The sequence below is a fragment of the Pongo abelii genome, chromosome 1 (assembly GCF_028885655.2).
Source record: "Pongo abelii isolate AG06213 chromosome 1, NHGRI_mPonAbe1-v2.0_pri, whole genome shotgun sequence".
Taxonomy (NCBI): Eukaryota; Metazoa; Chordata; class Mammalia; order Primates; family Hominidae; genus Pongo; species Pongo abelii.
The window spans coordinates 119,854,657-119,926,520 of NC_071985.2; the positions used below are offsets into that span (position 1 = coordinate 119,854,657).

Below are 71,864 nucleotides of genomic sequence, written 5' to 3' on the forward strand. Positions count from 1 at the left end.
GCAGTCGTGGGAGGCAGAGCACATCTCACAGCAGTGCGAGCTTTGTCTCCCTCTGGCATGGTGGTGGCTGGGAGGTGGTGAGAGGGTCTGGGTCTCAGATCACCAGCTGTGACACAAGCCCTGTGAGCTTGGGCAAGTAAAAGGCTGCATTTGTAGAAAAGAAACTCTTTTGATTCCATTGTGAAAATGGTTTCCCTTTCCTTGGTTAGAACCCAGCCAGATTTAATTTCCAGGAGCCAGAGCCAAAGAGAAAATCATTCAGGGCAGAGATAACTCTTCTCTAAGACGTCTAGCCTTGGGCAGAGACAGGAGAGAAATACAGACTTCCAAGCCAAGGCCCAGGCCTATTTAAAATATTAATATTTTAAAAGGTCTGGATTTAGGATAGAAGCAAAGAAGGGCTAAATAATTCAGAAAGCAAACTGAGGAGCAGCTGTTGCTGATGCTGACTGAGGTTCTTGCCTGGCTGTCTCAGAGCAGCATCCTCAGCCTCCTGGGAGAAAGAGCACAAGTTGTCATGATGGGGGAAGACAAAGGCTGGAGGGAACACAAAGCCAGCCTTAAGTGCAGCCTGACTGGCTTTGTTTCTCAAGACACTCGTATTAATAGCAGCTTAAAACAACAAACATTTATTATTTCACACAGTGGCTGATGGTCAGATATCTGGGTTCTAAGTTGCTGGGTTTTCTGGCTCAGAGTCTCTCATGAGGTTTCAATCAAGATGTATTTCGGGGCCACAGTCATTGAAGGTTTGATTGAGCCTAAAGAATCAAAGACAGACGTGCTGTTACATAATAAGCCAAAGTTATATTATCTCTATATTGGCCCTATATTTTTTATTGCTTCACAGCAGACTGGGATCATTGCCTCAAAAGTTTACCAGTGCCATGCTCAAATTTTTTATACACCCAGTTGCTTTAAATATAGTCCAAATAAACAGATCGTTAAGTCATTGACAGCCTTCCGATTTGCATACCCCACAAAGCAGAATCCCACATTTACTAGCTACAGATACAATAAACTCTGGTGCTATAAAAGGCCCCAGTTGCCGGGCACGGTGGCTCATGCCTGTAATCACAGCACTTTGGGAGGCCGAGGCGGGTGGATCACGAGGTTAGGAGATCGAGACCATCCTGCCTAACATGGTGAAACCCCATCTCTACTAAAAATACAAAAAATTAGCCGGATGTGGTGGCAGGCATCTGTAGTCCCAGCTACTCAGGAGGCTGAGTCAGGAGAATGGCGTGAACCTGGGAGACGGAGCTTGCAGTGAGCAAAGATCATGCCACTGCACTCCAGCCTGGGCCATAGAGGGAAACTCTGTCTCAAAAAAAAAAAAAAAAAAAAGCACCAGCCATAGCTGCCCTTTGGATCTCTCTGACTCTGAGACTCCACACCCTTCTACTGAGGGCATCTAGACACCTAAGGATCCGCTCCAATCTCCGTGTCCCCCAGAAGTTCCCCCGCCCTCCTTCTCTTCTAGCTGGTGGCCTCAGCCATTACCTGCGGAAGGTGTCATGCTGTGAAAAGCTTCCTCAGTAGGCAACCCTGTCAAAGCACGGCCCAAATAAAGCTTATTGTGTGTTATTACCACTTCATGGCCATATCTTTTTCTTTTTTTTTAACTTTTATTTTAGGTTTCGGGGTACATGTGAAGGTTTGTTACATAGATAAACGAGTGTCACAGGGGTTTGTTGTACATACTATTATTATATATCACCCAGGTATTAACCCCCAGTACTCAATAGTTATCTTTTCTGCTGTTCTTCTCCTTCCCAACCTCCCTCCTCAATAGACACCAGTGACTGTTGTTTCCTTGTGTTCGTAAGTTCTCGTCATTTAGCTCCCACTTACAGGTGAGAACATGCAGTATTTGGTTTTCTGTTCCTGCATAATTTCGCCAAGAATGATAGCCTCCAGCTCCATTCATATTCCTGCAAAAAAATCTTGTTCTTTTTTATGGCTGCATGGTATTCCGTGGTGCATATGTACCACATTTTCTTTATCCAGTCTGTCATTGGTGAGCATTTAGGTTGATTCCATGTCTTTGCTATTGTGAGTAGTGCTGCAATGAACATTCACATGCATGTGTCTTTATGGTAGAAGGCTTTATCTTCCTCTTGGTATATACGCAGTAATGAGATTGCTGGGTCGAATGATAGTTTTGCTTTTAGCTCTTTGAGGAATTGCCACACTGCTTTCCACAATGGTTGAACTAATTTACACTCCTACCAACATCATAACATCATATAAGGCTTCCCTATTCTCCACACAACCTCGCCAGCATGTGTTATTTTTTGACTTTTTTCTTTTTTTTTTTTTTTTTTGAGACAGAGTCTCCCTCTGTCGCCCAGGCTGAGTGCAATGGCATGATCTCAGCTCACCACAACCTCCGCCTCCTGGGTTTAAGCAATTATCCTACCTCAGCCTCCTGAGTAGCTGAGATTACAGGCGTGTGCCACCACACCCGGCTAATTTTTGTATTTTTAGTAGAGTCGGTGTTTCACAATGTTGGTCAGGCTGGTCTCAAACTCTTCCTCATGATCCACCCACTCAGCCTCCCAAAGTGCTGGGATTACAGGTGTGAGCCACCGTGCCTGGCCATTTTTTGACTTTTTAGTAATAGCCATTCTGACTGGTGTGAGGTGGTATTTCATTGTGGTTTTGATTGCATTTCTCTAGTGATCAGTGATATCAAGCTTTTCTTTTCTTTCTTTTTTTCCTTTTTCTTTCTTTCTTTCTTTTTTTTTTTTTTGAAACAGATTCTTGTTCTGTAGCCCAGGCTGGAGTGCAGTGGCGCTATCTTGGCTCACTGCAACCTCTACTTCCCGGGTTCAAGCTATTCTCCTGCCTCAGCCTCCCAAGTAGCTGGGACTACAGGTGCCTGCCACCATGCCGGGCTAATTTTTTTGTGTTTTTAGTAGAGACGGGGTTTCACCATGTTGGTAAGGCTGGTCTCGAACTCCTGACCTCGTGATCTGCCCACCTTGGCCTCCCAAAGTGCTGGGATTACAGGCGTGAGCCCCCGTGCCCCTGGAATTCACTACAAATGGCTACTTGCTGGAGGCCTCAATTCCTCACACAAAGGGCCTCTCCACAGGGCTGCCTGAGTATTCTCAGAGCAGTTGGCTTCTCCCAGAGTAAGAAATCCAAGAGTATCACCAAGATGGAAGCCACAGTGCTGTTTTATGACCGTCTCTCTCTCTCTGTCTCTGTCTCTCTCTCTCTCACACACACACACACACACACACACACACAGCATCACTTCCATTTTATTCTATTTGTAAGAAGTGAGTCACTAAATCCAATCCACCCTTGAGGGGAACTAGGCTCTAGGCTCTACATTTTTGTTTCTGTTTTTGTTTTTGTTTTTTTTTGGAGACAGGGTCTTGCTCTGTTGCCCAGGCTAGAGTGCAGTGGCATGATCTCGGCTCACTGCAACCTCTGCCTCCTGGGTTCAAGCTATTCTCCTGGCTCAGCCTCCTGCATAGCTGAGACTATGGGTGCCCGCCACCATGCCCAGCTAATTTTTATATTTTTAGTGGAGAGGGGGTTTCACCATGTTGCCCAGGCTGGTCTCAAACTCCTGACCTCAGGTGACCCACCTACCTCGGCCTCCCATAAGTGCTGGGATTACAGGTGTGAGCCACCGCACCCAGCCTAGGCTCTACCTTTTTAAGCCTCCACCTCTTTTTTTCTTTGTTTTTTTGAGATGGAGTTTCACTCTTATTGCCCAGGCTGGAGTGCAATGGTGAAATCTCGACTTACTGCAACCTCCACCTCCCGGGTTTAAGTGATTCTCCTGCCTCAGCCTCCTGAGTAGCTGGGATTACAGACATGTGCCAACACGCCCGTATAATTTTGTATTTTTAGTAGAGACGGAGTTTCTCCATGTTGGTCAGGCTGGTCTTTAACTCCCGACCTCAGGTGATCTGCCCGCCTTGGCCTCCCAAAGTGCTGGGATTACAGGCATGAGCCACCGTGCCCGGCCAAGGCTCCACCTCTTGAAGGGAGGAATATCAAAGAATTTGTGGGCATATTTTAAAAACCACCACAGCACTTTCACAGGCCTCCTCTCTCACCTCACCCCTCACCCCAGGGCCCTGTGAGGGAAGCAGGGCAGCTAAGGAAACTCAACAGGCTGACACCCCTAGCCGTGCTCACATCACTGCCTTATGAGGCCTGGAGCCCAGGACCTCATGAGTCACCACAGCCCAGAAAGGAAGCCCTCCTCTCTGCTTGGCGTCATTCACTTTCGCACCACTTTCTCTTCTCTCTTCCACCTTCTGGTTCTGAAGACAGTCCTGTGAGGTACCTTAGTGATTACTGAACTTAAAGAAGCCAAAGGAGGCCTGGCTTCTTCTGGTCATGCTTTGGGACAGATGAGCTGTGTGATCTCAGGTAAATCCCACCTCCTCTTGGGGCCTACTTTTCTTCTTCTGTAGAATGTTAAATGAGTAATTTTTTTTTTTTTTGAGAGGTGCCTTGCTCTGTCACCCAGACTGGAGTGCAGTGGCATGATTTTGGCTCACTGCAACCTCCATGTCCTGGGCTCAGGTGATCCTCTCACCTTAGCCTCCTGAGCAGCTGGGACTAGAGGCTTGTGACACCACGTCCGGCTAATTTTTTTTTTTTTGTACTTTTTGGTAGAGACAGGGTTTCACCATGTTGCCCAGGCTGGTCTCGAACTCCTGAGCTTGAGCGATCTGCCTGCCTTGGCCCCCCAAAGTGTTGGGATTATAGGCATGAACCACCACACCTGGCCACAAGATTAATATTTTAAAAGGATATACTGTTACACAGATATAAAATGCAAAACATTTAATTCATTAATTAATAAGGAAACCCTCATTAATATAATTTGAATATTATAGTCAATTTTAAAGAAAACTATCAAGTTTAGAGTCAGATAAAGAATGTTGAGATGCATTTACAAGTGGATGCGAAACTCGAAGAACTGAAAAAACTGGTTGATATTTATGTGTTATAAACTATTATGTTTTCCCTAATCTTTGCAAGGTTCATGGCAGTGACCCCTATAACAAAAGACAGATCAGCAAGATAAAAACATACATCTTTATTTAACCAAAGTTTTATGTGACACAGGAGCCTTCAGAAACAAAGACCCAAAAGAACTGAAAAATCTGTGTATTTTTATGGGCAGTCATGCAGAAGTATGATCAAAAGACAAAAGTGTATTGCAGGAAAGTTTACACTTTCCCTCTGAAAGTTTGATAATGGCATCTGCTGAAATAAATGGACAATAGGCAGATTAACAGGAGAAAAGGCTTATGAATTCATTAATATGCAAGTGCAAGAGAGTCACACAAATGAGAGTCACACAAAGTAAACTCAAAGGGCCAGATAGCTGAAGCTTAAGTGCCCTCTTCATAGGAGTAAGGGAGGTGGGGGCTCTAGGCAATGTTAGAGAAAGAGTAAATGATTCTTAGGGGGAATGAATGGGACCAAAGAACAGGAAATATCGTGTCACAAAGTTCGTCTGGGCTCTGGGTTTGGTGTCAACTCCAGTCTTCTTTCCTGTGAGTTAATCTTCTCTGTTTAATGAGATTGTAGGGAGAGGGCCCAAGACAACTGCATTCCTTCTGAAGAAACTTCCCTTGGTCAGATAAGGGCCTCTCCCTGTGTTCTGGGAGAGGTCAGAGAAAGCCTCTCCCTGTGTTCTGGGAAAGGCAGAGGAGCCAGAGACAGGAGCGGAAGAGAACTGGGGGGAACTTAGCAAGGCCTGTTTGTTCAGATTCTTCTTGGCATCTCTGTGTCTTTATTCCTTTTCTCCAGATATAGAGAGAACCCCTCTGAAATGAGGGCCTTATGACCTACTTCAGGAGAAGTTCAATTCAGTTTTATGGACTGCTTCAGGGGAGAACAGTGGGAGAAGGCCAGAGAAACCTCCCCGCTTCTCTTGTTTTTTTCTCGAATGCGGAGGTGCCACATTTTGGAGTAGTATGTCATGAACCCTATCATACCAAAGGAATAGAATCAACTGCATTTCACCGTACAATGGATGCAATTTGCATTTCTTTAGAAGGAAACTATCTTACTTTCAGATTTTTACAAGTCAACTGTTATCTCTACAGAGTGGTAAAATATCCTAATCAAAGAAAAACTAGGGGCTGGGCGTGGTGGCCCACGCCTGTAATCCCAGCACTTTGGGAGGCCGAGGTGGGCAGATCACTCAAGGTCGGGAGTTCAATACCAGCCTAGCTAACATGGTGAAACCCCGTCTCTACTAAAAATACAAAAATTTGCTGGGCATGGTGGCAGGAGCCTGTAATCCCAGCCACTTGGGAGGCTGAGGCAGGAGAATCGCTTGAACTTGGGAGGCAGAGGTTGTGGTGAGCCAAGATCACGCCACTGCACTCCAGCCTGGGCGACAAGAGTGAGACTCCATCTCAAAAAAAAAAAAAAAGACAAACTAGGAAGAGATAAAGAAAGAGATAATCTGGAAGGATGAACTATTTAGGCCAGGACTTCTACTTAATTTCAAAGTCCCACAATTTTTTCTTACAAGGACAAAAGTGGGCATTCATCTCTAATCCTTTCTCATGCCAATACTCTGGTTCTAAGCCCCACATCACAGATAGGAAAGTGGAGGCTCAGCTTGTGGTGGTGGTGTCCTGTGAGCTGTCTCCTTCCAGCAGCCTCCCCATCAGGGTTTGCCTCTTGCTTCTCCCCTTCCCTCAGCTCATCCCAGCACCATAAAAATGAAGCATCCTCTGTCCTTTCTGGACACCAGAGACACCTTTTGAGGAGAAGTGGGGGTTTTCTGGCTTTTTCTCTGTCCCCGGCCCAGAAGCAGGACACTTATCCATATTGACTTGAGTATCTAATAAGTAGCACGTAAGTCAGAACCAACCTAATTAACAAGGGCACTTGTGTTAGTAAGCACCTTTCAATCCATGCAGGGAGATAATGCACTCAGAATACAAAGGGAAGAAAAGACATTATCTTGAAATGCCTGGGCTCCCACCTAGGCTGAGCCTCATGAAGTCATTATGGGTAATTATGGGCTATTACATGCTATCACCTTGGCAAGACAACTAGCCTTAATTGCCTAGAGTCACAGGTCCCTCAAGTCAGGGAAGGTAAGGGCAACTTTCTATTTTCAGTTCTTTTCCATCCTACTTCTTGTGAGCACCCCACCAGCCCCATGCCATCATTCAGGTTTCACCCTAACTGTTTTGTTATCCTGTTTCCTTTTGCTACTGGGAACTCCAGAAGTCTCAAAGAGCTTTCCCAATTCTCCACTCAACTCACTTTGAGCCGGTTTCTCCTTTCCAGGGAGAGTTGAGGAGGCCTATGGGGCTTGAAATGGGGAGAAGAATGGGTCCCTGAGTTGGGTAGGGCTGGAAAGGAAAAGCTACAGCTTGGCTGTAGCTGAATTACAGAGGATGGTGCAGCAGGGAAAGGGGGGTGGGGCTGAGAGAGGGAGAGAGAGAGAGAGATGGGAAAAGGAAAAACGAGAGAAACTGAGAGCTCAGGGCAAACATTTAAAGCTTTTGCAGATCTCCTTCTAAAGGGGGTAGACCGTGTGATGGCCTCTTCAAAACTCCAGTTCAGTAAGACAAAGGACAAAAGTGTGGGCATCCATCTCTGATCCCGGCCAAATTCTTTGTGGTAGATTAAACATGGCCACAAATTATTTGCTGCTTCTCAAAGGTGGGGGTCTATTTCCTCAACCTTTGGATCTGGCTTGTTTTTGTAACTTGCTTTGACTAGTGGCATGTAGCAGAAGGGATGCTTTGACCAGTAGAATGTAGCAGAAGGGATGTGGCATGTGTTCCAGATGGAGTGCGGGATGCACTACCCTAAAATATGGTGCCTTGACATATTAAATAATTCAGCTGGGCATGGTGGCTCACACCTATAATCCCAGCACTTTGGGAGGCCGAGGCGGGCGGATCACCTGAGGTCGGGAGTTCAAGACCATCCTGACCAACATGGAGAAACACCGTCTCTATTAAAAATATAAAATTAGCTGTGCGTGGTGGCACATGCCGGTAATCCCAGCTACGCAGGAGGCTGAAGCAGGAGAACGCTTGAACTCGGTAGGCAGAGGTTGCGGTGAGCCAAGATCGCGCCATTGCACTCCAGCCTGGGCAACAAGAGTGAAACTCCGTCTCAAAAAAAAGAATTCAAGCTGAAGAACTGAATGGAGAAACAGCATGTGCAGGGGTGATTGTGCTGGGTGTGTTGCCTGATGTGCAGAAAGTCAATGCACCAAGACTCCAGGTTGCAGCAGAGAAAGAGGTTTAATTGTGAGGCCACCAAATGAGATGAGAAGAAACCTCAAAACCACTTCTTCAAAGAGTTTGGGTCTAGGGACCTTAAGGGGTTTGGACGAGTAGTGGGCCAAGGTGTCGATTGTTCAAAGAGTGAAGGGTGACGTCATAGGATGGAGGTGAATAAACTGCATTTTTTTTTTTTGAGACAGAGTCTTGTTTGTCACCCAGGCTGGAGTGCAGTGACACGATCTTAGCTCACTGCAACCTCTGCCTCCTGGGTTCAAGCCATTCTCCTGCCTCAGCCTCCCCAGTAGCTGGGATTACAAGTGCACACCACCACGCCCAGCTAATTTTTGTATTTTTAGTGGAGACGGGGTTTCACCATGTTGGCCAGGCTGGTATCAAACTCCTGACCTCATGATCTGCCCGCCTTGGCCTCCCAAAGTGTTGGGATTACAGGCATGAGCTACTGCGCCCAGCTGAAGAAACTGCATTCTCAGACCGACTTGGTTCCTTGGTGTGGTCTTTGGACTCATTGGCGTTAGTTCTGAAAAACATCTCAAATGAAAAGTTGTAAGGCTCCTAACGTCAAAGATCCTATCTACAAGAACAATAAGGAAATACATGGTTTATGTCCTGGCCTACATGGTCCATAAGAGGCTATAGGGAAATGAGTCATAGGACAACCTGACTAATTCTTAATCTATACTTTTATCTAAAGCCTGGCATGTAATTATTGTTAACACTATGGGGAAGGTTTAACAGGGAAGGTCTCTCTAACCTTCCCCTGACTTTCTCCCATGAAGCAGGCCCTAAAAGAATTCTCTGACCTTCTTACAAAATAAGGTCATAAGACCCTATTTCCAGGGCCTCCTTCCTATACCCAGGAGAAAAGAATGAAGACGCAGAGATGCCAAGAAGCTGTGAATAAACAGGCCTTGTTAAGTTCTCTCCAGTTTGTTACCATTACTGTAGCAGGACAAGTCACAGACAAAACTCCTCAGACGCTGGATTAAAGAAGGAAGAGGTTTTTATTTGGCCAGGAGCGTCGGCAGACTTGCGTCTTAAGAGCTGAGCTCCCCGAAAAAGAAATTCCTAGTCCTTTTAAGAGCTTACAACTCTAAGGGGTCCATGTGAAAGGGTCATAATAGATCAAATAAGCGTGAGGAACGTGACTAGGGGCTACATACATCAGTTAACAGAACAAAAAGTTTTACAGTGCTTTCTCATACAATGTCTGGAATTTACAGATAACACTAGTAGTTTTGGTCAGGGGTTAATATTATTATTATTATTGTTATTTTAACCACCAGGGCCAGGTGGTGGCACCAAGGTCATCTAGCTATTTATCTTATTTCTGTTTCTTTCCAACTTTTTGCTTTCTCCCTTTTCTCCTGTCTTATAAACTAGGGAAAAGGGGAGGTTGGGGAGAAGCTGGGAAGGACAACAGGAGAAGTGGTGGTCTCATTCCATTAGATCATATCCGCTTTTGTCCAATCATACTGTATGATAGTCCACTCTACACGAACCTAAGCATAAAAATACAGATTTTTTCTGTTTCTTTGGGTCTTCATTTCCTTATTGTCTCTCATATGATGTAAAACTTATTAAATAAATTTGTATGCTTTTCTCTTCTATTTATTATTTTGTTATAGGGATCTCTGCCAGGAACCTAGGGCGATACTAGAAAAAGATGCTAATTTTCTCCCCTACAGTGACTTTAGAGATTAGGACCTAAAGGCTTGGTGGCTTCCTTCCCACTGTCTCCTGGATCTCTCATTCTGGGGGGAGTTAGGTGCCATGTCATGAGGACATTCAAGGAGCCCTCTGGGGAGTTCCCATCGTGAGGAGCTGAGGCTTCCTGACAACAACCAACACCAACTCTCCAGGAGAGGAGATGAGCAGAAGACAAGGGAAGCAGGTAAAAAGAAAGGGGGTGATGAGAGGAGAACATTGAGTAAGGCTTTGTGCAAAATTGTAGCTGTCAGATTTGGAATCCCCCAGGTTCTCCTTCAGAAGCCTCTTTAACTCAAGGTACCCAAGGCCTCAAGCTCTTTTTTTAAAAAAATGATAATTATTTTTTTATTTCAGGGCCGGACGTGGTGGCTCACGCCTGTAATCCCAGCACTTTGGGAGGCTGAGGTGGGCGGATCACAAGGTCAGGAGTTCAAGACCAGCATGGCCAACATAGTGAAACCCTGTGTCTACTAAAAATACAAAAAAAATTAGCTGGGCATGGTGGCGCATGCCTATAGTCCCAGCTACTTGGGAGGGTGAGGCAGGAGAATTGCTTGAACCTGGGAGGTGGAAGTTGTAGTGAGCCGAGATGGTGCCACTGCACTCCATCTTGGACAACAGAGTGAGACTTTGTCTCAAAAAAAAAACAACAAAACACACACACACACACACACACACACACACACACACACACACACAAACAAAGATTAGGGAAGAAGACCCCAGCTGAGAGAGTGGCCATATTGAAGAAAGTGGATTCATCTATTAGCTCTGAGATCAAAATGGAGCTGCCTAGTGATGACAATAAAGGAAACTTGTAGTGAAAGCACTTGAGTGGTCTAAGCTGATGGAAGGATGGGAAGAGTGGTAAGAGGCAGGGGATGCCAGCAATCTGTAAGGATAAGAATGAGAAGCCACGGCCGGGTGCGGTGGCTCACACCTATAATCCTAGCACTTTGGGAGGCCGAGGTGGGTGGATCACGAGGTCAGGAGATCGAGACCATCCTAGCCAACATGGTGAAACCCCATCTCTACTAAAAATACAAAAAATTAACTGGGCGAGGTGGCACATGCCTGTAATCCCAGCTACTCAGGAGGCTGAGGCAGGAGAATTGCTTGAACCTGGGAGGCGGAGGTTGCAGTGAGCCAAGATCATGCCACCGCACTCCATCCTGGGCAACAGGGTGAGACTCCATCTCAAAAAAAAAAAAAAAAAAGAATGAGAAGCCACTTAGGTATTCAACTGGGCTTGGACTCAGGGAATGAAGATAACAGAGCTATGTCTATCTTGGAAATCACTCTCCCCATATCCACCTCCAGTCTAGGCCACAGACGATACAGGTAGGCCTTAATGGAACTAAGTGACACTGCCCTTCCTTTGAAATCTAATCTAAGTCTCATGGTACTGTATTTAGGATGGGCAGTGAGGGAAATTTCAAGGTGTGGGAAATGTAAGAGAGTGTGCAGCCGGGCATGGTGGCTCACGCCTGTAATCCTAGCACTTTGGGAGGCTAAGGTGGGAGGATCACTTGAGGTCAGGAGTTCGAGGCCAACCTGGCCATCATGGTGAAACCCCATCTCTACTAAAACTACAAAAATTAGTCGGGCCTGGTGGCATGCACCTGAAGTCCCACCTACTCGAGAGACTGAGGCAGGAGAATCGCTTGAACCCAGGAAGCAGAGGATCCAGTGAGCCCAGGCTGTACTCCAGCCTGGGCAACAGAAGGAGACTGTTTAAAAAAAAAAAGAGGCCGGGCGCGGTGGCTCACGCCTGTAATCCCAGCACTTTGGGAGGCCGAGGCGGGCAGATCACGAGGTCAGGAGATCGAGACCATCCTTGCTAACGCGGTGAAACCCCGTCTCTACTAAAAACACAAAAAAATTAGCCGGGCGCGGTGGCGGGCCCCTGTAGTCCCAGCTACTCCGGAGGCTGAGGCAGGAGAATGGCGTAAACCCGGGAGGTGGAGCTTGCAGTGAGCCGCGATAGCGCCACTGCACTCCGGCCTGGGCGAAAGAGCGAGACTCCGTCTCAAAAAAAAAAAAAAAAAAAAAAAAAAAAAGAGAGAGTGTGGGTATATGGGTGATGAGAAGTCTAAGCTATTCATTTGTCTGTCTAGAGAGCTCCCCATCAGGGCATAGGAGAGAAAAAAGTATTGTCTTCCTCACCCATTGCTAGGTTCACAGATGACACCCCATAACAAAATGCAGATTAATAAGAGGAAAGCATAACAAATTTAACAAAGTTTTATAAGACATAAGAGCCTTCAGAAATGAAGACCCAAAGACCCAGGGAAAAGTGTGTTTTTTTAAATGCTAAATCTGCTGAAAGAAGTAGATGATTGTGGAGAACATGACTGGACAAAGGATATGATCTAATGGTAATAAACTGGGGTAGGGGAAGTGGGGGAAATATGACAAGGTCTGTTTGTTCAGATTGTTCTTGGCCACTCTGAGTAGCATTCCTTTCTGCTGAGTAGCATTCCTTTTCTCTGAGTATGGGGCTGGGCCAGCCTGGAATGAGGGTCTTATGTCCTGCTTTCAGGTGAGGTAGGTTAAATAATTCCTTTATGAAAACACTGTGCATGAGAAAGCGGGGGGAAGGTCAACGTGATCTTGCTTCTTTAGTTTTTTTAATTGCCAAGGTGCCATATTTTGGGGTATCATGTTCTGAGTCCCATAAGGGGCAGGATTACCTTCGGGTGAGGAAACGTAAAATTTTAGGAGGCACACACTCTCAAGATCATATAAGCGCAAGATGGGTCCTTTGGAACGAAAGCCTCACTTGCCTCACCCTTGTCCAAACCTTGATCTCTACACCAACTCTTCTTTGGCTCTAATCGTGTCTTAAAAAGTAACAACAAAAAAATGGCCGGGCGCAGTGGCTCACACCTGTAATCCCAGCACTTTGGGAGGCCGAGGCGGGCAGATAACCTGAGGTCAGGAGTTCAAGACCAGCCTGGCCAACATGGTGAAACCCTGTCTCTACTAAAAAATACAAAAATTAGCTGGGCGTGGTGGCAGGCGACTTAATCCCAGCTACTTGGGGGGCAGAGGCAGGAGAATCGTTTGAACCTGGGAGGTGGAGATTGCAGTGAGCCGAGCTCAAGTCATTGCACTCAAACCTGGGAGATGAGAGTGAGACTTCTCTCAAAAAAAAAAAAAAAAAAAAAAAAATTAACAAAAAAGTTTAACAAGGCCGAGTGCGGTGGCTCACACCTGTAATCCCAGCACTTTGGGAGGCCAAGGCAGGCGGATCACCTGAGGTCAGGAGTTTGAGACTGGCCTGACCAAAATGGAAAAACCCCGTCCCTAATAAAGATTCTAAATTAGATGGGTGTGGTGGCGCATGCCTGTAATCCCAGCTACTTGGGAGGCTGAGGCAGGAGAATTGCTTGAGCCCGAGAGGTGGAGGTTGCAGCGAGCTGAGATTGCGCCATTGCACTCCAGCCTGGGCAACAAGAGCAAAACTCTGTCTCCAAAAAAAAAATAAAAAAATAAAAAAATAAAAAAAAGGCTGGGCGCAGTGGCTGGCCGGGCATGGTGGCTTACACCTATAATCCCAGCACTTTGGGAGGCCGAGGCGGGTGGATCACCTGAGGTCAGGAGTTTGAGACCAGCCTGGCCAACATGAAGAAACCCTGTCTCTACTAAAAATACAAAAATTAGCCAGGCTTGGTGGCTCATGCCTATAATCCCAGCTCCTGGGGGGCTGAGGCAGGAGGATCGCTTGAACCTGGGAGGCGGAGGTTGGAGTGAGCCAAGATTGTGCCACTGCACTCCAACCTGGGCAACAGAGAGGGACTGCATCTCAAAAAATAAAAATTAAAATTAACAAAAACCAAGCTCTAGTCTTTCTTGCTGGACAGCTGTTTTCATCATGTTGAGCCTCTGGTACTGCTTCCCTTGGCCTGTGCCCTCAAACCTACTGTCAGAATCTGGGCAGGAAACGAACCACTTCTCCAATTTTTTTTTTTTTTTTTTTTTTGAGGCAGAGTATCACTCTGTCTCGCCCAGGCTAGAGTGCAGTGGTACTATGTTGGCTCATTGCAGCCTCCACTCCCAAATTCAAGCGATTATCCTGCCTCAGCCTCCCAGGTGGCTAGGATTACAGGCACTCGCCACCACGCCTGGCTAATTTTTTTTTTTTTTGTATTTTTAGTAGAGACGGGTTTTCACTGTTGGACAGGCTAGTCTTGAACTCCTGACCTCAAGTGATCTGCCTGTCTCAGCCTCCCAAAGTTCTGGGATTACAGGCATTAGCCACCACTCACGGACTCCAACTTTCTTCATAGTCTTCAAGTTGTTTTGTCTACTCTAAGTTTTGGGGTTTTAAAACAATTTTTCCCTTTCATATGAACTTTAGAAGCAGCCTGTCAATTTTTTCTGTAAAATATTTTTTAAAAAAGATTTTGATTGGAATTACACTGACTCTTGGGATAGTAGAAAAATTCAAACCATGTTTTTCCACTGTTCTCACACCACAACAATCAACCCAGAATTCTTCTGGGACCAAATGTGGGTTGGTTTCTCCTCATACACCAAGCAATCAATTCTGCAGCAGATATCAGCTGCGTGTCCTCCAATTCAATTCAATTCTGACATTATCTACCTGGAAATAGCTTCAGAAACCACAGGTTGAGGGCTCAGTCCGACAAGAACACCTCCTCCTTCCCACTAGTCACAAGACCAGGCCTCTGTACGTTTGATCAGCTGGTTTCAAGATGGAGTTCCCATGATCCTCTTTGCTAGAGTGGCTCACAGAACTCAGGGAGACACTTACTTACATTTACTGGTTTATTACAAAGGATATATATATGTGTGTGTGTGTGTGTGTGTGTGTGTGTGTGTGTATTTATATACTTTTTTTTTTTTGAGATGGAGTCTTGCTCTATTGCCCAGGCTAGAGTGCAATGGTACGATCTCGGCTCAGTGCAAACTCTTCCTCCCAGGTTCAAGTGATTCTTCTGCCTCAGCCTCTCAAGCAGCTGGGATTACAGGCACCCGCTATCACGCCCAGCTAATTTTTGTATTTTTTCTTTTTTTTTTTTTGAGATGGAGTCTCGCTCTGTCACCCAGGCTGGAGCGCAGTGGCACCATCTCGGCTCACTGCAACCTCTGCCCCCCAGGTTCAAGCGATTCTCCTGCCTTAGCCTCCCGAGTAGCTGGGATTACAGGCATGCTGTAATTTTTGTACTTTTTAGTAGAGATGGGGTTTCACCATCTTGGCCAGGCTGGTCTTGAACTCCTCACCTCATGATCCACCGGCCTTGGCCTCCCAAAGTGCTGGCATTACAGGCATGAGCCACCGTGTCCGGCCTAATTTTTGTATTTTTTAGTAGAGACGGGGTTCACCATGTTGGTCAGGCTGGTCTCAAACTCCTGACCTCAGGTGATCCACCCACCTCACCCTCCCAGAGTGCTGGGATTATAGGCATGAGCCACTGTGCCCAGTCATACAAAGGATTATTATTATTTTTTGAGACAGAGTCTCACTCTTTTTGCCCAGGCTGGAGTGCACTGGCGTGATCTCAGCTCACTGCAACCTCCGCCTCCCGGGTTCAAGCGATTCTCCTGCCTCAGTCTCCCGAGTAGCTGAGATGACAGGTGCCCACCACCATCCTCGGCTCATTTTTTTGTATTTTTACTAGAGACGGGGTTTCATCATGTTTGGCCAGGCTGGTCTCGAACTCCTGACCTCAGTTGATCCATCTGCCTTGGCTTCCCAAAGTGCTGGGATTACAGGCGTGAGCAACCGTGCCTGGCCCAGGATTTATTATTTTATTTTATTTTATTTTATTTTTTTGAGATGGAGTCTCACTCTGTTGCCCAGACTGGAGTGCAGTGGCACAATCTTGGCTCACTGCAACCTCTGCCTCCCGAGTTCAAACAATTCTCCTGTCTCAGCCTCCTGTGTAGCTGGGACTACAGGCATGGTCCACCACACCTGGCTAATTTTTGTATTTTTAGTAGAGATGGGGTTTCACCATATTGGTCAGGCTGGTCTCCAACTCCTGACCTCAGGTGACCCACAAGCCTTGGCCTCCCAAAGTGCTAGGATTACAGGCGTGAGCCACTGCGTTCAGCCAGGATACTTTAAAGGATATAAATAGATAGCCAGATGAAGAGATACACAGGGCGAGGTCCGGAAGAGTCTGATCACAGGAGCTTCTGTCCCTTTGGAGTTGCGGTACACTGCCCTCCTGGCATGTGGTTGAGTTCTTGCTCACTTTCCTGTAAGACTCCCCTTGTTCAACTATCTGGAAGCTCTCTATAATGTTGTCTTCTTGGGCCTTTTATGAAGACTTCATAGGATAGGCATGATTGACAACCATGTAGAAATGTGATTAGATAAAAAGGGTAGGATCTAAAATAAACTGAATGGGGATACCCAGCAAGGCCTGTTTGTTCAGATTCTTCTTGGCCTCTGTGTACAGCATTCCTTCCTTCAGGGTATGGAGCAGGACCCTTTCTAAAATAGGGGTTTTATGACCTACAATCAGACAAGGTAGGCCAGGGAATTTCTTTATGGAAAGGCAGGGGAAGATGACAGTCCTGCTTTGGGGGAGAAAAGGGAGCCCGTGAAAGGACAGCAGTAGAAGATCAGAGAGTGAAAGGACAGCAGTAGAAGATCAGAGAGAGATTCTGTTTCCTGAGGCCTGCTTCTGAGGCCTAAAGCACCCCAACATTATAACAAGAGCTACAGGAGTTATGAGCCAGGAACCATGGATGAAAATCAATATATAGATAACATAATATCACAACTCCATAATTTGGAGAGAATTGAGTTCTTAACAATATTGAATCTTCCAATTCATGAACATGATATTATCTCTCCATCTATTTAGGTCTCTTATTTCTCTCAGAAATGTTCTATAGCTTTCAGTGTACAGGCCTTACAAATCTTTTGTCGTAATTATTCCTAAATTTTAACTATGTTTTGCTCCTATTGAAAATAGTACTGATTTAGGCCGGGCGTGGTGGCTAACACCTGTAATCCCAGCACTTTGGGAGGCCGAGGTGGGTGGATCACGAGGTCAGGAGATGGAGACCATCCTGGCTAACACGGTGAAACCCCATCTCTACTAAAAATAATAATAATAATTAAAAAGAAGAAAATAGTATTGATTTCATTATCTACTTAAAAATGTCTTCTAATTCTATATAAAAAATACAATTGATTTTTGTTTATTGTTTCTTACAAACTTGCTAAGTTTTATTAGCCTTTTTGTAGATTCCAAATGATTTTTTGTAAAGATGACCATGTTGTTTGTGAATACAATTTTACTTCCTTTCCAATCTTTTTTTTTTTTTTTTTTTTTTTTGAGACAGAATTTCTACCCACCTAGGTCTCCCAAAGTGCTGGGATTATAGGCGTGAGCTACCGTGTCCAGCCTCCAATCTTGATGTCTTTAAATTTTTTTTTTTTTGAGACAGAGTTTCGCTCTTGTTGCCCAGGCTGGAGTGCAGTGGTGCAATCTCGGCTCACCGCAACCTCTGCCTCCCGGGTTCAAGCAATTCTCCTGCCTCAGCCTCCCGAGTAGCTGGAATTACAGGCATGCACCACCACACCTGGCTAATTTTGTATTTTTAGTAGAGATGGGGGGTTTCTCCATGTTGAGGCTGGTCTCGAACTCCTGACCTCGAGTGATCCACCTACCTCGGCCTCCCTAAGTGCTGGGATTACAGGCGTGAGCCACTGCGCCCGGCTAAATAATAATAATAATAATTATTATTTTTCCCTTATCGAACTCATGACAACCTCCATTAAAATTCTGGGTCAAAGTGCTGAGAGTGTATGTGATTGCTTGTTTTGATTCTTAAGAGACAGGAAGCTGATCATAATCCTAAAAGGCATAACCTCAAGTGTTGAAATCCAGAAAGCTCAAAATTCCAAAACTATCATTCTGGAAAACTAATTTTAAAAATTATTTAAAAGGTATTTATTTACTTTTTTTTTACTTTTTTTTTTTTTTGAGAGGGAGTCTTGCTCTGTCACCCAGGCTGGAGTGCAGTGGTGCGATCTCAGCTCACTGCAAGCTCCACCTCCCAGGTTCACGCCATTCTCCTGCCTCAGCCTCCCGAGTAGCTGGGACTACAGGCGCCCGCTACCATGCCCGGCTAATTTTTTGTATTTTTAGTAGAGGCGGGGTTTCACCGTGTTAGCCAGGATGGTCTCAATCTCCTGACCTCGTGATCCACCCGCCTCAGCCTCCCAAAGTGCTGGGATTACAGGCATGAGCCACCGCACCTGGCCTTATTTACATTTTTAAAAGGGGATTTATTTGAGACACGTAAAGTCATGACAGAACGCTTCATAGGTCACTTTACACAACAAAATACTCAGTATAACATACCTATTTTTGCAAGCATAAACACGTACACTAATTACAGTCACATGGCTATAACAGTTACAACCAGACGAACCATATTTTTTTTGAGACAGAGTTTTTCCCATTTTAAAATCAGATTATTAGATTTACTTATTTATTTTTATTGACTTTTTTTTTGAGACGGAGTTTCGCTGTTGTTGCCCAGGCTGGAGTGCAATGGTGTGATCTCAGCTCACCGCAACCTCCGCCTCTCAGGTTCAAGCAATTCTCCTGCCTCAGCCTCCCGAGTAGCTGGGATTACAAGCATGCACCACCACGCCCAGCTAATTTTGTATTTTTAGTAGGGATGGCGTTTCTCCATGTTGCTCAGGTTGGTCTCGAACTCCTGACTTCAGGTGATCACACCATTGCACTCCAGCCTCGGCAAGAAGAGCGAAACTCTGTCTCAAAAAGAAAAAAGAAATAGGTCGAAAGGGGAAATGTATAAACACATATCACTATGGTTGATAATTATGTGACCTAACTTTATAACTGTGGTCATCTAAAATACCATAATGGGCTAGGAGCGGTGGCTCACACCTGTAATCCCAGCACTTTGGGAGGCTGAGGTGGGCAGATCATGAGGTCAGGAGTTCGAGACCAGCCTGGCCAACATGGTGAAACCCCGTCTCTACTAAAAATACAAAAATTAGCTGAGCATGGTGGCACATGTCTGTGATCCCAGCTACTTGGGAGGCTGAGGCAGGAGAACTGTATGAACCCAGGAGGAAGAGGTTGCAGTGAGCTGAGATCACGCCACTGCACTCCAGCCTGGGCAACAGAGTGAAACTCCGTCTCAAAAAAAAAAAAAAAAAATTAAAATTAAATAAAAAGAGTGGGAAATGCTGTTCCAAAAATAAAACTAAACAAACAAATTACATGATAAATCACTTTACACCCATTAGGTTGACTATAGTAACAATATTTTCAAAAAGAGAAAATAAGAAGTGTTGAAAAGAATGTGGAAAAAATGGAACCCTCATATATTGCTGGTGGAAAGTACAGCTGCTGTGGAAAACAGTTTAGCAGTTTCTCAAAAAGATAAACACAAGAGTTATCATATGAACCAGCAATTCCACTTCTTGAGTATATACTCAAGAGAAATGAAAATATATGTTTACACAAAAACTTGTAAATGAATGTTCATAGCAGTTTTATTCATAATGGCCAAAAAGTGAAAACAACCCAAATGTCCATCAGCTAACTAAAGGATAAACAAAATGTAATACATCCATACAATGTATTATTATTCAGCCATAAAAAGAATGAAGTACTGATGCATGCTACAATATGAATGAACTTTGAAAATATTATGCTAATAATTCAATTTACAGTACATAAAATATCCAGAATAAGCAAATCCATAGACAGAAATTAGATTAGTAGTTGCTAAGGGATGGGAGAAGGGGGAAATTGGAACTAACTGCTAATAGTATGGTTTTTTTCGGTGGGGGGGCGCAGTTGATGGAAATGTTTTGAGAGTAATGGTGATGGTTACACAACATAGGGAATTTTCTAAAAACCACTGAAGTGGACGCTTTAGAATGGTGCATTTTATGTTAGGTGAATTACATCTCAATAAAACAAAAACAAAAAGAACACTTTTTGTTTTATTATTGGTGAAATAGGGTTAAGAGCATCTTTCTCACCAGGCACGGTGGCTCACGCCTGTAATCCCAGCGCTTTGAGAGGCCGAGCCGGACGGATCACCTGAGGTCGGGAGTTCTAGGCCAGCCTAACCAACATGGTGAAACCCCGTCTCTATTAAAAATACAAAAAAATTAGCTGGGTATGGTGGCGCACGCCGGTAATCCCAGCTACTCGGGAGGCTGAGGCAGGAGAATCGCTTGAACCTGGGGGGCAGAGGTGGCAGTGAGCCGAGATCGCGCCATTGCACTCCAGCCTGGGCAACAAGAGTGAAACTCCGTCTCAAAAAAAAAAAAGAAAAAAAAAACAACAACAAAAAGAGCATCTTTCTTTTTCCTTTTTTTTTTTTTTGAGACGGAGTTTCACTCGTTGCCCAGGCTGGAGTGCAGTGGCAGATCTTGGCTCACTGCAACCTCTGCCTCCAGGGTTCAAGCCATTCTCCTGCCTCAGCCTCCCGAGTAGCTGGGACTACAGGCATGTGCCACCACGCCCAGCTAATTTTTGTATTTTTAGTAGAGACGGGGTTTCACCATGTTGGCCAGGATGGTCTTGATCTCTTGACCTCGTGATAAGCCCTCCTCGGCCTCCCTAAGTGCTGGGATTACAGGCGTGAGCCATCACTCCCCGCCACATCTTTCAATTTCTAAACTCAGATTAAATGTTGGGAGAACAATTAAATGAAGGTAGGGAGGTGAGACAGCTGAAATCCAGTGGAAACGTATTTTCCTGATAAAATATTTGGGCAATGTATTCACCATAAGTAATAACTTTCTAATTTTGCATTTATAAAATAAATTCTCCCTCTCCTTTTACCTTTAATGTGGTTCTCATCCTTGTCTCTAATTCTTTGTTAATACTCTAACTTACAGCCGGGTGCGGTGGCTCATGCCTGTAATTCCAGCACTTTGGGAGGCCAAGGCGGGAAGAGGCGGGCAGATCACGAGGTCAGGAGTTCGAGACCAACCTGACCAACATGGTGAAACCCCGTCTCTACTAAAAATACAAAAATTAGCCAGGTGTGGTGGTGCGCACCTGTAATCCCAGCTACTCAGGAGGCTAAGGCAGGAGAATCTTTTGAACTTGGGAGGTGGAGGTTGCAGTTGCAATTGCAGTGAACCATGATTGTGCCACTGCATTCCAATCTGGGCGACAGAGCGAGACTCCGTCTCAAAAAAAAAAAAACAAAAACAAAAAAACTCAACTTACTTGAAAGTTTCATAAGTTTTCCTCTCTAGGGTACTTTTTATCTTAAAGATTGTGCTTCATACAGTGAAGCCCTAGGAGTTGTTTATTCAACTGGTCAAATCATTCAGTAGCTAAGCGGCCTTAATAAAGTCTTTCAGTCTCTCTGGGTTTCAGCTTCCACATCTACAAAATGTATAGGGGAAGGAGGGGCATTTGGCTATGTGATTTTCTTTTTTTTTTTTTTTTTTTGAGACGGAGTCTGGAGTCTCGCTCTGTCGCCCAGGCTGGAGTGCAGTGGTGCAATCTCCGCTCACTGCAAGCTCCGTCTCCCGGGTTCACGCCATTCTCCTGCCTCAGCCTCCCGAGTAGCTGGGAATACAGGCACCTGCCACCACGCCCAGCTAATTTTTTTGTAATTTTAGTAGAGACGGGGTTTCACTGTGTGAGCCGGGATGGTCTCGATCTCCTGACCTCGTGATCTGCCTACCTCGGCCTCCCAGAGTGCTGGGATTACAGGCGTGAGCCACCGCGCCCGGCCTGGCTACGTGATTTTCAAGCTCCTTTCAGCACTAAAATTCCTATCTTGCACTGGCTTAAAATCAGGAAGACAGGCCATGCGATGGCTCATGCCTGTAATCCAGCACTTTGGGAGGCCAAGGCGGACAGATCACCTGAGGTGGGGAGTTCGAGACCAGCCTGACAAATATGGAGAAACCCCATCTCCACTAAAAATACAAAATTAGCCGGGTGTGGTAGCACATGCCTGTAGTCCCAGCTACTTGCAAGGCTGAGGCAGGAGAATCGCTTGAACCTGAGAGAATTGCTTGAACCTGGGAGGCAGAGGTTGCGGTGAGCTGTGATCACGCCATTGCACTTCAGCCTGGGCAACAAGGGCAAAACTCCATCTCAAAAAAAAAAAAGAAAAAAAATCAGGAAGACATCTGGAAAAACAGTAAGAATTATATCTGCTTTATTTTAATCAACTTGGCTAGCTCATCAAAACTGGTTTCCTTTTCTTACCCTCCAACTGTTTTTTCTTTTTTCATTTTTTAGGGACAGGTCTCCCCATGTTACCCAGGCTGGACTCAAGCAATTCTCCCCACCTCAGTCTCCCAAATAACTGGGACTACAGGCATGTCCCAGAGAATCGGCTCTCCTACTTCTATTTTTGCAGCTAATAAGCTTGGAGTCACTTAGTCACTCTAATACTCTTTACTAACAACTTAAAATGACACATGAACATTTTTAGAGTACTTTCCAAGTTTTATTAATCACTTTCTCTTTTGATCCGCACAATAGATCAGGTTTGTAGGTATTATCTCCAATGTGAAGATAATAAGATATCTCCACCTGTGAAGAAACTGAGGCCTGGAAGAGTTCAGCCATTTGCCTACAGTAACACAGCAAGTAAGTTACGAGACCAGGTTTTCCAACTTCAAAGCCTGTACTCTTTATATTCCCTGTCAGCGGAAGATAAAGTTTTGCGGGGCCTGAAGTATGCACATCTAAGGTGGCTGTATTAGTTTTCTATCACTGCTATAACAAATTACCACAAACTTTGTAGCTTTAGACAACACAAATTTCTCTTACAGCTCTGTAGTTAAAAGGCCCAGACAGGACTCACTGGGCTAAAACTCAAGTGTCAAGAGGGCTGTGTTCCTTTCTGGAGGCTCTGGGAAAAAATCAGTTTCCTTGTCTTTTCCAGCTTTAGAGACCATCTGCACTCCTTGAGTTGTGGCTTCTTCCTCCATCTTCAAAACCAGCAACAACAGATAAGTCCTTAGACTGCTTCACTCTGACCTCCTCTCTGTCACCTTCTTCCATTTTAAAGACTCTTGATTATACTGGGTTCACCTAGACAATCCAGGATAATCTCCCTATTTTAAGGCCAGCTGATTAGCAACCTTAATTCTATCTGTCACCTTAATTACCCTTTGTCATATTACATAACATATTCACAGGTTTCGAGGATTAAAACATGGACATCTTTGGGAGGGGGTGCTTATAGTGTCTACCACAGTGGCCCTCTTTAAGAAAAGAATAAAAAGTTAAAATTATAAAATTAGATATGATCCAGCCGGGCGCGGTGGCTCATGCCTGTAATCCCAGAACTTTGGGAGGCCGAGGTAGGCAGATCACTTGAGGCCAGGAGTTCAAGACCAGCCTGGCCAACATGGTGAAACCCCATCTCTACTAAAAAATAAATAATAATAACAAAAATTAGCCGGGCATGGTGGTGCGCACCTGTAATCCCAGCTACTCAGGAGGCTGAGGCACAGGAGAATTGCTTGAACCTGGGAGGTGGAGGTTGTAGTAAGCCGAGATCATGCCACTGGACTCAAGCCTGGGCGACAGGGCAAGACTCCATCTTAAAAAAAAAAAAAAAATGGGCCGGGCGCGGTAGCTCACGCCTGTAATCCCAGCACTTTGGGAGGCCGAGGCAGGCGGATCACGAGGTCAGGAGATCGAGACCATCCTGGCTAACACAGTGAAACCTCGTATCTACTAAAAATACAAAAAATTAGCTGGGCGCGGTGGCGGGCGCCTGTAGTTCCAGCTACTCGGCAGGCTTAGGCAGGAGAATGGCGTGAACCCAGAAGGCAGAGTTTGCAGTGAGCCGAGATCGCGCCACTGCACTCCAGTCTGGGCGACAGCGAGACTCCGTCTCAAAAAAAAAAAAAAATATATATATATATATATATATATATGATCCTATGAATATACTGTTAAAGCCCCTCCCAAAAGCTTCATGAGATTCATGGAAAATGTTTCTTTGGATTTATTTGTTTTTTTTTTTTTAAGTCCGATGAATTTATGTCACATAAAATCAACCATCTTAAAGTGTACATTTCTTTTCTTTCTTTTTTTTTTTTTTTCTGAGACGGAGTTTCGCGCTTGTTGCCCAGGCTGGAGTGCAATGGCGCCATCTTGGCTCACCGCAACCTTCGCCTCCCAGGTTCAAGCGATTCTCCTGCCTCAGCCTCCCGAGTTGCTGGGATTACAGGCATGTGCCACTACACCTGGCTAATTTTTGTATTTTTAATAGAGATGGGGTTTCTTCATGTTGGTCAGGCTGGTCTCGAACTCCTGACCTCAGGTGATCTGCCCGCCTCCGCCTTCCAAAGTGCTGGGATTACAGGCGTGAGCCACTGTGCCCAGCTAAAGTGTACATTTCAATGGTATTTAGTATATTCACCATTCTGTGACTCTTGGTAACCAAAATGTGTGTGGGAATTTCTCCCCAACAGTAACCAATCCATTCTTCAGTGGACACCAGTTGGGTGTCCTCTGATTCAACTCAACTGTCACACTGGCGACCTGTGTCACACAGTCAGTGTGTCACACTGTCACACCTGGCAATAGTGTCAGATCCCACAGGTGAGGGCTCAGTCCCACAAGCTTGCCCCTATTTCCAATGCCAATCATAAGCCCCAGGTTGTTTTACTTGTGCTTCTAATTGACTGGCTATAAATCAAGATTCCCACTATCCTCTCTTTGGGTTCAACTAATTTGCTAAAGTGGCTCACAGAACTCAGGAAAACACTTTACTTACATTTACTGGTTTATTATAAAGGATATTACAAATGAGACTGATGAACACCAGATGAAAGAAATGCTTATGTGGGAAAGAGCATGAAGCTTCCATGCCCTGCCAGGGCATGACACCCTCCAGGTGTCTCCACGTGTTCCACTAACTCTAAGCTCTCTGGACCCAGTCCTTTTGCGTTTTTATGAAAGCTTCCTTAAGTAGTCATGAGTAATTAAATCATTGCTCATTGGTAATCAACATAACTTTCAGCCCTCCCCCTCTTCGTGGAGGTTGAGGGGTGTGCCTGCAAGTCCCAACTGTCTAATCAAGGTTTGGTCTTTCCTGTGACCAGCCCTCAATCCTGAAGCTATCCAGGAGCCCCCAACCATCAGTCAACTCATTAACATATAATAAGACACATTTCTTTGGAGGTTCCAAGGATTTTAGAAGTTGTATGCCACCAGGAAATGGGGAAGAAGACCAAATATATATTTCACAATAGCACATGCAACTGTCAGACGTTTGAACCAGAAACAACCATAAAAATGGGCAACCAGCACCTTTGGGGCTGCTCTGTCAATGGAGTAGCTATTCTCTTATTCCTCTACTTTCCTAAAAACTGGCTTTCAGTTTACTCTGGAGGGGTCTGGAATCGGACACCTCTCTGGTAACACAATCACCACTTATATCAAGTTCCAAATCATTTTCATCACCCCAAAAGAAAACTCCATACCCATTAAGCAGTCACTCTGAGAGGTGACAGCGTGCTGGCAGTCCTCACAGCCCTCGCTCGCTCTCGGCGCCTCCTCTGCCTGGGCTCCCACTTTGGCGGCACTTGAGGAGCCCTTCAGCCCACTGCTGCACTGTGGGAGCCCCTTTTCTGGGCTGGCCAAGGCCAGAGCCGGCTCCCTCAGCTTGCAGGGAGGTGTGGAGGGAGAGGCGCGAGCGGGAACTGGGGCTGCGCCGCGCGGGCCAGCTGGAGCTCCGGGTGGGAGCGGGCTTGGCAGGCCCGGCACTCGGAGCAGCCGGCCGGCCCTGCAGGCCCCAGGCAATGAGGGGCTTAGCACCCGGGCCAGTGGCTGCGGAGGGTGTACTGGGTCCCCCAGCAGTGCCAGCCCACCGGCGCTGCGCTGGATTTCTCACCGGGCCTTAGCTGCCTTCCCGGCGGGGCAGGGCTGGGGACCTGCAGCCCACCATGCCTGAGCCTCCCACCCACTCCATGGGCTCCTGTGCCGGAGCCTCCCCGATGAGCACCGCCCTCTGCTCCACGGCGCCCAGTCCCATCGACAACCTAAGGGCTGAGGAGTGTGGGCGCAGGGCGCGGGACTGGCAGGCAGCTCCACCTGCAGCCCGGATGCGGGATCCACTGGGTGAAGCCAGTTGGGCTCCTGAGTCTGGTGGGGATGTGGAGAATCTTTATGTCTAGCTCAGGGATTGTAAATACACCAATCGGCACTCTGTATCTAGCTCAAGGTTTGTAAACACACCAATCAGCACCCTGTGTCTAGCTCAGGGTTTGTGAATGCACCAATCGATACTCTGTATCTAGCTGCTCTGGTGGGGCCTTGGAGAACCTTTATGTCTACCTCAGGGATTGTAAATACACCAATCGCACTCTGTATCTAGCTCAAGGTTTGTAAACACACCAATCAGCACCCTGTGTCTAGCTCAGGGTTTCTGAATGCACCAATTGACACTCTGTATCTAGCTGCTCTGGTGAGGCCTTGGAGAACCTTTGTGTCCATACTCCGTATCTAACTAATCTGATGGGGACGTGGAGAACCTTTGTATCTAGCTCAGGGATTGTAAATGCACCAATCAGCGCCCTGTCAAAACAGACCACTCAGCTCTACCAATCAGCAGGACATGGGTGGGGCCAGATAAGAGAATAAAAGCAGGCTACCCAAACCAGCAGTGGCAACCCGCTCAGGTTCCCTTCCACCCTGGAAGCTTTGTTCTTTCACTCTTTGCAATAAACCTTGCTGCTGCTCACTTTTTGGGTCCACACGGCTTTTATGAGCTGTAACACCGCGAAAGTCTGCAGCTTCACTCCTGAAGCCAGCAAGTCCACGAGCCCACCGGGAGGAACGAACAACTCCAGACGCGCTGCCTTAAGAGCTGTAACACTCACTGCGAAGGTCTGCAGCTTCACTGCTGAGCCAGCAAAACCACGAACCCACCAAAAGGAAGAAACTCCGAACATATCCGAACATCAGAAGGAACAAACTCCAGACGTGCCACCTTAGAAAGAGCTGTAACACTCACCGCGAGGGTCCGCGGCTTCATTCTTGAAGTCAGCGAGACCAAGAACCCACCAATTCCGGACACAACTCCCTTTCTCCCTATCCCCAGCCCCTGGCAACCACTAATCTGCTTTCTGTCTCTCTGGATTTACCTATCTTGGGTATTTCATGAAATGAAATTGTTAATGGAAAGGGGTCCCGATCCAGAGCCCAAGAGAGGGTTCTTGGATCTCCTGCAAAAAAGAATTCAGGGCAAGTCCGTAGAGTAAAGTGAAAGCAAGTTTATTTAAAAAGTAAAGGAATAAAAGAATGGCTACTCAATAGACAGAGCCCTGAGGGCTGCTGGTTGCCCATTTTTATGGTTATTTCTTGATTATATGCTAAATAAGAGGTGGATTATTCATGCCTCCCTTTTTTGGACCATATAGGGTAACTTCCTGAGGTTGCCATGGCATTTGTAAACTGTCATTGCACTGGTGGGAGTGTAGTAGTGATGATCAGAGGTCACTCTCCTGGCCATCTTGGTTTTAGTGGGTTTTGGCTGGCTTCTTTACTCCAAACTATTTTATCAGGAAGGTCTTCATGAGCTGTATCTTATGCTGACCTCCTATCTCATCCTGTGTGACTTAGAATGCCTAACTGTCTCAGGAATGCAGCCTAGTAGGTTTTAGCCTTATTTTACCCAGTCCTTATTGAAGATGGAGTTGCTCTGGTTCAAATGCCTCGAAATTATCGCACATACAATTTTGAACCTTTAGTGTCTGGCTTCTTTCACTTATATTTTCTTAAGGTTTATCCACGTTGTGGGATTTATTAGTACTTCATTCCCTTTTATAGCTGCATAATATATTTGTTTATCCACGCATCCATTGATGGACATGTGAATTGTTTCCAACTTTTGGTTACTGTGAATAGTGCTGCTGTACAAGTATTTGTTTGAATACCGGTTTTATTTTGGTAATATACCTAGTAGTGATATAGGCATTAAGAATAAATTATTTAGGCAGATAAGCTACAGGAGTCCTTGGTAAGGTTTTCCTTTTAATGAAAAACAGCCCCCAAATAATTCTCTTTTGTAACAAAGAACAGCCTGTAAAATCAAGCTGCAAACATAGACAAGCAAGCTGGAAGCTTGCAGGGGTGAATGCCAGCAGTTGTGCCAATAGGAATAGGCTACCTGGGACTAGGCATGTTCAAAATGGCGGCTCCATCTTCCCTTCTCTTTGCTAGCCGCGTGTGCAGTAAGGAGCAGGCAATATGGTGCCAGCCAGGCAAAGATTCCATTTGCATAATAAGATTAGGGTGGGGAAGCCAGCTTACCTGGCGCATTATGTAAACGTCACACCTGGTCCAAACAATCTTTGGACCCTATGTAAATCAGACACTGCCTTCTTAAGCCTGTCTATAAAATTGGGTGCACTCTGCCATGGGCTGGAATTCCCATTCGAGTGCCCCACTCTCTCATGAGAGACCTTTTCTCCTTTTTTTGCCTATGAAACCTCCTCTCCTAAACTTGCTCCTTGTGTGTATCTATGTCCTTAATCTTCTTGGCACTAGACGAGGAACCTCAGGTATTTACCCCAGAAAACGACGCTGCTTCAGTAGCAGAATTGCTATGTCATATGGTAATTCTTTTTGAGGAACCACAAAACTGTTTTCCATAGTAGCTTCCCTATGTTACATCCCCATCAGCAAAGTATGAAGTTTGAATTTCTCCACATTCTCACCAATACTTTTTTCCTTAAAAAAATTTTTTTTGTAGCCATACTAGTGTAACCGAAATGTGGGTAAGTTGCTCCCACATGCTAAAAAAAAAATTAGCCAGGCATGGTGGCGGGCGCCTGTAGTCCCAGCTACTCGGGAGGCTGAGACAGGAGAATGGCATGAACCCGGGGGCTGAACTTGCAGTGAGCTGAGATTGCGCCACTGCACTCCAGCCTGGGCGACGGAGTAAGACTCCCTCAAAAAAAAAAAAAAAAAAAAGATTATCTGTATATTCTTTTCTCAGAGTTTTACAGTTTAGCTCTTTGTTATTGATGTATTTTCAGTCAATTTCATGCAACTTCATTCTTCTGCATATGGATACCCAATTGTCCCACCACCATTTGTTTTATTATTTTATTTTTATCTATTTAATTATTTTATTTATTTATTTTGAGATAGAGTCGCCCAGGCTGGAGAGCAATGGCATGATCTTGGCTCACTGCAACGTCTGCCTCCCAAGTTCAAGCAATTCTTCCTGCCTCAGCCTCCTGAGTAGCTGAGGTTACAGGTGTCTGCCACCACGCCAGGCTAATTTTTGTATTTTTAGTAGAGACAGGATTTCACCATGTTGGCCAGGCTAGTCTCGAACTCCTGATTACCTCGGACTCCTAAAGTACTGGGATTACAGGCATGAGCCACTGCGCTCGGCCTATTTTTTTATTTTTTGAGACAGAGTCTCGCTCTGTCACCCAGGCTGGAGTGCAGTGGCATGATCTCAGCTCACTGCAACCTCCGCCTCCCAGGTTCAAGTGATTCTCCTGCCTCAGGCTCTTGAGTAGCTGGTACTAAAGGCGAGTGCCACCACACCCCGCTAATTTTTGTATTTTTAGTAGAGAGGGGGTTTCGCTATGTTGGCCAGGCTGGTCTTGAATTCCTGACCTCAGGTGATCCACCTGCCTTGGCCTCCCAAAGTGCTGGGATTACAGACATGAGACACCGCGCTCAGCCTCATCCTCCAGTCTCTACCCTTCTTCAATCTCTTGTGAGAATTGAGGGGGAGGGTAAGTGAGAGGGTGAGTCCTGGAAGGGAGGAAGACACGGGGAGCAGGGCAGGGTCCTGGCAAGCACTAAGTGCTCAACAGATGTTGGTTAATTTGTGCCTGACTCAGTCTCCCCCATAAACTTGCAAGCTCTTTGAAGGCAGGGGCCTTGCCTCATACTTTTTCAGTATTTCTCAAAAGTCCTGGACATCAGAGACCACCCCATGGTTATTTGATCACTTCAACACACACGTTGGTTTTGCGGTCGCAGCAGCTATTATGATAAAAACAGGCTCTGGAGTGTGACTTCAAATGCTGGCCACTAACGAGCTGGGCCGTTTGGAAAGTTACTTCACCTCTCTGAGCCTCAGGTCCCTTATTTACAAAATGTTCATGGCAGTGCCCACTTCACAGGGCTGTGAGGATTACAGAGGATAATCCGGGCGAGGCGCATCAGCCCCAGCGCCGCCTGCCACAATTCTATCCGGCCCCACATATGCATCGTCCATAAGCGTCTGGCCCCTGCATTCTCGCTTTTCCACGTGGCCGAGGTGCACACCCCAACCCACTGGGCCAGTCTCCCCACCCTCTTACCTGCTCTTCTTTCCCGACTCGTCTTTAATACCCACCAGGCGCCAACCGCCGCGGGCCTGGCTCTGTGGTGGCAAGTTGCATGGGTTCTCCCATCAGGACCTCCCGATGAGCCTACGAGGTCGGTTCTATTACTGTCGCCACTTCAGAGGGAGGAAACAGGCCCGGAGGGTTGGGGAACTTCCCGAGGTCACAGAACTGGTGTCAGGCCCAGATTGGAATCCAAACACATCCCAGCCCATGTCCAACTCCCCAGCGACGGCCCCTGGGCGTCTTCCCGGGTGCCAGGGGCACCCGCATCCATTCAATTGCTGCCCAGTCCCCGCTCCTCAGTCGCTTCCCGCTACTCCGGGCCCGCATCTCCCCCCGACCCCTCAGGGTCAGGCCTCTGGATTTTCCTTTTTCTCTTCCAGAAACTAAGGGGTGAGACCGACGTTTGTGTGCCGGACGCGTGCAGGTGGCCGCGACGTTCCCGGGAGACACGCGGGGGGAAAACGAGTCTGTGCGCGCGGCTGTGAGAAGCCCCGACCAAGCTTTCCACACGCTTGTTTCGGGGAGCAGAGGACGCGAGGGCCGACTGAGTCCCCAGCGCGCAGGCTCGGCCGGGGGCGCGTAATCAGGCAGCCGAGCGGTCCCTTCAAACCGAGTCAGGCAAGCTCTACGTCGTGGGGGCCGCATGGTGCCGAGAGCGCAGCCCCGCCCCGCCCCTCCGCGCTTAATGGTTAGTTGGGTAACAGCCAGTGGTGGTAACGCCACGCCACGCACGCGCTCGGCTCCGCGCTTAATGGTTAGTTGGGTAACAGCCAGTGGTGCCCTAGTTGCCCGGGTGGGGTCGGAGGGACCCTCGCGGGAGGGGAGACCACGTCTCCAGGGGGTGGGAGGCGGCCTCACTGAGGGCTTCGTGGTCGCAGGCAGCTGCGTGACCTCGGAGCGCCGCGCTGGTGGAGGGGCGGCCAGGTGTTGTGGCCACCGGCTCCCGGAGAGGAATGTGGCCAGGTGACCTGGGGTAATCACTTCATCCTCACAGGAAATGTTTTTTTTGTCTGGAAGAACAGTGACTGGGCTGTGAAAACAAATGCCCCTGCCTTCAGGCTCTCTGAGCAAGATATACCCCCTTGGGAGGTGACTGGGGCTGAGACGAGGTGGGGTTTGTTTTGGGGATTGTGGCATGCCACCTGTAACATTCTAATCTTTAAACTCTATTTGTTCCCCTTCCTTTAATTAAACCTGACAAATAATTCTCCCCAGTTCGTGATTCCCGTGACCCATGACTTTGCTCTGCCCATAGAAATTCTCTTCTAATTCCTTCCCGTCCGTGTTCTCTGCTTTGTAGTATGTGAACCTTGTATTATTATTATTATTATTATTTATTTATTTATTTTTTTTTTTTGAGAGGAGTCTCGCTCTGTCGCCCAGGCTGGAGTGCAGTGGCGCGATCTCGGCTCACTGCAACCTCCATCTCCCGGGTTCAAGCAATTCTCTGCCTCAGCCTCCCGAGTGGCTGGGATTACAGGTGCCCACCACCACGCCCGGCTAATTTTTTTGTATTTTTAGTAGAGACGGAGTTTCACCATCTTGGCCAGGCTGGTCTTGAACTCCTGACCTTGTGATCCACCCGCCTCGGCCTCCCAAAGTGCTGGGATTACAGGCGTGAGCCACTGCGCCCAGCCGAACCTTGTATTATTTTTGTTTGCTGTCTCCTCTAACAGATTGTAAGTTTCTGTTTTTCTTTCATTCTTTCTTTTTTTTTTTAGGCAGAGTTTCGCTCTTATTGCCCAGGCTGCAGTGCAGTGGCGCGATCTTGGCTCACCGCAACCTCCGCCTCCCGGGTTCAAGTGATTCTCCTGCCTCAGGCTTCCGAGTAGCTGGGATTACAAGTGCCTGCCACCACACGCAGCTAATTTTTTGTAGTTTTAGTAGAGATGGGGTTTCACCATATTGGCCAGGCTGGTCTCGAGCTCCTGACCTCAGGTGATTCAGCCTCCTCGGCCTCCCAAAGTGCTAGGATTATAGTTGTGAGCTGCGGCACCCGGCCGAAGATTGTAAGTTTCTTTAAGGTAGTGACCGTCGTTGTAGTTCCCATAACTACATGATTAACACGTGGTTAAACAGAAGTAACAGTGGGCATCTTCAGTTAATTTTGGGATAATTATTGTGACCTGTGGGTACCCTTCCGTTGTGGTCGCAGTCAGGCGCATCAGTCACATTATTTAAATTAGCGCCAAACTTTGTCTTCAGTAACTCACTTTAAGATGCAGGCCTGGCCGGGCGCGGTGGCTCACGTCTGTAATCCCAGCACTTTGGGAGGCCGAGGCGGGCGGATCACGAGGTCAGGAGATCGAGACTATCCTGGCTAACATGGTGAAATCCCGTCTCTACTAAAAATACAAAACATTAGCTGGGCGCGGTGGCAGGCGCCTGTAGTCTCAGCTACTCAGGAGGCTGAGGCAGGAGAATGGCGTGAACCCGGGAGGCGGAGCTTGCAGTGAGCCCAGATTACGCCACTGCACTCCAGCCTGGGCGACAGAGCAAGACTCCATCTCAAAAAAAAAAAAGAAAAAGATGCAGTCCTTTGGCCAGGCGCGGTGGCTCACGCCTGTAATCCCAGCACTTTGGGAGGCCGAGGTGGGCAGATCACGAGGTCAAGAGATAGAGATCATCCTGGCTAACACGGTGAAACCCCGTCTCTACTAAAAATACAAAAATTTAGCTGGGTGTGGTGGCGGGCGCCTGTAGTTCCAGCTACTTGGGAGGCTGAGGCAGGAGAATTGCTTGAACCCGGGAGGCGGAGGTTGCGGTGAGCCGAGATCACGCCACTGCATTCCAGCCTGGGCGACAGAGCCAGACTCCCTCTCAAAAAAAAAAAAAAAAAAAAAAAAAAAAAAAAAAAAAAAGATGCAGGCTTTTGTCGCATCAATTTCAGCAACCCCTGTAGAGGTCGATGAATTTCAGATTTGGAACACCCGCTCTGCAAATTAGAAATTTAAAAGCTTACCTTTCTCTTTTGTGATTGCACTGTGTTGCTATTTGTGGTTTGTCCTGTAGAAAACTCAACAGGCCCGGCGTGGTGGCTCATGCCTGTAATCCCAGCACTTTGAGGCAGGTGGATTACTTCAGGTCAGGAGTTTGAGACCAGCTTTGCCAACATGGCGAAACTCCGTCTCTACTAAAAATACAAAAATTAGCCCGGCATGGTGGTGCACGCCTTTAATCCCAGCTATCCCAGCTACTCGGGAGGCTGAGGCAGGAGAATCACTTGAACCCCGGGGCGGGGGTGGTGGTGGAGGTTGCAGTGAACCAAGATGGCGCCACGCACTCCAGCCTGGGCGACTCCGTCTCAAAAAATAAATAAAATAAGAAAGAAAACAGAGAACAGGGCCAGGCATGGTGGCTCATGCCTGTAATCCCAGCACTTTGGGAGGCTGAGGCGGGTGGATCACTTGAGGTCAGGAGTTCGAGACCAGCCTGGCAAAGATGGTGAAACCGCGTCTCTACTAAAAATACAAAAATTAGCGGGTCATGGTGTCATGCGCCTGTAGTCCCAGCTATCCAGGAGGCTGAGGCAGAAGAATCACTGGAACTCGTGAGGCAGAGGCTGCAGTGAGCTGAGATCACGCCATTGCACTCCAGCCTGGGTGACAGAGCAGGACTCTGTCTCAAAAAACAAAACAAAACAAAACAAAAAAAACGGAGAACAGAGAGTAGAGTAGATTAACAACTTACTGACAATCTTTAGAAAGAGAAATTGATTGTTGCAGTTATTGTAAGTGTACTGTAAAGGAAGTGATTTTTATTTTAATGACTATATTCTAGGGTTTATATTATCAGCATTTAAGCATTCATGTAAATATTCTAAGATGAATAAACCTTAATTTTTTTTTTACTCTTAATTTGGAGAAAAATGTATCATGTATGCCCTGGGGATTTCTATTTAATTCTAGAACTCAGATTGTTTCCTTTAAACTGATATTATGCTTCTATAATTCAAATGGAACATTTAGAAATGCTAGCATAAGTAACCTTTAGTTTCAAACATTGCTATCGTTTTCAAAAGTTATTTTGCAAATCCTCAGTTTCATATGTACCCTGAATTTAAAATGATCTCTCCTGAAATAAGAATGGGTGCCTCTGGCCGGGCGCGGTGGCTCACGCCTGTAATCCCAGCACTTTGGGAGGCCGAGGCGGGCAGATCACGAAGTCAAGAGATGGAGACCATCCTGGCCAATATGGTGAAACCTGGTCTCTTCTAAAAATACAGAATTAGCTGAGAGTGGTGGCACATGCCTGTAGTCTCAGCTACTCAGGAGGCTGAGGCAGGAGAATTGCTTGAACCCGGGAGGCGGAGGTTGCAGTGAGCCGAGACTGCAGCACTGCACTCCAACCTGGCAACAGAGTGAGACTTCGTCTCAAAAAACAACAACAACACAACAACAACAACAACAACAATAATGAGTGCTTCAGGACTTCTTTCCCAACTCTATTACACAAATCTTATCTCTCGGTAGAAAAGAAAGGCTAACTCACTCATTCCAGTTCAAAACCTTTGGGGAGAAAATGGATAGCTCTGGAGAGAAAAATATTGAAGGAGACAAACTAATTTTACCTAAGCATCAAACTTCTGCCTTTTATGTATGTGACGCCTTCTATCATGCTTAGAATTTGAAACAGTGATGGTTATAACAGAAATGTTTATCAGCTCACTGCTTTGAATGCAAATGAGTTCAGACCTTTTGAAGACTGGCCAGTAAGTGACCCTTTTCCATAAACCAAGTGAGCAAAGCACCAAGGTCTTGACAAAGATGTATTTAAAGCACTTATAACACAACATACAATATGCCAGAAATTATATCTTTGCAACTATTAAATAGCACATTTTAGTAAGCAATGTGTAAGGGGATATATATATATATATATATATATATATATATATATATATATGCCAAAGTTCTTTTGGGACAAAACAGTTTAAGACCACAGACTTGGGAGTCACTTTAACACACATTTAGTTCTCTTGAATGTAAATCTGAGATGTTATGTTAAAAGACAATAGAATACTATGGCCAGGTGTGGTGACTCATACCTGTAATCGCAGCACTTTGGGAGGCCGAGGTGGGTGGATAGCCTGAGGTAAGGAGTTTGAGACCAGCCTGGCCAACATCGTGAAACTCCATCTTTACTAAAAATACAAGAAACTAATTGAGTATAGTGGCGGGTGCCTGCAATCCTAGCTACTCGGGAACCTGAGGCAGGAGAATCACTTGAACCCGAGATGCAGAGGTTGCAGTGAGCCGAGATCACACCACTGCACTCCAGCTGGGCAACAGAGTCAGACTCCATCTCAAAAAAAAAAAAAAAAAGTAGTATAAATGAGGACTTTATGTAATCCACTTTTTGATTCCTGAAAAATAAGTTGATTTTTAATCTTTAGGTATAAATATCTCTCTAGATATTCAGGATACATTATAAATTTGGTTTTAAAGTAGATTTAAATCTGCCGGGCACGGTGGCTCACGCCTGTAATCCCAGCATTTTGGGAGGCTGAGGCGGGCGGATCACGAGGTCAGGAGATCACCTGGCTAACATGGTGAGATCTCGTGATCACCTGGCTAACATGGAGATCACCTGGCTAACATGGTGAAACCCCGTCTCTACTAAAAATAAAAAAAATCAGCCGGGTGTGATGGCACGCGCCTGTAGTCCCAGCTACTCGGGAGGGCGAGACAGGAGAATCGCTTGAACCCGGGAGGCGGAGGTTGCAGTGAGCGGAGATCACGCCACTGCACTGCAGCTTGGGCGACAGAGCGAGACTTTATCTCAAAAAATAATAATAATAATAAAATAAAATAGATTTAAATCTATAATTTTTTTTTTTTTTTTTTGAGACGGAGTCTTTCTTGCTTTGTCGCCCAGGCTGGAGTGCGGTGGCCTGATCTCGGCTCACTGCAAGCTCCGCCTCCCGGGTTCACGCCGTTCTCCTGCCTCAGCCCTCAGCCTCCCGAGTAGTTGGTACTATAAGCGCCCACCACCAACACCCGGCTAATTTTTTGTATTTTTAGTAGAGATGGGGTTTCACCGTGTTAGCCAGGATGGTCTGGATCTCCTCACCTCATGATCCACCCACCTCAGCCTTCCAAAGTGCTGGGATTACAGGCGTGAGCTACCGCGCCCAGCAACGGGTTTTAAAATTATTTCAATAAATCAGGCACTCTAGAACACAGTGAGGAAGTGCAACAATTACGTAATAATTTTTTTGTGGGGGGGGGATGGAGTTTCACTCTTTTTTTTTGGAGACAAAGTCTCGCTCTGTTGCCCAGGCTGGAGTGCAGTGGCGCGATCTTGGCTCACTGCAAGCTCCGCCTCCCGGGTTCACGCCATTCTCCTGCCTCAGCCTCCTGAGTAGCTGGGACTACAGGGGACCGCCACCACGCCTGGCTAATTTTTTGTATTTTTAGTAAAGACGAGGTTTCACTGTGTTAGCCAGGATAGTCTCAATCTCCCAACCTTGTGATCTGACCGCCTCGGCCTCCCAAAGTGCTGGGATTACAGGTGCCCGCCACCATACCCGGCTAATTTTTGTATTTTTAGTAGAGACAGGGTTTCACCATGTTGGCCAGGCTGGTCTCCAATTCCTGACCTCAGGTAATCTGCCCGTCTCGGTCTCTCAAAGTGCTGAAATTACAGGTGTGAGCCACTGTACCCGGCTACTGTCAGTTTCATATACTTTTTAAAAAAATTTTTTTGTTGTTTTTTTTTTGAGACAGTGTCTCACTGTGTTGCTCAGGTTGAAGTATAACAGCATGATCTCGGCTCACTAAAACCTCCGCCTCCTGGGTTCAAGCGATTCTCCTGCTTCAGCCTTCCAAGTAGCCAGGATTACAGGCGCATGCCACCACACCCAGCTACTTTTTTGTATTTTTAGTAGAGACAGGGTTTTGCTATGTTGGCCAGACTGGTCTCAACTCCTGGCCTCAAGTGATCCGCCCGCCTCGGTCTCCCAAAGTGCTGGGATTACAGGTGTCAGCCACCATTTTATAAATAACTTCTACAGGAAGAAATTTCTGGATGTTTCCCCAGATATATCCAACTACCTTTTCTTTCATGCTTATAACATCTGCAAAGTATGGTACATCCAGGTCCAGATTCTTATGATCAAGGGGCTTCATAATTGCCTCCTCCATATACTTTATGAGGTTGATCATATTCATAACCATTCCTGTAACTGGATCAATCCCTCCATATACTATAAATACAACTTTATAATCATGTTCATGGACATTTGCATTGTTGCAGTTCTAAAACTGTTTGATGGTTTCTTTGATACTCAGAGATTTGCTGTGCCAGCCGGTGGCTTAGTGCTGAAGGAGTGGAGGCTGTACACTAGCACTTGGTGGCTTCTAGCACCATCCTCTAGCACCTCTCTCCACCCATAGCAGGGCTGGGCTGGGGTCATCTAGTATTTTACTTGACTTTTTTTCCTGTCCCCAACCCCCAGCTCCTTCACGCCCAAAGTGAGTCTTAAAAAAGCTTGTAGTTGTGAAAGAAAATAAGATTTGGTAGCCCTACCTAAAAAGATCCTAGACAAAGGATATTATAGTATATAACACAACTTTCCAGTAAATAAAAGAAACCAACCTAGGGCCCAGGTTCCTTCATCAGAACCAACAGGTGTCAGCAGAGTCCTTTACCAAAGATGACTTTGGGAGATTGGGGCCCAATCTCCCAAACAGACAGAACAACACTCTGTCTCAAAAAACAAAACAAAACAAAACAAAAAAAACGGAGAACAGAGAAGTAGAGTAGATTAAAAACTTACTGACAATCTTTGGAAAGAGAAATTGATTGTTGCAGTTATTGTAAGTGTACTGTAAAGGAAGTGATTTTTATTTTAATGACTATATTCTAGGGTTTATATTGTCAGCATTTAAGCGTTCATGTAAATATTCTAAGATGAATAAACCTTAATTTTTTTTTACTCTTAATTTGGAGAAAAATGTAACATGTATGCCCTGGGGATTTCTATTTAATTCTAGAACTCAGATTGTTTCCTTTAAACTATATTATGCTTCTATAATTCAAATGGAACATTTAGAAATGCTAGACTTATACTTTGGGAGATTGGAGAAAATTTTTTTTTTTTGGAGACAGAATCTCACTCTGTTGCCAGGCTGCAGCGCAGTGGCACAATCTCAGCTCACTGCAACCTCCGCCTCCCGGGTTCAACCAATTCTCCTGTCTCAGCCTCCAGAGTAGCTGGGGCTATAGGTGCGCACCACCACGCCCAGCTAATTTTTGTATTTTTAGTATAGATGGGGTTTCGCCATGTTGGCCAGGATGGTCTCGATCTCTTGACCTCATAATCCGCCTGCCTCAGCCTCCCAAAGTGCTAGGATTACAGGTGTGAGCTACCGCGCCCGGCCCCAGATTGGGGAAACTTTGAAATGGCTTCTACACGGATCATAACTCTTGCAGGGGAAATGGAAGATGCTTATTCTCTCAAGGACTTTTGATTATCTCTCTTTGTCTGCTCCATCAATGAGTGAGTGGCAATGGGTGGAAAATTGTATTTCTAAGAACTTCATGGCATAATCTTACTCATTCTGATGAATAATCAAAATAATCAGGGGAAGACAGAAAGGTGGAAGACAGGGAAATGAACTAGGAAGCTGTTACATTAAACTGTAGGAAATGGCGACCTGATCTCAGGTGTAGTGGTTGTGAGAGTGGAGAGGAGGATAGGTTCAAGAGCTATTCATGTTGGTCAGATATGGAGCATGAAGGCAAATGAGAGAAGGATGGCTCCCAGCTTCTTGTTTGGCCAGTGATTTGAGCTGGTGATCGAGTCATCACATAAATGTAATGATGCCACTGAAACAGATGCGATTTGGGTGTAGAGTATTGATTTAGAAGGGCATATATGAGATGCATGTTTTTGTTTTGAGACAGAATCTCACTCTGTCACCAGGCTGGGGTGCAATGGCACGATCTCAGCTCACTGCAATCTCCACCTCCTGGGTTCAAGTGATTCTTCTGCCTCAGCCTCCTGAGTAGCTGGGACTACAGACACGTGCTACCACGCCCGGCTAATTTTTGTATTTTTAGTAGAGATGGGGTTTTCCCATGTTGGCTAGGCTGGTCTCAAACTCCTGACCTCAGGTGATTTACCCACCTCGCCTTCCTAAGTGCTGGGATTACAGGCTTTACCAGTTCTTTAGGTATTCCTTAATCCAGTCAAGTGAACTGTAATTAACCTTCATGCTTGCTAAAGGGCTAGAGATACAGTATTGTAAAAAGTTCCTGGCCGGGCGTGGTGGGTTACACCTGTAATCCCAGCACTTTGGGAGGCTGAGGTGGGCGGATCACCTGAGGTCAGGAGTTTGAGACCAGCCTGACCAACATGGTGAAACCCCATCTATACTAAAAATACAAAAATTAGCCGGGCATGGTGGTGCATGCCTGTAATCCCAGCTAGTTGGGAGGCTGAAGCAGAAGAATTGCTTGAACCCAGGAGGCGGAGGTTGCAGTGAGCCAAGATTGCACCATTGCACTCCAGCCTAGGCAACAAGAGCAAAACTCTGTCTCAAAAAAAAAAAAAAAAAAAGGCCGGACGCAGTGACTTATGCCTGTAATCCCAGCACTTTGGAAAGCTGAGGTGGGTGGATCAAGAGGTCAGGAGATCGAGACCATCCTGGCTAACACGGTGAAACCCTGTCTCTACTAAAAATATAAAAAATAAGCCAGGCATGGTGGCAGGCGCCTGTAGTCTCAGCTACTCAGGAGGCTGAGGCAGGAGAATGGTGTGAACGCAGGGGGCAGAGCTTGCAGTGAGCCGAGATCGTGCTACTGCACTCCAGCCTGGGCAACAGAGAGAGACTCTGTCTCAAACAAACAAAAATAAAGGTTTCTGCTTTAGGCCAGACACAGTGGTTCACGCCTGTAATCCCAGCACTTTGGGAGGCTGAGGCAGGAGGATCAGGACCTCAGGATCAACTCCTGAGGTCAGGAGTTCAAGACCAGCCTGGCTAACATGGTGAAAACCCGTTTCTAATAAAAATACAAAAAATTAGCCTGGCATGGTGGCATGCACCTGTAATCCCAGCTACTCGGGGGGCTGAGGCAGAGGCTGCAGTGAGCTGAGTTCGCACCATTGTACTCCAGCTTGGGCAACAAGAGCGAAACTCCATCTCAAAAAAAAAAAAGTTCCTCCTTTAATGTACCATATTTTTTTTTGTGGAAGGAGACTGAGAACAATAAGAGGAAACATAGCCTAGTGCTAAAGAGCACAGACTTGGGAGACATTCTGATTAGGTTTGAATTTCTGCTCCACCACATCCTGAGCAAGCTGCTTAGCCTTTCTGTTCCTCAATTTCCCCTACTCTTTTTTTTTTTTTTTTTTTTTGAGACGAAGTCTTGTCCTCTCCCCCAGGCTGGAGTGCAGTGGCGTGATCTCAGCTCACTGCAACCTCTGCCTCCTGGTTTCAAGCAATTCTTCTGCCTCAGCCTCCCGAATAGCTGGGATTACAGGCGCCTGCCACCATGCCCAGCTAATTTTTGTAGTTTTAGTAGAGACAGGGTTTTACCATGTCGGCCAGGCTGGTCTCAAACTCCTGACCTTGTGATCTGCCCGCCTCAGCCTCCCAAAGTGCTGGGATTACAGGCGTGAGCCACCGTGCCCAGCCTCCCCTACTCTTAAAAAAAGTAATAGTACTTTTTTTATATGGTTGTTGAAAGTATTAAATTCGTTAATCAACTAAAGTGCTTAATCTAATTCCTGCCTCATAGAAAGCACTATATGAGCGTTTACTCTTATTTAGATAATCTTTTAGATAGGCGCTATGGAGAAAGATAAAGCAAGGTAAGGAGTGCTAAGTCAGAGGTTGATATTTGATCCAGGATGGCCCTGAAAAGCCTCCCTGATAATGTAAACATTTGACTTGAAGTGATACCTGGGTAAACAAACACTCCAGGCAGACCTAACTCCTTTAGGGTTGAGAAACCCTAGAGAACACACATGACATCCTCTAACAATAGTAAGAAGGCCATTGTAGTTGGAATAGTATGATCCAGGAGGGATAAATGTAGGAGATGAAGTCAGGGCAAATTATGTAGACCCTTTGTAGCACTTTAAAACGTTGGCTTTACATTCTATCCACTAGACCCTAGGCTTCAGGATAAGCATGCAAATTAGATCCCGCCAATCAAAGCTTACACAGTGATTAGCCTTGAGTGAACCAAGTACTTACTCAAAGCAAATTATATTCTCAGCATGTTCATTCTTGGAATTCTGTTGCCTGGAAAGAAGCTAGAATTGTTATAGGAGAGTGTGTAAAGTTGGAGTTACTAGCAATTCTTGCACCAGTGAATTGAGGGCATGTCTGAAAGCGGAACCAACACAGAAGAAAGTAGAACCAATATTATTTGGTCCTTGCATTCAACTGTGCCTAAAACCAGAACCCCACTTTAGATTTCTCAGTTACGTGAGCCAAAAGCATTTTTTTTTTCCTTTTGAGACAAGGTCTCACTCTGTGGCCCAGGCTGGAGTGCTGTGGCATGATCACAGCTTACTGCAGCCACAACTCCCTGAGCTCAAGCCACCCTCCCACCTCAACTTCCTGAGCTCAAGCCACCCTCTCACCTCAGCCTCTGAGCAGCTGGGACTACAGGCATGCCACCATACCTGGCTAATTTTTTGATTTTTTTTTTGGTAGAAGCAGTATCTGACAGTGTTGCCCAGGCTGGTCTTGAACTCCTGGCCTCAAATGATTCTCCTGCCTTGGCCTCCTAAAGTGCTGGGATTACAGGTATGAGCCACTGTACCTGGCCTGCATTTTCTTTTTATTCAAGTCAGGTCAAGTTATGTTTTTGGTCACTTGCCAACCTTTGTTAAGACAAAGTAGGCAGAAGAAATGGAGTCACTGAATCAAAATAGAAAGGAGTAATTGGCCTGCATGAGAGGAAGAAAATCTAGAAAAAAGTCAAGGAAAGAAAGCATTCAAGAATGCATTTTCAATAATTTGAACACTGAATGAATGATGAAGGAATGTTAAAGTAAGGACACAAGAAGCTTATGTAAGTATTCAGCACAAAACAGATCAAAAATTGTATCTAGTGATATGTATACAGAGTGGAATACTATTTTGCCTTAAAAAATGGAAATCCTGCACTTTGGGAGGCCAAGGTGGCTGGATCACCAGGTCAGGAGATCTAGACCATCTGGCTAACATGGTGAAAGCCCATCTCAACTAAAAATACAAAAATTAGACAGGTATGGTGGCGGGTACCTGTAATCCCAGCTACTTGGGAAGCTGAGGTAGGAGAATGGCATGAACCTGGGAGGCGGAGGTTGCAGTGAGCTGAGATCATGCTACTGCACTCCAGCCTGGGCGATAGACTGAGACTGTGTCTCAAAACAAACAAAAAAAAAGGAAATCCTGTCATTCGTGACAACGTGGATGAACCTGGAGGACACTGTGTGAAGTAAAATAAGCCAGGCAAAGAAACACAAATACTACGTGATCTCACTTATATGTCGAATCTACAAAAGTACAACTCATAGAAACAGAGAATAGTGATGATCAAGGGCTGAGGGTGAAGAAGGGGAGAATGGGGAGATGTTGGTCAAAGGATACATTTCTTTTTTTTTTTTTTTGAGATGGATTCTCACTCTGTTGCTCTGGAGTGCAGTGGCGTGATCTCAGCTCACTGCAACCTCTGCCACCTGGGTTCAAGCGATTCTCCTGCCTCAGCCTCCTGAGTAGCTGGGATTACAGGCACCTGCCACCGCACCTGGCTAATTTTTGTAGTTTTAGTAGAGATGGGGTTTCACCATCTTGGCCAGGCTGGTCTTGAACTCCTGACCTTGTGATCCACCCGCCTCGGCCTCACAAAGTGCTGGGATTACAGGCATGAGCCACCGCGCCCAGCCAGGATATAACATTTCAGTTAGGAGGAATAAGTTTAAGAGATCTGTTGTATAACATGGCAACTATAGTTAATAAAAACATATACTTGAGAATTGCCAAGAAAATAGATTATAAATGTTCTCATCCCAAAGTAATAAAAGTATGTGAGGTAATGTGTATGTTTATTAGCTTGATTTAGCCATTCCACCATGTATACATATATCAAAACATACCCCATAAATATGTACAATTTTTTTTTTTTTTTTTGAGATGTAGTCTCACTCTGTCGCCCAGGCTGGAGTGCAGTGGTAAGATTTTGGCTCACCACAACCTCCATCTCCCAGGTTCAAGCGATTCTCCTACCTCAGCCTCCCAAGTAGCTGGGACTACAGGCACACGCCACCATGCCTGGCTAATTTTTGTATTTTTAGTAGAGACAGGGGTTCACTGTGTTGGCCAGGCTGGTCTCAAACTCCTGACCTCGTGATCCGCCTGCCTCGGCCTCCCAATGTGCTGGGATTATAAGCGTGAGCCACTGCGCCTGGCCAATATATACAATTTTTATTTGTCAATTGAAAAACCAAAAAATTGACTGGGCGCAGGGGCTCACACCTGTAATCCCAGCACTTTGGGAGGCTGAAATGTGTGGATCACCTGAGGTCAAGGAGTTTGAGACCAGCCTGGCCAACACAGTGAAACCTCATCTCTACTAAAAATACAAGAGTTAGCCAGGCACGGTGGCGGTTGCCTGTAATCCCAGCTACTCGGGAGGCTGAGGCAGGAGAATCGCTTGAACCCAGGAAGCGAAGGGTGCAGTGAGCCGAGATTGCACCACTGCACTCCAGCCTGGGAGACAAGAGCGAAACTCCATCTCAAAAAAAAAAAAAAAAAAAAAAAAAAGCCAGGCGTGGTGGCTCATGCCTGTAATCCCAGCACTTTGGGAGGCCGAGGCGGGTGGATCACCTCAGGTCAGGAATTTGAGACATCCGCCAACATGGCGAAACCCCGTCTCTACTAAAAATAGAAAAATTAGCCGGGCGTGGTGTCAGGCGCCTGTAATCCCAGCTACTTGGGAGGGTGAGGAAGGAGAATCTCTTGAACCCAGGAGGCAGAGGGGGCGGTTTCCAGAAAGACCCAGGAGTGGAATGGGAATGTTCAGCTTCACCTCCTGAACCCTGGGGAGGGGAAAGGGGCTGGATGTTGAGGTCAATCACCAAGGCCAATGTTTTAATCAATTTTGCCCATGTACTAAAACCTCCATTAAAACCCCTAAACAGGGGCCAGGCGCAGTGCCTGTAATCCCAGCACTTTGGGAGGGCAAGGTGGGCGGATCACTTGAGCCCAGGAGTTTGAGACCAGCCTGGCTAACATGGCAAAACCCCGTCGCTACGAAAAATAACAAAATAGCCCGGCATTGTAGTGCATGCCTGTAATCCCAGCTACTTGGGAGACTGAGGCAGGAGAACCACTTGAACCCGGAAGGCGGAGGTTGCAGTGACCTGAAATCATGCCACTGAACTCCAGCCTGGGCAACAGAGTGAAACTCTGCCTCAAAAAGCAAACAAACAAAAACCCCTGAAAAGGCTGGGTGCAGTAGCTCACACCTGTAATCCCAGCACTTGGGAGGCCGAGGCAGGCAGGTCACTTGAGGCCAGGAGTTTGAGACCAGTCTGGCCAACATGGTGAAACCCCATCTGTACTAAAAATATAAAAATTAGCCAGGCATGTTGGCCCATGCCTGTAATCCCAGCTACTCAGGGGACTGAGGCAGGAGAATCGCTTGAACCCAGGAGGCGGAAGTTGCAGTGAGCCAAGATGGCGCCACTGCATTCTAGTCTGGGCAACAGAGCAAGACTCCATCTCAAAAACGAACAAACAAACCAACCCCTGAACAATAAGAATTTGAGAGCTTCTGGGTTGGTGAACACATCGAGGTACCAGGAGGGTAGTATGCCCAGAGAGAGCATGGATGCTCCTTCCCCATACCTTGCCCTATGCATCTCTTCATCTGGCTGTTCCTGAGTTGTATGCTGTATAATAAAAGAGTACGTGTCCCTTCTCTACAAAAAAATTTTTGTAATAAATTAGCCAGGCTACTGAGGAGGCTGAGGCAAGATCACTTGAGCCCAGGAATTCAAGGTTACAGTGAGCTGTGATCACGCCACTGCACTCTGGCTTGGGAGACAGGGCGAGACTCTGTCTCAAACAACAACAACAACAACAACAACAAAACCCACCAATAAATGTAAAGTGTTTCTCTGAGTTTTGTGAGCTGTTTTAGCAAATTATTGAACTTGACAAGTAGCACAATCACTGTATCAGGGTCACAGGAACCCCCAATTTATAGCCAGTTGACCTTAGAAGCACAAGTGGCAGCCTGGTACTTGAAAATAGCATCTACAGTGAGTAGTCTTGAGGGACTGAGGCTTTAAGGCTGTGCAGTCTGACACGAACTCTGGATAGTTAGTGGCAGAACTGAACTGAATTATAGTGACACCCACTTGGTGTTTGGAGAGCTGGAGAACCGGTTGTCAGAAGTGTTGTGAGTAAAAACAGTTCAGAGTAGCCCTCTGTGTCTGGCTGCTTTCACATAGCATCATGTTTTAGGATTCATCTGTGTGGTTGCATTTATCAGCAGTTCATTGCTTTTTATTACTGAATTGTATTCCTTTGTATGGGTGAATTATAATTTGTATATCCAGTCACCAGTTGATGAACATTTGAGTTTTCTCATCTTTTGTTTATTATGAATAAAGCTGCCATAAACACTCACATAGAGATCTTTTTATAGACATATGGTTTCATTTCTCTTGTGTAAATGGCTGGGATTGGGATTGCTGGTCATATGGCAAATGCATGTTTAACTTTATAAGAAACTACCAAACTATTCTTTAAGTGGCTATAATTTTGTAATTCCACTAGCAATGTGTGAGAATTCTAGGTATTCTGCGTCCTTGTCAGCAGTTTTTATTGTCAGTCATTTTTTTTTTTAGATGGAGTTTCGCTGTTTGTTGCCCAGGCTGGAGTGCAATGGCATGATCTTGGCTCACTGCAACCTCCACCTCCCGGGTTCAAGTGATTCTCCTGCCTCAGCCTCCCAAGTAGCTGGGATTACAGGCGCACACCTCCACGCCCAGCTAATTTTTGTATTTTTAGTAGAGACGGGGTTTCACCATGTTGGTCAGACGGGTCATGAACTCCGGACCTTGGGTGATCCACCCACTCGGCCTCCCAAAGTACTGGGATTACAGGCATGAGCCACTGTGCCCGGCCTGATATTGTCAGTCTTTTTAACTTTATCGTTTTAGTCGGTGGGCAGTGTGGTTTTAATTTACATTTCTCTGATGACTAATGATGTTGATCATTTTTTCATGTACTTGTCATCTGTATAATTTTGTGAACTTTTGTTTTTCAAACCTGATATTTAACAGGGTCTTAAAGATATTAAGTACCTTGAGTTTTTGTCTTTCAAACTCTTTGAGTGACTTTTTCGGGCTTATCTGACAGTGAAATGAATAATATAGTTGAAAATCGTAGGTCAGGCGCAGTGGCTCACACATGTAATCCCAGCAGTTTCGGAGGCCAAGGGAGCCCAGGAGTTTGAGACCAGCCTGGGCAACATGGCAAAACCCCATCTCTACAAAAAATACAAAAATTAGTCAGGTGAGGTGGCACAGACCTATAGGCACAGCTACATGGGAGGCTAAGGCAGGAGGATAGCTTGAGCCCAGGAGAACGAGTCTTCAGTGAGCCAAGATTGTGCCACTGCACTCCAGCCTGGGTGACAGAGCGAGACCCTGTCTCAAAAAAATAAAAAATAGGCCAGCTGTGGTGGCCCACACCTGTAATCCCAGGACTTTGGGAGGCCAAGGCAGGCGGATTACCTGAGGTCAGGAGTTCAAGACCAGCCTGACCAACATGAAGAAACCCTGCCTCTACTAAAAATACAAAATTAGCCAAGCGTGTTGATGCATGCCAGCTACTCGGGAGGCTAAGGCAGGAGAATCACTTGAACTCCAGAGGTGAAGTTTGCGGTGAGCTGAGATTGTGCCATTGCACTCCAGTCTGGGCAGCAAGAGCAAAACTCCGTTTCAAAGAAAAAGAAAAGAAAAAATCAAATCCTTAAATGCGTGGCAGTGCATTTAAATAAGTGATTATGAAGTCTAATTCCATGGGAAGATACTTTTCTTTTTCTTTCTTTCTTTTTTTTTTTTGAGACAGAGTCTCACCCTGTCATCCAGGCTGGGGTACAGTGAGTGGCGCAATCTCGGCTCACTGCAACTTCCGCCTCCTGGGTTCAAGTGATTCTCCTGCCTCAGCCTCTCAAGTAGCTGGGATTACAGGTGTGCACCACCATGCCCTGCTAATTTTTGTATTTTTAGGAGAGACGGAGTTTTGCCATGTTGGCCAGGCTGGTCTCAAATGCCTGACCTCAGGTGATCCGCTGGCCTTGGCCTCCCAAAGTGTTGGGATTACAGGTGTGAGCCACCATGCCCAGCTGGAAAGATACTTGTAAGCATAATACAATGTTAAATGAAAAAAGCAGAACATTTGCCAGGCACGGTGGCACACACCTGTAATCCCAGCACTTTGGGAGGCCGAGGTGGGTGGATCATGATGTTAGGAGATCGAGACCATCCTGGCTAACACGGTGAAACCCTGTCTCTACTAAAAATACAAAAAATTAGCTGGGCATGGTGGCACGCGCCTGTAGTCCTAGCTACTCGAGAGGCTGAGGCAGGAGAATTGCTTGAACCTGGGAGGCGGAGGTTGCAGTGAGGCGAGATCACGCCACTGCACTCCAGCCTGGGCGGCAGAGCGCGACTCCATCTGAAAAAAAAAAAAAGAAAAAAAAATGCAGAACACAAACTAGGTGAATTCTGTATATATAATATACTTTCAGAAATAAAGGGCAATGGAAATACACACAAAATTCTAAACATACTTGAGATGATTTTTTTCTATATTCTAGTTTTCCTTGATGTGACTATGATTGTTACCTTGTCACTAATAATAAAAGAGGAAAAGTGAATAGATGTGAAATAAAAGGGTTCTAGCAGGAGATACTTGACTCCTATAAAGACATGAATGGTTATTACAAGCACATTACTTTTTCTGCTTCTCCAAGAGTTGCATTCTGGTGAAAAAGAGGTGAGTGTAACATGGAACTCAAGAGCACAATGGTCTTGCGTCGCTATTTTGCTGGTGCTGGACCAAAGCTGTGAAGTGTAGCATCCACAGGCCACCTGTGCCGGCCACCAGTGCCTCCTTCTTGCAGGCAGTGCTCTTGGAGACAGCATTCCTGTGGTTCCCTTCTGATCACCATTCAGCTGCAAGTATTTACCTCAGGAAGCCAGAGTGTTCAGCTCTCAGCCACTCACAGTATTGTGGTTATTCTCAACCATTATCTTACTGAGATAAACATCTGAAATACATTGATGTCACAAAAAAGATGGTGATGTTAGCCAAAAGAGAAAGCCTACCTTTCCACATAGTCATTCAGTGGATATCATGACAGCATGTGCCAGTGCTAAGCACTGTTCTAGGCATTGAGGATTCAGCACGGAGCAAAACCCAGCTGTCTGTATTTCATAGATTCTACCCTCTAGTAAGGGAAGACAGAACAGTAAATTATAAGGAAATAAGTTTTCTGAATGAAGCAATAGATATATGATTAACCTTTTATTCATTCATTCATCCAAACTATTTTTTGGAGCAACTTCTATATGCCTGACTTCTGGATAGGAGAGAAGTAACAGTGAACAAACAAGTTCCTAACACCTGCAGCTTCTCAGGAGTTCGAGACCAGCCTGGCCAACATGGCGAAACCCCGTCTCTACTAAAAATACAAAAATTAGCTGGGCGTGGTGGTGGGCTCCTGTAATCCCAGCTACTCAGGAGGCTGAGGCAGGAAAATTGCATGAACCCGGAGGTGGAGGTTACAGTGAGCCTAGATCGTGCCATTGCACTCCAGTCTGGGCGACAAGAACAAGACTCCATCTCAAAAAAGAAAAAGAAAAGAAATGCCATATTAGGCCAGGCACAGTGGCTCATGCCTGTAATCCCAACAGTTTGGGAGGCTGAGGCGGGTGCATCACCTGAGGTCAGGAGTTTGAGACCAGCCTGGCCAACATGATGAAACCCTGTCTCCACTAAAAGTACAAAAATTAGCCTGGCGTGGTGGCAGATGCCTGTAATCCCAGCTACTTGGGAGGCTGAGGCAGGAGAATCACTTGAACCCGGGATCTGGAGATTGCAGTAGGCCAAGATCATGCCACTGCACTCTGTCCAGTCTGGGCAACAGAGGGAGACTCCGTCTCAAAAATTAATAAATAAAGATAATAATATAGGTTCTTGTGGAAGACAGTAGTTATACAAAGTAGTTACACAATCTTTTGTCAAAAGCCTGCGTAGTAGAGCACATCTCCCCCATGATTATTTGCTTTGTTATTTCATATATAAACAAGCATTGGACCTAAGGTGGGCACCTTCCTCCTCTTGCTTCTGGGAACTCCCTGCTTAGTCCATGGAGTAGCCATTCTTTCATTCCTTTGCTTTCTTAATAAACTTGCTTTCACTATACTCTGTGGACTACCCCCAGATTCTTTTGTAGGAGGATGAGCCACAGACAAAACTCCTCAGACACTGGGTTAAAGAAGGAAGGAGGTTTATTCAGCCGGGAACTTTGGCAGACTTGTGTCTCAAAAGCCAAGCTCCCTGAGTGAGCAATTCCTGTCCTTTTTAAGGGCTTACAACTTTAAGGGGGAAGGTCCATGTGAGAGGGTTGTGATCGATTGAGCAAGCAGGGGGTATGTGACTGAGGGTTGCATGCACCGGTAATCAGAATGGAAGAGAACAGGACAGGGATTTTCACAATTCTTTTCCATACAATATCTGGAATCTATAGATAACATGGCATCGGGCTGTCTGCCTGTGGATTTCATTTCTGCCTTTTAGTTTTTACTTCTCCTTTCTTTGGAGGCAGAAATTGGGCATAAGACAACGTAAGGTGTGGTCTCCTCCCTTATTCCCCCACTTTGAGAACCTCACTCATTAATGGGAGTTTTCACTTTCATCCTCACTACCCATGTCTTCTTGCAAGATAGATTGATAGTGATTCATATAGTACACTTGTGCTGAAGTATTTTGATGGACTAAGGTAGTGACAAAACTTTTCATTACTTGAAGGAGCAAAGGCAGCACACGGGGAAGCAACAAGCAGATTCCTGTTACTATTATAATTCCTATATAGGAGTTTTAAATTCTCCTAGTGCTGGAAACCATTTTCCAAACATGGACCTGGGATTAAACCCATGCCACACCTGCACAGGCACATGTGCCAGCTTTGTTATATCTTTAACTATATCTTCAACTACTTGCCCTTGGTCATCTATGTGCAGACAGCAATTGGTCAGGTTAAACTTTCCACAGACCCCTCCTTCAGCTGCTAGCAAGTAGTCTAGGGCTAGTCTATTTTTATGGATAGCATTTCTCATCTGGGTTTCTTGCTGGGCTAAAACAGTTAAAGCTCTGCCAGTTTTATTAGTGATTATTTCTAAGGCAGTTTGTAACTGTATGATTTGGTTAAGCATATAAATGGGGGTTTGGTATCCCCACAAGCCATCCTGTGCCCAAGTGGCAGGCCCATGATACTGTATATGATTCTTTCAGGGGGCCACTTGTCATCTTTCCAGTTGCCTATAGCTGTGCTTTTTTTTTTCCTCAGGAAGCATAGACAGGGAAGCCCAGGAGCTCACCTGTTTTTATGGGCAGTAGGAAAAAGGATGGTTTAATGGTGTCAATAACACAACTACCTGCCCATTGGTCAGGTAACTTGGCATAGGCTCTATGCCCACATATCTGGTATAATCCAGTGGGGGCTGTCCAGTCCCGGTGGGATGCCATGTGGGTCCACATGGTTTGCAACTTTGGAAATTTACTAAACAGATTTTTTTCAGTGTGGTTTGAACTCCACTAGGTGGCTGTTTTTGTAGTACTATTATACAGTTTTTGCCCAAGGCAGCTGAGTCTTCCCATAGGAAGGGTGAAGGGTGAAGTCCCTCCTCACCCTTGCTATACAGTATTGTCTAATAATTGAAGTTTTTCAGAACCCAGAAGTTGCCAGTCTTTAACTTATGTTAAAAATGGTAGTCATCGGGGGCTCAGATTGATTATAACACACATTAGGCTGGTCACTTCCTGGACTACATACCTTGTATAGCATTATACAAATCAGTTCCTTTTAGAGTCCCTGTACACTTATAATAACCATAAAATAATGGGACTGTAGCAACCTTTTGTCCTACCTCAGTGACTTGATGTATATACTGGGAACAGTGCTCAGTCTGAGGAAGGCCAGTCGAAGTCCTTACTGTACAAGTCCAAATTTTAAGGAAAATGAGTCCTGCGATGAGTTTCCTCAAGCTTCGGCCATGCATGGACCAGTCAGCTTCCGGGTGTGACTGGAGCAGGGCTTGTGGTCTTCTTCAGAGTCACTTTGCAAGGGTTGGTGAAGCTGCTCCCGTCCACATACAGCTCCCAGTCTACTGATGTTCAAGGATGGTCTCGGAGGTTGGGCCTGCAGAAATAAACTGAGTCCAACACCTTTACACAGTTATGTTCAACTGGGCTCTCTGATACCGGGAGCAAGGTGGCAGGGTTCAGGGTGTTGCAAACTTCAATGGTTATGCAGGAATTTTCACAGAGCAAGCTTTGTTATCTAGTTAGTCTAGCATTCATTAGCCAATGTCTTTTGGTATTTATTAAAGCATGGGGGAGCCTTTATGTTTAGGTTTTGCCTAGGAGTTAGCTTATCCACTTCTTGTGCTAGCAGGGGTGTTGCTGCCAAGGCCCTCAAACATGGGGGCCAACTCTTAGAAACCTCTTCTAGTTGTTTAGAGATGTAGGCCACTGGTCTCGGCCAGGGTCCCACAGTCTGGGTCAAAACTCTAACCGCCATTTTTTTCTCTCTCTGACACATATAGTTTAAAAGGTTTTGTCAGGTCAGGTAGCCCCAGGGCTGGGGCCGACATGAGTTTTTCTTTTAACTCATGAAAAGCTCGTTGCTGTTGGTTATAATAGATGTAGTTTATCTAATCTACATTTTTATTAACTGTCACTCACCAAAATATTGACTCAAATCCTGCAGCTATTTGATTTCAGGCTTTAAATTGATCTGGTGTTCCCTGTGGGACTCCAATTGCATCTTAATAGATGTGAGAATAGAAAGACACATAAGGGGCTTCTCTCGCTTTACGATGTCTTATTTTTCCTCCCTCTGGTTGATGAAATGCCAGGGTGAAAGGGATAGCCAACTGGACTAAAGCATAAGTGCCACTCCAGTTATTCGGCAGAGTGCCCAGTAAAGGTCCACCACAATACCACCACACATCTGCTTGGGGATGAACAAGAGCTGATTGATAAATAAGCTCTTCGAAATTCTTAAGCTCACCGCATCCCTTCAGGTCTCCAAGGAACGCTGTTTACTCCCTGTCGTGAGAGACATGAAGTGAATTTAAGTGTTGGGAGAGGCAAGCTGGATGGCCCTTGGTGGCTGACCCACAGGGTGCCGGACTTCAGGATATAGCAGAGAGAGCTTGGCATGACTTATTACTCCAGGCTGTAGAATTCTGGAAAAGAGCTACCATGCAGCCCACGCCTGGTCTACTGGAGGACCACCTTAGTGGAAAGTGGACAATCAGGGCCTCTGGCCTGCCACATGCACAAGCATAACAATCGCTTTTGTTTAATGTGTGGACAGAATATTTGATCCATTCCAACCAGGCATTTACATCTTGATATCCTGTCTTAATTGCCAAAGTTCATTTTAAGTCTTTAACTTCTATGATCCTCTAGTAAAATGAATGTATGGTTTTAGGAAATTACAAAAACTGGTTGGGGCAGTCCATCCTTGCTGTTTAGTGGTCCACAGAACGTTGAACCAACTACAGCATAAAAGCTCTAAATTGGGGGGCAAAACTCTTGGTTGTCACTGGGGTCTTTATCAAAATCTCCCTGGATTAAATGGTCCCAATTTACTAATGCCCAGTCTGAGGAGAGTCAGGAGGGACAGAGGTACTTTTCTGAAGTAGAGAGCTGTCTTTGACTTGGCAAGTCCCCACAGGCTATAACAAGGCAAGCATTAAATGCAATAGTTTGAGATGAAATTGACTTGGTTATGTTAATAACTAGATGGTCAGCAATAGAGAGAGGAAAGAAGAAAGAGTAATAGAATAGAAGAAGGAGTTAAATTTTTCTTAGATTTAGTTTGGTAGGGTTTTCCCCTGGGACTATAGCCCATGACTGTGGAGGGGGTGGCACTTTCTTGACTCAGGTGTGATAAGTCCATCCCCTTTCCGCTGTATGAACAGTAGTCTTGGTGGTTAACAGCACAAGGTAGGGTCCTTCCCAGGCTGACTTGAGTTTTCCTTCTTTCCACCCTTTGATGAGAACATGATCTTCAGGCTGGTGCTGGTTTACCGGAAATTCTAGGGGTGGAACATGTGCTAAACCAAGTATATAATTTTTAAGAAATTGATCTTTTGTTTTAAATGTGGGGATATCAGCAGTGGACTTTATAGTCCTTGGTGCCTTTTTACTGAGAAATTTCCTTTAGCACCTATTTTTATTTGTTTTTAGACCAAAGAAAGCCAAACACCATTTTATATTTGACAACACTTCCTGTATGTTTAGACGAGATAAGCTAAATGTCACCTTTATTTGAGTGTGTTATTAATGTTAAACTTTGTTTTCTTTGTAGACATGTTTATTCAATTTTTAATGTCAGACCATAAGGTAAGATTTTTATAGACTCTTTTTAACTTTTTATACTTTTTGTTAAAGAGCAGGTTAGCACTTTAAGAAAAACCCATTGTGTTTTTTTTAATATTCAGTTCACAGAAAAAAAATGATACCCCTTTAACTTTAGCCAATATGTTTACACACAGAATTTCCTTTACAATTAACATTTTAAAACTTGCTTAAACCTTCAAGGCAAATTTTTTTAAACCTTTTAATGTAGGTAAAAATCATCATCCTTATGCTTCCTTTTAATCCTTTTACCAGAGGTATAGTTTGCTTTTCTTATACACCTTGCATATAAACTTTTTCTTCAATAGTTCTACATTCAGGAGGCCTAATTACTTTTAAATTGTACAACATTTCTTGCATAAATTCTTTTTTTATAACTTTTTTTTCACGACTTTCACAGACAATTCTTTGACTTGCATCAACTTTCTGACTTATTGCAAACATTTCTTCTTTAAACAACCAGTTAATTTATTTTAGGACAAGAATTTACCATATAACATTTTTTTTTTTAGATAAATTCTGCCCCCTCTTTTTCCCTGCTTTTTTTTTTAAGATGATAACCATTCTTTTCCAAAGCAAGCTTCCTTTATGTCTGTGGACTAGACTGTCTAAGGACACAAGATTAGAAGTTAGTTAGTATAATACATGTTACACTGTTAACTTTTAGCAAACTTTACTTTTGTTGAAAACCTTTTAAGTTTGGGATTTCAATTATCCTTTGCTATTAATAAGACCTTGTTTAGTCCAAATTAACTTATAATTGGTATAGATGGATTTTTCTTTTTTTTCCCTTCAATTACCTGGGAGGAACCATCTATTGTCCTATCCTAAAGGGAGTTCCTCCTAGGTCTGGTCAGACCTTGGTATGGTAATTAAGATTTAGATCCCGTTAGGAAACCTGCTGGGTTAAGGGAATTTTCAGTGGTTAATGTCTCTGTCTCTTTCCTCTCTCTCTTTCTGCTGGTCTTTCCTTGCCTCTGCCAGCCGCTTATGCTGCTGTTCTCTCAACTACTGTGGGGGGCATCTAAAACCAGCTGTAACCAAGTGTCTGTGTATGGGAACTGGTCTGGGTGCCCTGGCTTACAGGTTACCTTGTGCCATATCTTTGAAACAAAGGATCTGTCCAGGCTTCCTTCTGATGGCCAACCCACCTCTAATGCTGGCCAGTCTATTTCACACAAAGTTCTAAGTTTTCCTGGTGTCATAGTAACACTGTAATCTCCCTTAAATCCTTTCTTGAAATTTTTCAGCATAGTTCCTAGTGAGGTGGGCTTACTTTGTGCCTGACCCATGCTTCCTTGAGAGAAAACATCACACTCACACCACACGCACACCACAAAACAAAGAACGAGTAAAAAGGGCACACACACACTTTTACAGTTTACACCAAACCAGAATCAAAACCAAAATCAGAGTATCAGGAAATCCAAGCCAGGTCAAAACCAAAATCAGAGTATCAGGAAATCCAAGCCAGGTCAAAACCAAAACCAAAGTATCAAGCAATCAAAGTCAAGTAAAAAACAAAAACCAAAGTGCCGGTAGAGGCATGCCATGGGTGATCAGGCCATGCTTCCACTCAAATGAGTGAGCAAGTTCCAAAGACCAGTCTTAGCAAGTTTCAGATGTCCAGACTCCAAGTGCCAGTTCCTTCCTGGTGTTCAGCCACTGCATTGATCCTCTGCAGGGGCCTGCCACACGTTGCTCTGGCGAGGCATCCCACCGGGGCAATTGCCTACCTGGGAGCACTGTTTGGATTCGCATCACTCAGGCTGGTTGGAGTACCCTGTAGGGATGCTCCACAGGACAGGCCTAAGTCACCTAAGGGGCTGCCTCGACCATCTGCCAATCACCTCGCTTCCCCATCAGGGAACCAAGAAATGTAGCAGGACAAGCCACAGACAAAACTCCTCAGACACCAGGTTAAAGAAGGAAAGAGCTTTATTCAGCCAGGAACTTCAGCAGGCTTGCTTCTCAAAAGTCGAACTTCCCGACAAAAGAATCACAAAAGAAGTGAAAATGGCCTGTTCCTGTCATCCTGTTCCTGATGAGATTACCTTTTGAAATTCCTTCTCCTGGCTCATCCTGGCTCAAAAGCTCCCCCACTGAGCACCTTGTGACCCCTGCTCTGCCTACCAGAGAACAACCCCCTTTGACTGCAATTTCCCAATACCTACCCACATCCTATAAAACGGCCCCACCCCGATCTCCCTTCACTGACTCTCTTTTCAGACTCAGCCCACCTGCACCCAGGTGAAATAAACAGCCTTGTTGCTCACACAAAGCCTGTTTGGTGGTCTCTTCACAGCGACGCGAATGAAATTCGGTGCTGTCACTCGGATCAGGGGACCTCCCTTGGGAGATCAGTCCCCTGTCCTCCTGCTCTTTGCTCCATGAGAAAGATCCACCTACAATCTCTGGTCCTCAGACCAACCAGCCCAAGGAACATCTCACCAATTTTAAATCAGGTAAGTGGCCTCTCTTTACTCTCTTCTCCAACCTCTCTCACTATCTCTCAACCTCTTTCTCCTTTCAATCTTGGTGCCATCTTTCAATCTCTCCCTTCTCTTAATTTCAGTTCCTTTCCTTTTCTGGTAGAGACAAAGGAGATGTGTTTTATCCGTGGACCCAAAACTCCGGTGCCAGTCACGAACTCAGGAAGACAGTCTTCCCTTGATGTTTAATCACATGGGGACACCTGCCTGATTATTCACCCACATTTCATTGATGTCTGATCACCGCAGGGATGCCTGCCTTGGTCATTCACCCACATTCCCTTGGTGGCAAGTCAATTGCAGGGATGCCTGCTTTGGCTGCTCCCCCACATTGCAGCCCAGGGCTGCTCACCCAACCCTTTCCCTCCATGTCTCTACCCTCTCTTCTCTCCACTTTCCTGGGGGGCAAGCACCTCCCACCCCTTCTCCACTTTCCTGGGGGGCAAGCACCCCCCACCCCTTCTCTCTGTGTCTCTCCCCACCTCTTCTCCACTTTCCTGGGGGTAAGCAGCCCCCACCCCTTCTCTCCGTGTCTCTACCCTCTCTTTTCTCTCCACTTTCCTGGGGGGCAAGCACCCCCCACCCCTTCTCTCCGTGTCTCTCCCCACCCCTTCTCCACTTTCCTGGGGGCAAGCATCCCCCACCCCTTCTCTCCATGTCTCTACCCTGTCTTTTCTCTGGACTTGCCTCCTTCACTATAGGCAACCTTCCATCCACCATTCCTCCTTCTTCTCCCTTAGCCTGCATTCTCAATAACTTAAAACCTCTTCAACTCACACCTGACCTAAGACCTAAATGCATTATTTTCTTCTGCAATGCCGCTTGACCCCAGTACAAACTCCACAGTGGTTCCAAATAACCAGCAAATAGCACTTTTGATTTTTCCATCCTACAAGATCTAAATAATTCTTGTTGTAAAATGGGCAAATGGTCTGAGGTGCCTGATGTCCAGGCATTCTTTTACATATTGGTCCCTCCCTAGTCTCTGTTCCCAGTGCAACTTGTCCCAAATCTTGCTTCTTTCCCTCCCACCTGTCCCCTCAGTCCCAACCCCAAGCATTGCTGAGTCTTTCCAATCTTCCTTTTCTACAGACTCATCTGTCCTCTCCCCTCCTCCCCAGGCTGCTCCTCGCCAGGCCAAGCTAGGTCCCAATTTTTCCTCAGCCTCCACTCCCCCACCCTATAATCCTTTTATCACCTCCCCTCCTTACACCCGGTCCAGCTTACAGTTTCTAGTTTCGTTCAGTGACTAGCCCTCCCCAACCTGCCCAGCAATTTCCTCTTAAAAAGGTGGCTGTAGCTAAAGACATAGTCAAGGTTAATGCTCCTTTTTCTTTATCTGACCTCTCCCAAATCAGTTAATGTTTAGGCTCTTTTTCATCAAATATAAAAACCCAGCCCAGTTCATGGCCCGTTTGGCAGCAACCCTGAGATGCTTTACAGCCCTAGACCCTGAAAAGTCAGAAGGCCATCTTATTCTCAATATGTATTTTATTTTATTACCCAATCTGCTCCTGACATTAAATAAAGCTCCAAAAATTAAATTCCGGCCCTCAAATCCCACAACAGGACTTAGTTAACCTCACCTTCAAGGTGTACAATAATAGAGTAGAGGCAGCCAAGTAGCGATGTATTTCTGAGTTGCAATTCCTTGCCTCCACTGTGAGACAAACCCCAGCCACATCTCCAGCACACAAGAACTCCAAATGCCCGAACCGCAGCTGCCAGGGGTTCCTCCAGACCCTCCTCCCCCAGGAGCTTGCTACAAGTGCTGGAAATCTGGCCACTGGGCCAAGGAATGCCCACAGCCCAGAATTCCTCCTAAGCTGTGTCCCATCTGTGCGGGACCCCACTGGAAATCGGACTGTCCAACTTGCCTGGCAGCCACTCCCAGAGCCCCTGGAACTCTGGCCCAAGGCTCTCTGACTCCTTCCCAGATCTTCTCAGCTTAGCAGCTGAAGACCGACGCTGCCAGATCACCTCGGAAGCCCCCTGGACCATCACAGTTGCTGAGCTTTGGATAACTCTTACAGTGGAGGGTAAGTCCGTTCCCTTCTTAATCAATACAGAGGCTACCCACTCCACATTACCTTCTTTTCAAGGACCTGTTTCCCTTGCCTCCATAACTGTTGGGGGTATTGAATGCCAGGTTTCTAAACCTCTTAAAACTCCCCAATTCTGGTGCCAACTTGGACAATATTCTTTTATGCGCTCCTTTTTAGTTATCCTCACCTGCCCAGCTCCCTTATTAGGTCGAGACATTTTAACTAAATTATCTGCTTCCCTGACTATTCCTAGGCTACAGCCACACCTCATTGCCATCATTTTCCCCAGTTCAAAGCCTCCTTCACATCCTCCCCTTGTATCTCCCCACCTCAATCCACAGGTTTGGGACACCTCTACTCTCTCCTTGGCAACTGATCGTGCACCCCTTACCATCCCATTAAAACCTAATCACCCTCACCCCATTCAATGCCAATATCCCATCCCACAGCACACCTTAAAAGGATTAAAGCCTGTTATCACTCACCTGTTACAGCACAGCCTTTTAAAGCCTATAAACTCTCCTTACAATTTCCCCATTTTACCTGTCCTAAAACTGGACAAACCTTACAGGTTAGTTCAGGATCTGCATCTTATCAACCAAAACCAAATTGTTTTGCCTATCCACCCCATGGTGCCAAACCCATATACTCTCCTATTCTCAATACCTCCCTCCACAACCCATTATTCTGTTCTAGATAAACCTAGCTGACCCCATAGATCCTAAATCCTTTCCCCATTCCCCTTTCCATTCCTTAAAAAACAGCTCCCACACTAGCTCTCCCTAACTCATCGCTCCCTTTTCATTACACACAGCCGAAGTGCAGGGCTGTGTGGTTGAAATTCTTACACAAGAGCCGGACCATGCCCTGTAGGCTTTCTGTCCAGACAACTTGACCTTACTCTTTTAGGCTGGCCATCATGTCTGCATGCAGTAGCTGCCACTGCTTTAATACTTTTAGAGGCCCTAAAAATCACAAACTATGCTCAACTCACTCTCTACAGTTCTCATAACTTCCAAAATCTATTTTCTTCCTCACACCTGAGGCATATACTTTCTGCCCCGGCCCCACTACCTCTCAGCAAGCCAAACTCATTACCTTAACTCGAGCTCTCACTCGTGCAAAAGGACTACGTGTCAATATTTATACTGACTCTAAATATGCCTCCCATATCCTGCACCACCATGCTGTTATACGGGTTGAAAGAAATTTCCTCACTACACAAGGGTCCTCCATCATTAATGCCTCTTTAATAAAAACTCTTCTCAAAGCTGCTCTACTTCCAAAGGAAGCTGGAGTCATTCACTGCAAGGGCCATCAAAAGGCATCAGATCCCATCACTGAGGACAACGCTTATGCTGATAAGGTAGCTAAAAAAGCAGCTAGTGTTCCAGCTTCTATCCCTCAAGGCAGTTTTTCTCCTCATCTGGCCACTCCCACCTATTCCCCCCACTAAAACTTCCACCTATCAATCTCTTCCCACACAAGGCAAATGGTTCTTAGACCAAGGAAAAAATCTCCTTCCAGCCTCACAGGCCCATTCTATTCTGTCATCATTTCATAACCTCTACCATGTAGGTTACAAGCCACTAGCCCACCCTTCAGAACCTCTCATTTCCTTTCCATCGTGGAAATCTATCCTCAAGGAAATCACTTCTCAGTGTTCCAGCTGCTATTCTACTACTCCTCAGGGATTGTTCTGGCCCCCTCCCTTCCCTACACATCAAGCTCGGGGATTTGCCCCTGCCCAGGACTGGCAAATTGACTTTACTCACATGCCCCAAGTCAGGAAACTAAAATACCTCTTGGTCTGTGTAGACACTTTCACTGGATGGGGAGAGGCCTTTCCCATAGGGTCTGAGAAGGCCACCACTGTCCTTTCTTCCCTTCTGTCAGACCTAATTCCTCGTTTGGCTTTTCCACCTCTACACAGTCTGATAACGGACCGGCCTTTATTAGTCAAATCACCCAAGCAGTTTCTCAGGTTCTTGGTATTCAGTGAACTAATGGTCTTTTTAAAACACACCTCACCAAGCTCAGCCACCAACTTAAAAAGGACTGGATACTTTTACCACTTTCCCGTCTCAGAATTCGGGCTTGTCCTCAAAATGTTACAGGGTACAGCCCATTTGATCTCCTGTCTAGATGCTCCTTTTATTAGGCCCCAGTCTCATTCCAGACATCAGACCAACTTGGATTGCACCCCAAAAACTTGTCATCCCTACTATCTTCTGTCTAGTCATGCTCCTATTCACCATTCTCAACTACTCATAAATGCCCTGCTCTTCTTTACACTGCCTGTTTACACTGTTTCTCCAAGCCATCACAGCTGATATCTCCTGGTGCTATCCCCAAACCGCCACTCTTAACTCTTAAAGTAAATAAATAATCTTTGCTGGCAGGGCTATGCTGAACACCCTTGAGCACTCTCTAATTGGATGTCCTAGGTCCTCCCAATTCTTAGTCATTTAATACCTGTTTTTCTCCTTCTCTTATTTCGACCTTGTGTCTTCCGTTTAGTTTCTCAATTCATACAAAACCGTATCCAGGCCATCACTAATCATTCTATACAACAAATGTTTCTTCTCACAACCCCACAATATCACCCCTTACCACAAAATCTTCCTTCAGCTTAATCTCTCCCACTCTAGGTTCCCATGCCACCCCAATCCCGCTCGAAGCAGCCCTGAGAAACGTCGTCCATTATCTCTCCATACCACCCCCCAAAAATTTTCACCACCCCAACACTTTACCATTATTTGTTTTATTTTTCTCATTAATATAAGAAGACAGGAATATCAGGTCTCTGAGCCCAAGCTAAGCCATCATATCCCCTGTGACCTGCATGTATGCATCCAGATGGCCTGAAGAAACTGAAGAATCACAAAAGTGAAAATGGCCTGTTCCTGCCTTAACTGATGACATTACCTTGTGAAATTCCTTCTCCTGGCTCATCCTGGCTCAAAAGCTCCCCCACTGAGCACCTTGTGACCCCCACTTCTGCCTACCAGAGAACAATCCCCTTTGACTGTAATTTCCCACTACCTTCCCAAATCCTATAAAATGGCCCCACCCCATCTCCCTTCACTGACTCTTTTCAGACTCAGCCCGCCTGCACCCAGGTGAAATAAACAGCCTTGTTGCTCACACAAAACCTGTTTGGTGGTCTCTTCACATGGCGAGTGAAATTTAGTATTGTACTAATGGTAAGTTGACAAATGTACCACGGTTATATAAGATTAACAACAGAGGAGGCCGGGCGCGGTGGCTCACACCTGTAATCCCAGCACTTTGGGAGGCGGAGATGGGTGGATCACGAGGTCAGGAGATCGAGACCATCTGGCTAACACAGTGAAACCCCGTCTCTACTAAAAATACAAAAAAAAAAAAAAATTAGTCGGGCATGGTGACGGGCGCCTGTAGTCCCAGCTACTCAGGAGGCTGAGGCAGGAGAATGGCATGAACCCGGGAGGCAGAGCTTGCGGTGGGCCGAGATCGCACCACTGCACTCCAGCCTGGGCAACTGAGTGAGACTCCGTCTCAAAAAAAAAAAAAGAAAAACCAAGATTAACAGTAGAGGAAGCTGGGTGAAAAGTATACAGGAACTCTCTATACTGTCAAACTTTTTTTTAAATCTGAAATTCCAAGATAAAAAGTAAGAAAATACCCATAACCCTGACTCCTTAGCTGAGCCGTCATCCTGCCAGGGCATCTTCCCCACTGTCAGAAAAGACAGTGCCAGACAGTGTCTTGTAAAGCAATTGCATTACAGCTCAGTGGCTACAGCTGAAGGCTGTACTTGATGGAAGTTCAGGGAACAGAAGAGGCTGAGTCCTGGGTGATCCTGAGGGTCAATAATGGCCAAACCTATCACTGGCTCCTGCAGTTCTGCAGTTTTGTCCCTCGGCTTTGAAATTCACAATGTGACTTTTCTCACTTGTGGATTTCCTTCCCTAGTATGCTTTGCTGTCTCAAGAATTAAAAGAGCTTGCGTTTTACTCACTTGCTCACTCCAGCTGGGTCCCAGGAGGAAGTGGCCACAAGTCATGAAGAAGTTAGGATTACATCACTAATGATAAGCACAAGATAAGCACAACAGGGGAAGACTTGGATGTGCAGGGGGTGGTTTTCCAAGCCAGAAGCTTTATCCAGCTCCTACACTCCTTCCATCCACACAAAAGAGTCATTGTTTTTATTTATATCCACCTCCCCAAGGTTTGTGTGGATTAGATGATAAATTGTATGTAAAAGGGCTTCATACACTGTAAATATGACCAGCATTCATTCATGTTCTGGTGCGCTGACTATATGTATATACATAATTTTTTGGGTTTTTTTTTGAGATGAAGTCTTGCTTTGTCACCCAGGCTGGAGTGTAGTGGCACAATCTTGGCTCACTGCAACCTCTGCCTCCCAGGTTCAAGCAATTCTGCCTCAGCCTCCCGAGTAGCTGGGATTACAGGCATGTGCCACCATGCCTGGTTAATTTTTTTGTATTTTTAGTAGAGACGGGGTTTCACCATGTTGGCCATGCTGGTCTTGTACTCCTGACCTTGTGATCCACCCGCCTCGACCTCCCAAAGTGCTGGGATTACAGGCGTGAGCCACCGCGCCCAGCCCGACTATATGTATATACATAATAAGAGAAAGTTCAGCCGGTCACGGTGACTCATGATTATAATCCTAGCACTTTGGGAGGCTGAGGCGGGTGGATTGCCTGAGCTCAGGAGTTTGAGACCAGCCTGGGCAACATGGTGAAACCCCATCTTTACTAAAATACAAAAAAAAAAAAAAAAAAAATTAGCTGGGCATGGCGGCATGCGCCTGTAATCTCAGCCACTCGAGAGGCTGAGACAGGGGAATCGCTTGAACCTGGGAGGCAGAGGTTGTAGTGAGCCAAGACTGCACCACTGCACTCCAGCCTGAGCGATAGAGCCGAGACTCCATCTCAAAAAAAAAAAAAAAAAAAGATTACGTTCGCCCTAGGGCGTTTTTCTCTTGCTGTTTTTTATTCTCTGTGCCCTCCTATCCCTCACGTTTTTGTTTGTTTTAAATGAGAAGGGCCTGAGTGCCTTTCTATCTGATTGTAATTCTGAATGCGATTCACACTGGAAGCTATGGAGACTTTTGGTAACAACTGTGGACCCAGCCCTAGAAATGGGTGAATTCTAAGCATTGTCCAGCTTCTCAAATGCTAACGAGGAGCACAACAGGGAAGACCTGGGCTTGCAGGGGGTAGCTTTCTGAGCCGCGAGCTTCAGCGGGTTCCTGCACTCCCTCCACCCACACACCAGCCCCACCCCATTCCTCCTGCATAGTTCTCATCAAGTACCAATCCCTTGTATGTCGCCCTGCTTCAGTGTCTCCCCATCAACCCCCCACCCTTGCCTTTTTCCCTGCTACAGCTGTGGGTCAGGCCCTCACAGGTCCTCATCAGAATTCCTGAAATCTCCTTCGAAAAGCCTCCCAGCCTCACTTCTCATTTCCAAACCATCAATGCTACTATCACAGTATAATCATCAAAAGTTTAAAAATGAGCCTCACTTGGCCGGGTGTGGTGGCTCATGCCTGTAATCCCAGCACTTTGGGAGGCCAAGGTGGGCGGATCACCTGAGATAAGGAGTTTGAGACCAGCCTGGCCAACATGGTTAAACCTTGTCTCTACTAAAAATACAAAAAATTAGGCCGGGCATGGTGGCTCACACCTGTAATCTCAGCACTTTGGGAGGCTGAGGCAGGCGGATCACCTGAGGTCGGGAGTTCGAGACCAGCCTAGCCAACATGGAGAAACCCCGTCTCTACTAAAAATAGAAAATTAGCTGGGCGTGGTGACACATGCCTGTAATCCCAGTTTCTTGCGAGGCTGAGGCAGGAGAATAGCTGCTGTGAGCCAAAATTGCGCCATTGTACTTCAGCCTGGGCAACAAGAGTGAAACTCTGTCTAAAAAAAGAAAAAGAAAAAGAAAAAAAAATTAGCCAGGCGTGGTGGCACATGCTTGTAGTCTCAGCTACTAGGGAGGCTGAGGCAGGAGAATTGCTTGAACCAGGGAGGTGGAGGTTGCAGTGAGCCAAGATCACACCATTGATTGCACTCCAACCTGGGCAACAAAGAGTGAGACTGCATCTCAAACAACAGCTTATATTACCGTAATTTTTTTTTGAGATGGAGTCTCGCTCTGTTGCCCAGGCTGAAGTACAGTGGCTCAATCTTGGCTCACTGCAAACTCCGCCTGCCAGGTTCACGCCATTCTCCTGACTCAGCCTCCCAAGCAGCTGGGACTACAAGCACCCACCACCACAACCGGCTAATTTTTTTGTATTTTTAGTAGAGACGGGGTTTCACCGTGTTAGCCAGGATGGTCTCGATCTCCTGACCTCGTGATCTGCCTGCCTCGGCCTCCCAAAGTGTTAGGATTACAGGCGTGAGCCACCGTGCCTGGCCTATAATACCATATTTTTGACTGTACTTTTCCTATGTTTAGGTATGTTTGGATACACACAAAGTTGTCTTTGTGTTAGAGTTACCTACAGTATTCAGTACAATAACATACTGTACATGTTTGTAGCCTAGGAGCAATAAGCCATACTATATAGCCTAGGTGTATAGTAGGCTATGCTGTCTAGATTTGTGTTAAATACACTCTGTGATGTTTGCACGATGACAAAATCGCCTAATGAAGCATTTCTCAGAACTCTACGCATGCCACAGCGCCATACTTTGGTGTATTATGTTCTGAGCCCCAACACCTCCCATCAACCTTAAGGCCTGACTGCAATTTAATTCCTCAATAATGATTAAGCTCTGCAGCTGCAAAAGTGAGGGTGAGGAGGGGAGAAGGGAAAGGCTACTGACAATTTCTCTGCACCCTGGACTTTTCTCCTCTCCTGAGAAGGAAGCCATGGGGAAGCCCATCATGTGAGACGGAGAGAGACTCCCCAAGCACCTGGTTACTTTCACGCACATCCGTGTGAAGAGACCACCAAACAGGCTTTGTGTGAGCAACAAGGCTGTTTATTTCACCTGGGTGCAGGCAGGCTGAGTCTGAAAGAAGAGTCAGCGAAGGGAGATGGGGTGGGGCCGTTTTATAGGATTTGGGTAGGTAAAGGAAAATTACAGCCAAAGGGGGTTGTTCCCTGGTGGGCAGGAGTGGGGGGGTCACAAGGTAATGTCATCAGTTAAGGCAGGGACCGGCCATTTTCACTTCTTCTGTGATGGAATGTGATCAGTTAAGGCAGGAACCGGCCATCTGGATGTGTACGTGCAGGTCATAGGGAATATGATGGCTTAGCCTGGGCTCAGAGGCCTGACATTCCTGTCTTCTTATATTAATAAGAAAAATAACATAAAATAGTGTTCAAGTGTTGGGGCAGCAAAAATTTTGGTGGGCGTGGTATAGAGAGATAGTCGGTGATGTTTCTCAGGGCTGCTTCGAGCGGGATTAGGGGTGGCCTGGGAACCTAGAGTGGGAGAGATTAAGCTGAAGGTAGATTTTGTGGTAAGGGGTGATATTGTGGCATTGTGAGAAGAAACATTTGTCGTATAGAATGATTGGTGTTGGCCTGGATGTGGTTTTGTATGAATTGAAAAACTAAATGGAAGACACAAGGTCCGAATAAGAGGAGAAAAACAGGTATTAAAGGACTAAGAATTGGGAGAACCCAGGACATCCAATTAGAGTGCCCAAGGAGGTTCAGCATAGCCCTGCCAGCAAAGATTATTTATTTACTTTAAGAGGGAGTGGCCTGTAATCCCAGCACTTTGGGAGGCCGAGGCAGGTGGATCACGAGGTCAGGAGATCGAGACCATCCTGGCTAATACGATGAAACCCCGTCTCTACTAAAAATACAAAAAATTAGCCAGGCGTGGTGGCGTGTGCCTGTAGTCCCAGCTACTCGGGAGGCTGAGGCAGGAGAATAGCATGAACCCGGGAGGTGGAGCTTGCAGTGAGCCGAGATTGCGCCACTGCACTCCAGCCTGGGCGACAGAGTGAGACTCCATCTCAAAAAAAAAAAAAAAAAAAAAGAGTGGCGGTTTGGGGATAGCACCAGGAGATATCAGCTGCAATGGCTTGGAGAAACAGTGTAAACAGGCAGTGTAAACAAGAGCAGGGCATTTATGAGTAGTTGATAACGGTGAATAGGAATATGACTAGACAGAAGACAGTAGGGATGACAAGTTTTTTGGGGCACAGTTCAAGTTGGTCTGCTGTCTGGAGTGAGACTGGGGCCTAATAAAAGGAGCGTCTATACAGGAACTCAAATGGGCTGTAACCTGTAGCATTCTGAGGACAGGCCCGAATTCTGAGAAGGGAAAGTTGTAAAAGTATTGTCAAGTTCTTTTTAAGTTGGTAGCTGAGCTTGGTGAGGTGTGTTTTAAAAAGACCATTAGTTCACTGAATACCAAGAGCCTGAGAAACTGCTTGGGTGAGTTGACTAATAAAGGCCTGTCTGTTATTGGACTGTATAGAGATGGGAAGACCAAACCGAGGAATTACATCTGACAGAAGGGAAGAAATGATCGTGGTGGCCTGCTCAAACCCTGTGGGAAAGGCCTCTACCCATCCAGTGAAAGTGTCTACCCAGACAAAGAGGTATTTTAGTTTCCTGACTCGGGGCATGTGAGTGAAGTCAATTTGCCAGTCCTGGGTGGGGGCAAATCCCCAAGCTTGATGTGTAGGGAAGGGAGGGGGGCCTGAATAATCCCTGAGGAGTAGTAGAATAGCAGCTGGAACACTGAGAAGTGATTTCCTTGAGGATAGGTTTCCACGATGGAAAGGAAATGAGAGGTTCTAAGAGGCAAGCTAGTGGCTTGTACTTAGCATAGCCTGCCTTTGCTAGTGAGTGGCGATTAGGCCCAGTGGAACTGCTGTCAATAAACCAAGTGTGATCAGGGTGAGGAACAGGAAAGAAGGAAATATGGGGAAATGGGGTGAATGTCAGATGGATCAGAGAGATACAGTCATGGGGGTCATGCATGGTATCAGGAATAATGTGGGAGGCCGGAGTGAAGTCCGGGCCAGGAACAGTGGTAATTGTGGGAGACTTAACAAAGAGTGAGTACAGCTGAGGAAGCCGGGGAGCAGAAAGTATACGCATCAGGTGTGAGGAAGAAAATAGATTTTGGAAGTTATGAGAACTGTAGAGAGTGAGTTGAGCATAGTTTGTGATTTTTAGGGCCTCTAAAATTATTAAAGCAGTGGCAGCCGCTGCACACAGACATGAGGGCTAGGCTAAAACTGTAAGGTCAAGTTGTTTGGACAGAAAGGCTACAGGGCGCGGTCCCAGCTCTTGTGTAAGAATTCTGACTGCACTAACCATGCCTAGGAAGGAAAGGAGTTGTTTTGTAGAAGGTATTGAGATTTGGGAGATTAGTCAGACACTATCAGCAGGGAGAGCACGTGTGTTTTTGTGAGAATTATGCTGAGATAGGTAACAGATGAGGAAGAAATTTGGGCTTGACTGAAGTAATGGGGGCTCTCTGTGAAGCCTTGAGGCAGTACAGCCGAGGTAATTTGCTGAGTCTGATGGGTGTCAGGGTCAGTCCAAGTGAAAGCGAAGAGAGGCTGGGATGAAGGGTGCAAAGGAATGGTAAAGAAAGCGTGTTTGAGATCTGGAACAAAATAATGGGTTGTGGAGGGAGGTATTGAGGATAGGAGAGTATATGGGTTTGGCACCACGGGTGGATAGGCAAAACAATTTGGTTGATAAGGCACAGATCCTGAGATAACCTGTAAGACTTGTCCAGTTTTTGGACCGGTAAAATGAGGGAATTGTAAGGAGAGTTTAAAAGGCCATGCCGTAACAGGCAAGTGATAACAGGCTTTAATCTTTTTAAAGGGTGCTGTGGGATGGGATATTGGCACTGAGTGGGGTAAGGGTGATTAGGTTTTAATGGGATGGTAAGGGGTGCATAATCGATCACCAAGGAGGGAGTAAAGCTGTCTTATCCCTTTGGATTAAGGTGGGGAGATACAAGGGGAGGATGGGGAGGATGTGAAGGAGGCTTTGAACTGGGGGAAAAGGCAGCAATGAGGTGTGGCTGTAGCCCAGGAATAGTCTGGGAGGCAGATAATTTAGTTAAAATGTCTTGACCTAATAAGGGAACTGGGCAGGTGAGGATAACTAAAAAGAAGTGCTTAAAATAATATTATCTAATTTGGCACCAGAGTTGGGGAGTTTTAAGAGGTTTAGAAGCCTGGCATTCAATACCCACAACAGTTATGGAGTCAAGGGAAACAGGCCCTTGAAAAGAAGGTAATGTGGAGTGCGTAGCCTCCACATTGATTAAGAAGGGGACCCACTTCTTAAGTTCGTCCTTCACTGTGAGAGTTACCTAAAGTGTCTGTGATCATCCTGTAGGCTTCTGAGGTGATCTGGCAGCGTCATTCTTCAGCCGCTAAGCCGAGAAGATCTGGGAAGGAGTCAGAGAGCCTTGGGCCAGAGTTCCAGGGGCTCTGGGAGTGGCTGCCAGGCAAGTTGGACAGTCCGATTTCCAGTGGGGTCCCGCACAGATGGGACACAGCTTAGGAGGAATTCTGGGCTGTGGGCATTCCTTGGCCCAGTGGCCAGATTTCCAGCACTTGTAGCAAGCTCCTGGGGGAGGAGGGTTAGAGGAACCCCTGGCAGCTGCGGTTCGGGCGTTTGGAGTTCTTGTGTGCTGGAGATGTGGCTGGGGTTTGTCTCACAGTGGAGGCAAGGAATTGCAACTCAGAAATACATTGCTACTTGGCTGCCTTTACTCTATTATTACACACCTTGAAGGCAAGGTTAATTAAGTCCTGTTGTGGGGTTTGAGGGCTGGAATTTAATTTTCGGAGTTTTATTTAATGTCGGGAGCGGATTGGGTAATAAAATGTATATTGAGAACAAGATGGCCTTTTGGCCTTTTAGGGTCTAGGGCTGTAAAGCCTCTCACGGTTGCTGCCAAACGAGCCATGAACTGGGCTGGGTTTTCATATTTGATGAAAAAGAGCCTAAATGCTAACTGATTTGGGAGAGGTCGGATAAAGAAAAAGGAGCATTAACCTTGACTATGCCTTTAGCTCCAGCCACCTTTTTATGATGAAATTGCTGGGCAGGTGGGGGAGGTCTAGTCAAGGAATGAAAACTGTAAGCCTGACCGGGTGTGAGGAGGGGAGGTGATAAAAGGATTATAGGGTGGGGGAGCAGAGGCTAAAGAAGAATTGGGACCTAGCTCGGCCTGGTGAGGAGCAGCCTGGGGAGGAGGGGAGAGGTCAGATGGGTCTGTAGAAAAGAAAGAAAGACACAGCGAAGCTTGGGGTTGGGACTGAGAGCACAGGCGAGGGGAAAAGAAGGAGGATTTGGGACGAGTCACATTGGGAACAGAGACTAGGGAGAGAACAATGTGTAAAAGAATGCCTGGACATCAGGCACTTCAGACCATTTGCCCATTTTTCGACAAAAATTATCTAGGTCTCGTAGGATGCAGAAATCAAAAATGCCACTTTCTGGACATTTAGAACCATTGTCGAGTTTGTATTGGGGCCAAGCAGTGTTGCAGAAGAAAATAAGGCATTTAAGTTTTAGGTCAGGGGAGAGTTGAAGAGGTTTTAAGTTCTTGAGAACACAGGCTAAGGTAGAAGAAGGTGGAATGGAGGGAGGAAGATTGCCCATAGTGAAGGAGGTAAGTTTAAAGAGAAGGGTAAAGACACAGAGAAGAGAGGTGGGGAGCAGCCCTGGGCTGCAACGTGGGGGAGCAGCCAAAGCAGGCGTCCCCGCAATTGACTTGCCACCAAGGGAATGTGGGTGAATGACCAAGGCAGGCGTCCCCACGGAGATCAGACACCAGTGAAATGTGGGTGAATAATCAGAGAGGCTTCTCTGCAATGATTAAACACCAAGGGAAGGCTGCCTTCCCGAGTCCGTGACCGGCACCGGAGTTTTGGGACCATGGATAAAATGTGTCTCCTTTGTCTCTACCAGAATATGAAAAGAATTGAAATTAAGAGAAGGGAGAGATTGAAGGGTGGTGCCAAGATTGAAAGGAGAAAGAGGTTGAGGGATAGTGAGAGAGGTTGGAGAAGAGAGTAAAGACAGGCCGCTTACCCAATTTAAAATTGGTGAGATGTTCCTTGGGCTGGTCGGTCTGAGAACCAGAGATTGTAGGTGGATCTTTCTCACGGAGCAAAGAGCAGGAGGACAGGGGATTGATCTCCCAAGGGAGGTCCCCCGATCCGAGTCACATCACCAAAATTTCACTCGTGTCCATGTGAAGAGACCACCAAACAGGCTTTGTGTGAGCAACAAGGCTGTTTATTTCACCTGGGTGCAGGCAGGCTGAGTCTGAAAGGAGAGTCAGCGAAGGGAGATGGGGTGGGGCTATTTTATAGGATTTGGGTGGGTAAAGGAAAATTACAGTCAAAGGGGGTTGTTCTCTGGTGGGCAGGGGTGGGGGTCACAAGGTGCTCAGCAGGGGAGCTTTTGAGCCAGGATGAGCCAGGAGAAGGAATTTCAAAAGGTAATCTCATCAGTGAAGGCAGGAACAGGCCATTTTCACTTCTTTTGTGGTGGAATGTGATCAGTTAAGGCAGGAACTGGCCATCTGGATGTGTACGTGCAGGTCACAGGGGATATGATGGCTTAGCTTGGGCTCAGAGGCCTGACAGTTACCCACTCACACCCTCACTGCCACCACTCACAATCAACCATAACACATGCTACCCTGCAGAGGAGACAGCCCTGACTTGCAGAGGCATGCATTCCTCAGGGCCTGAAAACTGGCTCTGTTTCCAGTTGCCAGAGGGACCTCATGCTGACCTTCTTCAAGAAACCTGGAGAGAGGGGCCAGTGTGTGAGCACAGAGGACATTCCCTCCCCAGAAGGCCTCTTCGTGGTCTTCATTTCCCATCCCTAGCCCAGATATGGCAGTGTGGGGCACCCTCGTGTGGCCAGAGAGGCCCTGCGGTCTCTTGGCAGGATCCCGGCTCCCTTCGGGCACCCAGGCATCCCTCCTCCAGGCTGCCCACTCCCTACATGTCAGGGCACCACTCATATTACTTCCAGCTGGCCTCCCTCAAACCTAGATTCTCTTTTTCCTTTTACCTCTCACTATTTTCCTTATTGATTGATTGATTGAGACATAGTCTGTCTGTGACCCAGGCTGGAATACAGTGATACAATCATAGCTCTCTGTAGCCTGGAACTCCTGGGCTCAAGCAATCCTCCACTTCAGTCTCCTGAGTAGCTGGGACTACAGGTGTGCACCAGCATGCCAGGCTAATATCTTAAAATTTTTAAATTTTTTTTGTAGAGTTAGTCTCGCTATGTTGTCCAGGCTGGTCTCAAGCTCCTAGCCTCAAGCAATCTTCTCA

General features: G+C 46.0%; 1 protein-coding gene across 2 annotated transcripts; it reads right to left on the minus strand.

The window, feature by feature from the left end:
* Positions 1-613: 613 nt before the first annotated feature.
* Positions 614-30,992, minus strand: LOC134760479 (uncharacterized). Of its 2 annotated transcripts, XM_063718061.1 has the most exons (3): positions 30,292-30,992; positions 1,504-1,548; positions 614-761 (listed from the first exon to the last, which is right to left on the minus strand). In XM_063718061.1, the coding sequence occupies exon 1, from the start codon at positions 30,964-30,966 to the stop codon at positions 30,493-30,495; it is 474 nt and encodes a 157-aa protein (XP_063574131.1). In that variant the 5' UTR covers positions 30,967-30,992; the 3' UTR covers positions 614-761; positions 1,504-1,548; positions 30,292-30,492. The 2 variants fall into 2 exon arrangements, with proteins under 2 accessions (XP_063574131.1, XP_063574138.1); XM_063718068.1 differs by lacking the exon at positions 1,504-1,548.
* Between the last annotated feature and the right edge of the window lie 40,872 nt (positions 30,993-71,864).

Coding starts and splice junctions, on each gene's coding strand:
- LOC134760479 (XM_063718068.1), bottom strand. CDS start 30,966: ATGCGGCCCCCACGACGTAGAGCTTGCCTGACTCGGTTTGAAGGGACC.